The sequence below is a fragment of the Zeus faber genome, assembly GCF_960531495.2.
Source record: "Zeus faber genome assembly, chromosome: 2".
Taxonomy (NCBI): Eukaryota; Metazoa; Chordata; class Actinopteri; order Zeiformes; family Zeidae; genus Zeus; species Zeus faber.
In genome coordinates, this window is record NC_137189.1 from 33,867,356 (window position 1) to 33,938,125 (window position 70,770).

General features: G+C 44.1%; 7 protein-coding genes across 9 annotated transcripts in view; 5 read left to right on the forward strand and 2 right to left on the reverse strand.

The window, feature by feature from the left end:
• Positions 1-1,391: 1,391 nt before the first annotated feature.
• On the reverse strand, positions 1,392-12,167 carry harbi1 (harbinger transposase derived 1). The gene is made up of 8 exons (XM_080024284.1): positions 12,135-12,167; positions 11,718-11,813; positions 5,893-6,061; positions 5,240-5,442; positions 4,794-4,881; positions 3,778-3,988; positions 3,120-3,295; positions 1,392-1,784 (listed from the first exon to the last, which is right to left on the reverse strand). Exons 3-8 carry the CDS (start codon positions 6,055-6,057, stop codon positions 1,584-1,586), a joined length of 1,044 nt encoding a protein of 347 aa, XP_079880410.1. The 5' UTR covers positions 6,058-6,061; positions 11,718-11,813; positions 12,135-12,167; the 3' UTR covers positions 1,392-1,583.
• Positions 12,168-12,293: 126 nt separating this feature from the next.
• atg13 (ATG13 autophagy related 13 homolog) lies at positions 12,294-27,342 on the forward strand. Of its 2 annotated transcripts, none has more exons than XM_080024280.1 (17): positions 12,294-12,658; positions 15,101-15,181; positions 15,751-15,831; positions 17,029-17,148; positions 17,876-17,922; positions 18,495-18,635; positions 19,325-19,365; positions 19,786-19,882; positions 20,608-20,715; positions 21,943-22,036; positions 22,150-22,233; positions 22,609-22,718; positions 24,037-24,175; positions 24,312-24,389; positions 24,720-24,830; positions 25,039-25,167; positions 26,826-27,342. In XM_080024280.1, the coding sequence occupies exons 2-17, from the start codon at positions 15,110-15,112 to the stop codon at positions 26,901-26,903; spliced, it is 1,530 nt and encodes a 509-aa protein (XP_079880406.1). In that variant the 5' UTR covers positions 12,294-12,658; positions 15,101-15,109; the 3' UTR covers positions 26,904-27,342. The 2 variants fall into 2 exon arrangements, with proteins under 2 accessions (XP_079880406.1, XP_079880407.1); XM_080024281.1 differs by having other exon boundaries at positions 12,294-12,538.
• A 5,946-nt stretch (positions 27,343-33,288) lies between these two features.
• Positions 33,289-34,709, forward strand: LOC307248077 (claudin-10-like; the record flags this gene model as incomplete). The annotated part of the gene is made up of 3 exons (XM_080024288.1): positions 33,289-33,508; positions 34,026-34,187; positions 34,624-34,709. 3 exons carry the CDS (start codon positions 33,289-33,291, stop codon positions 34,707-34,709), a joined length of 468 nt encoding a protein of 155 aa, XP_079880414.1.
• A 5,230-nt stretch (positions 34,710-39,939) lies between these two features.
• Positions 39,940-41,772, forward strand: cldn10e (claudin 10e; the record flags this gene model as incomplete). Its single annotated transcript, XM_080023893.1, has 5 exons — positions 39,940-40,171; positions 40,297-40,458; positions 40,801-40,882; positions 41,012-41,125; positions 41,325-41,772. The coding sequence occupies 5 exons, from the start codon at positions 39,940-39,942 to the stop codon at positions 41,770-41,772; spliced, it is 1,038 nt and encodes a 345-aa protein (XP_079880019.1).
• A 1,324-nt stretch (positions 41,773-43,096) lies between these two features.
• On the forward strand, positions 43,097-45,316 carry LOC307247772 (claudin-10-like; the record flags this gene model as incomplete). Its single annotated transcript, XM_080023894.1, has 6 exons — positions 43,097-43,188; positions 43,645-43,784; positions 43,902-44,063; positions 44,184-44,271; positions 44,559-44,666; positions 45,313-45,316. The coding sequence occupies 6 exons, from the start codon at positions 43,097-43,099 to the stop codon at positions 45,314-45,316; spliced, it is 594 nt and encodes a 197-aa protein (XP_079880020.1).
• Positions 45,317-46,778: 1,462 nt separating this feature from the next.
• Positions 46,779-49,419, forward strand: cldn10d (claudin 10d; the record flags this gene model as incomplete). Its single annotated transcript, XM_080023895.1, has 5 exons — positions 46,779-47,010; positions 47,714-47,875; positions 48,396-48,477; positions 48,614-48,721; positions 49,173-49,419. 5 exons carry the CDS (start codon positions 46,779-46,781, stop codon positions 49,417-49,419), a joined length of 831 nt encoding a protein of 276 aa, XP_079880021.1.
• A 473-nt stretch (positions 49,420-49,892) lies between these two features.
• dzip1 (DAZ interacting zinc finger protein 1) overlaps positions 49,893-70,770 on the reverse strand; it is a 27,751-nt gene continuing 6,873 nt past the window's right edge. For both annotated transcript variants that reach the window (XM_080024275.1, XM_080024276.1), the window contains exons 4-18: positions 70,263-70,347; positions 70,047-70,165; positions 67,305-67,466; positions 66,203-66,364; positions 65,195-65,257; positions 64,561-64,677; positions 61,668-61,716; positions 61,471-61,554; positions 60,308-60,474; positions 59,588-59,792; positions 57,708-57,891; positions 54,774-55,108; positions 52,810-52,931; positions 52,044-52,209; positions 49,893-51,051 (exon numbers count right to left, since the gene is read on the reverse strand). In XM_080024275.1, the coding sequence (XP_079880401.1) occupies positions 50,978-51,051; positions 52,044-52,209; positions 52,810-52,931; positions 54,774-55,108; positions 57,708-57,891; positions 59,588-59,792; positions 60,308-60,474; positions 61,471-61,554; positions 61,668-61,716; positions 64,561-64,677; positions 65,195-65,257; positions 66,203-66,364; positions 67,305-67,466; positions 70,047-70,165; positions 70,263-70,347 (2,094 nt within the window). In that variant the 3' untranslated portion in view covers positions 49,893-50,977. The remainder of the gene's footprint in view (positions 51,052-52,043; positions 52,210-52,809; positions 52,932-54,773; positions 55,109-57,707; positions 57,892-59,587; positions 59,793-60,307; positions 60,475-61,470; positions 61,555-61,667; positions 61,717-64,560; positions 64,678-65,194; positions 65,258-66,202; positions 66,365-67,304; positions 67,467-70,046; positions 70,166-70,262; positions 70,348-70,770) is intronic.

Genomic DNA, 70,770 nt, shown 5'->3' on the forward strand with positions numbered 1-70,770 from the left:
TGAAGGTGTTGCAACTGGTCCAACAGGGCGATTTTTGTGCAAGCAGCAGCCTTAAGTTGACAGTACACCTGTGACGTTGACGGTATGCCTACGAGTACACCAGAGTACCGTTCGGCTACAAGCTCGCTCTGCGGGTGTTTTCCCGCTGCGTCGAGACTGCCCTGTTGCCGCTGCATCGTCAAAGTGTCAGGATCCTGACATATCCCGACAACCTCTCCAAGTCTCTCCATGGAGCTAGCGGCCGCTCACACCAGGCTCCTGATCGCTCATGTCACAGACCTGGGGTTTGAAGACCACTCCCATACCCAACCAGCAGTTGGGTCTTGGACTACAGTTGGGCCCGACTGTCCGAACCACTGAGGGCGGGGTGGCGGCATTATGTCCACCCATGGGCGTGTTTAGGGGGGGCTCAGTGGCGGCACTGGCCATCATAAAGCTGCTCAGGCTGCTGAAGGCAGCCCACACGGTGGTGCCGTTAGGCCCCCTACACATGTGTTATAACCATTGATGGTTTGGACATCCCACACCTGCCTCCTGGAACTGGAGACTGTTACTGATGCTGAAGCACTTCGAACCCCTGATACAGGGCCAAGATGTGCAGATCAGGTTACGGTAGCTTACATCAACAAGGGTGGTGTGAGATCGCCAGCGTTCCATTACGCAACCGAGAGGCTGCGGAGATTGCTGCTGCTTACGGCTTCGCTGTCTGTCAGCGAGCCACATCCCAGACCATCTGAACGTGGGGGCGGACCTCATGTCACTGGACCCCAGTGGGGTAATAGTGGTTTCAGAGAACGAAGGGGGGCACTTCCGGTGTTTATATACAGAAGGCATCCTGATTGGCTAAAGCAAGTGCATGTGATGAATTTCAGTAGTTCCGCTACATGGGGTTGGATGTATACCAATAGGAGCCCCTAAGGAACTACGCCTTCCTCATACAACTGAAGTTACAGTAACTTGTTTTATTTGATGTACGTGGTCCCAGAGCGCACTTCCAGATTGTTTGCCTTCGGCTGGTAAGTGGCAGTAAGCCACGCCCCTTTCTGAAGACGTCACAGAACCGTGTAGTTTTGTTAGGTTTGTTTACGTGTCGGACATCGTTATTACCAGTCATTACCTGTAGTATCAGTATTCAGATAATAAATATTGATAAAACACTTTTTTTAAGGAGCATCAATCTTAAACCATTTTTGATTTAAGGTAATTATATTTCTATAGTTGATTATTTATTTTACAAAGCCTGTGTGCACAATGGATGTACAATTGTACCTAATATATATATATATATATTTATAGAATATATTTTTTTATATTTCAGTGCCGGAGCATCCAATGCAAAAAAAAAAATCCCAAAAAAACAAAAACAAAGCAGCAACACTATTACAGACTGGTCACTTGCAGCTATAATTTATTCCATTTTCAGTTTCATAAAATAAACCAGATATTTGAAGTAAGGTGAATCAGGGCCACATTTCTTTTCGCTTGTACTGTATAAAAAAAGGAAAAAGTCGCAAAAAGTCATTACCAGCCGTTCTGTGCAAAAGGTCCGCAGTAATATGAGAACTATCACATAAATAAGCCGGTCAACTGAAATGTTTGAGTATGAGTTCCTTGCGTAGATTCTCTGCCTCGGTGTCTTCCTCTCCAGGCCGCTGCTCGGGCGTCTCTGGCTGTTCGGGATCGTCTGTCCTCTCCAGGGTCCAGGCGTCCAGGCCGGACTGCAGTGAGGCGTTGTGCAAGACGCAGCACGCCAGCAAGATGGATGAGCTCTTTTCTGGAGAGTACTAAGCCATAAAAGAGGGGAGAGGAGGTAACTATCACAGTGCCAAGTGTCTGAAACAAAGAAATCCCATGGTGCTACACCGCTATGCTGTTAACCACTAGAAACGCCTCACACACAGGACCGTGCTTATATTATTATTATTACCGACTTATAGTTGGCAATGCAAGATGCAAACGATTCTTTTGAATGAGTCAGCAGTCCAACACTCCAACTGAGAATCTTCAATTCACCAACTGAAAATAATCACTGAGGACTAAATTCAAGACTAAGGCAAAAAAAGTTCTCGGCCTTTGCGATTATTCGTATTGAATGTGACAGATTTACACTTCACATTCCACCAAAATAAATAATTTGGACAGAATGAAATGATTCTTGAGAGAATACCAACCATTCACACCTCTGAGCCATGAACTGAATCTTCTGACCAAAATGACCAAAAATTGGCCTGGGCCAGGCGTCCGCCTGGAGATGTAGGACACACCGGGTTTAATGGAGAGACTGTCTGGCTCGTGCAGGTTAAAGCCGAGATCTAAAAGCATTAAAATATTATTTTGGAGCACCTTGTGCGTTTTGGGCGTTCTCAGTAATTTCCACTTGCAGCCCATGCCGGGGGCGTGCACGTTGTGGAGTGCAGTCTGGATCTGAGACCTACATCTCAGTGCTCCAGGTGCGCAACCTGGAGGAATGCTTGCTCGGTTCTGGTGTGGAAAGCAGAAACGCTGTCTGGAAAAGCGACACCAAAAAGCAAAAAGGCAGATTGGATGACTGACAAAGTCCTGTTAAAAAGTCACTCTGATCGCGCTGCGGAGCTCTGAGCCACAGCGTCTGACACGTGAAACAGAGCACAGCGAGGGACGGGGAGGGTGTAGTATGAGATGCGATTGGCCAGCCCAGTATCAGTAGAGAAAATGAACCAATGAGCTGCTCTCCCTGCTTTATGGTTTGGCCGTTGAACAATCTTTTATTTTTTTTAATTAAAAAGAATATCGGCCCCAATGTGCGCCAGCCCACAAGGAAAATGCCTGGTGTGCCAGATTACCAGTCCACCCCTGCTTCTGACTCTTGTTCATCGTTCAGGACTTTCAAACCAAACCAACAAAGAGTTGGCAATTCGAAAGACTCTTTTTACTGAGCGAGTTGTCAAGAACCCAATCTTAAAAAAATAAAATAAAATCAAACCTTTCATCACTACTTATAGTTCTGACTTTCAGTGTGAATCTTGAGCTCGTTCCGAATTAACACAAAGCTGCTTTTCTGCTGGAACCGATGAATTGGTGCAACCTTGCAATTTAGATTTTGCAACACAAGAGCTAGTTTCCATTCCCTTCTAGAATACCTGCAGGTATCCCCTCGAGCTGTCCAAACAGCGGAATCTGGTCTGGATGGCTCGGAACGTCCGGTCCACGATCTCGTGCGTGGCGGCATGAGCGAGGTTGTACTGGAACTCTGCAGGGGATTCTGGGTAATACACAGGGGTCAGCAGCCACTTCTTGATGGGGTAGCGCCGGTCGCCTATAAAAAAAAGAGTTTGACATCTGAGTATAATCCAGCATATTTTCTTTTCCTGTAACGTTAGATTCTCAGAAATGCCTCCAATTTACCAGAAAATATTAAATTCAACCCTTGGTAAGGAAGAGTTTTTACAGTCAAGTTTTACATTGCATTTGATCGATGTTCAAATACGTAGATCGCTCGGACCTTTTCATTTTAAGATACTTTATTCATCCCCAGAGGGAAATTGCAGTGTCACAGTGGCTCACATTAAAATAAGCAACAATAATAAAGTCATAAGAATAAATAAAGAAAATGGCAATATGCAATAAACCTAAAAACATTTTATTACAATATGAGAAAGACAGATGAGAAGAAATATGAGAAGAAAATTACTCCTAAAAATATACAATCAACAACAATAAACCATTAATAAAAAAAAAATTAATAATAAATTAATAAAAATCAACAACAGAAAACAAAGCTTAAAAGCTATTACTCACCCAGGAGCCAGCTGTCGTGCTGTGCGTCCTGCAGCAGCTTGTAGACGGCGGATCTTTCCAGAACCTCCGTGTCCTGCAGCGCTCCGGGCCACTGGGTCTCGGCGCTCAGCAGCAGACCCCGGGCGTCGCAGACCAGCTGGCAGCCGACAGAGTGGAAACCTTTCTTGTTGACGTAGGATGCGTCCTCGCTGTTTGGGGCTTTGATGGAAACCTAGAAGATGTAGCGGACAGATTGGGGGACATTTTGGAAATCCCTCGGGAGGATTTACCGATATCACGAGTACAGCTACACTGTTGAAAGATAGTTTATTTGTCAGATCACATCAAAATGGCCGATAAAGTACTTAGAATTGAAACTTGAATAAAATGGCAATATGCAATAAATCTAAACATTAACTACAAGATAGAAGACTGGGAATATGCAATAAACCTCAAATTGAACAATAAAAAGGTACAAATTGGAAATGTACAATCACACACACACACACACACACACACACACACACACACACACACACACACACACACACACACACACACACACACACACACACACACACACACACACAATAAACCTAACAATTGACAATAAACCTGAACATGAAACAAAAACAAACAAATTGCAAATATCGGAAAACCTAAAATTGAACAATAAGAAAATATATACAATAACTTAAAAATAAACCTAAGACAATAAAAAATACACATTTTTTCTTGTTTATTGTCTTGGGTTTTTACTGTTTTGTAGAGGCAATAAACAACAAACAACTAATAAACCTAAAGATTTACTGGAAATACAATACACTTAATGATAAACGTGGAAAAAAAAGTGGCAATGTACAATAATCTAAAACGATAAAAGAAAAAACACAAACCTAAAAAATTGCCTAGAAGATTAAAAAAAGATTCAATATACAATAAACCAACAATTAAAAATGTGAAATATACAATAAACCTAATGAATAAACTATAAAAAATAAAACAAGGCTCAAAGTGAACAATAAAAATGGGGGTACCTGAACGCAGTCCAGCACCCCGAGGACTCGTGGGATTCCTGCCACGCGCTCAAACTCCTGCACGGACTGCTCCCTGCTGGCCGGGTCGCTGGGAGGGGAAAAGGTTCAATATTCTCATTTATAAACCACAAGGAACATTTATTTAAATAATCTCCAATGACCTTCCACTCACTGCCGCAGTTTGACAGATGCTGGAATCAGAATCCGTTTATTCCGGCAGGTAAATTTACATATACGAAGAATTTATCATGGTGAGAATTGGCACATTAGCATGAAAAAAAGCACAACAGTCCAAAAAAAATATGAATAATGATCAAATAGAATGAACAGTGAAGTAATAACTTGAAATGTCATATACAAATAGTCAAAAAATAAAAACTAATAAAAAACAGAAGTCAGATAAAAAAAATATAAAAATAAGTGCAGTGAGTATAGCCATTTCCGACCTGTTGAATGAGATGAATTCGGGGGCCTTTTCCACCAGCGCTCGGGTCACGTTGGTAACACATCGCGACATGGACGCCTGACTGATGCCGATGGCGTCGCCCATCGAGGTCTGGAATGAGCCGGTCGTATAGAAACCCAGAGCAGCCAAAATCTGCACCTCGGGACTGATGGCTCTGGAGCGCTGGGTGCGTCTGCACAGAACCTAGAGCATCGAAAATAACCGCAATGTAGACACGAGGCTTTTGCCAATACGACTGGGAGATTTTCGGGATCCTTAAACAATATCTTCATCTACTGGAAGCTCGTAAGAACACAACTTACAACCGCCCCGTTGAAATACTGACCCAATTCCCACCCAACATTTCTACTGGGTGTGTTTATTTGCTTCTCCTGCCAGTCCTAGAATTTAATGCCACACTATGTATGGATGATGATGATGGTGGTGGTGGTGATGATGATTATTATTATTATTATTATTATTATTATTAATAATAATAAAAATATGTTCGGTTTTATACAGTATAATTTTGAATATTTACCTATTTTTTACTAATCGGGGATCAGATTTGATATTCACAATGAAATAGAAGCCATTCTAAAAAGGGATTAAGACCCGGATTCCAATCTCTCTGTTCCGGCGCCCTCAACTCACATCTCTGAGCAGCTCCACAAGGGACAGGATGAACTCCCTCGGGAAGCCGAACGTCGTGAGGAGGTAGTTGTCTGAGACTGAGTCCAGGTCGAAGCGGTCCATGGTCTTGTGGCCTCGCCCGTGGAGCAGTAGGTCACAGTCCAGGATCGCTATGGGGACAGCCATGGCTCTGGAGGGGGAAGGACAGGGTCAGGGGGGACTGGTGCCTGTCCAGCTGTGGACGCGTGAGAGAGAAACTGGATCAGGCGGCCGGCTTAGCACACACAAACTATATGCAACAACACAGCAACTGCAGAAAAGTCTCTCGATTTACCACAATGAGCATCGATAACCTCTAGTCTGACATACAGTATACGGGCCGTTTCGCAGACAGGGTTTAATCTTAATCAGGACTAAGGTAATCCTACTTAAATGAATGCAGAATTTTAAAATGGCCTTTGAGACGTTGCTTTATTTATGAATTAGATCTAGACTTTTTAGAATTTTTTTTTTTTTAATTTTATTAAAAAAAACTTAACTCTTATTTTATTTAAAAAGTTTTACTTCCTCCTTATATTTGCCTTGTTATTTTATATTTTTATGCCCACTACACAGTTGTTGCCTGGGTGGAAGAAATTCTTCCGCAATGATCAGTGAGGTTAATCTGCTCGCTACAAGAAAACAAAACTGAGAATATTCAAGGTGATTTATCCTGCAGAATAAAGAGAAAGGTTCAGCACTGCTCCAAAGCAGTGTTCAGACCAGTCTAATCTTATTTCTGATCAAGAGGGCTTTATACAACAGAGGGTGTGGCTTGGGTCAGGAGTCATTTACAAGTCTGTGTCCCTCAACTGTCTCCCTGGATGTTACATCAAACAGTGAATTCACAGGAACTTGTAAATGACCTGGCAGACGTGGATTACAATCCCTTACAATGCACCTCCAGGCTCCCCTGTGATTATTCTTCATCTCCTTACAAGGTAAACAGGGCCAAATGTGATCTGGTTATTCCGTGTTAGAATTGACATTGTAGAGAGAAAGAACATTTCTCTTTACATAAAGTTGGGGGGGGGGGTGGGGGGGTTCCTGGGAAAACAGAGACAACGTTTTGTCCTCATTCAAAATAAATGATCGAAAGCATTTTTCTCTCACACCCGTCGTGCCCCAAGAATTTCATTGTACCGAATGACCTTGTGTTGTTCTGTTCACTAGACAAAGAAAACACTTGGAACTTTGAAGACTAGGACGTCACAGACTAAGATCATGAAGGACTAGTCACCTCCTACTGTCTGGTCTTGGTGCTGGTCTTAGTCCAGATAATCCTCAAATTGACCTGGAGACGGCAACTTTTTTTAATTTTTATTTATTTATTTTTTACTATGACTAGGGCAATTTTAAACCATGACATGAAAGGCCGTTTCAGATAGCACAGATTAAAAGTCTGATTTGTTCACATTCAAACCTACTCTATAATTTGCTAGATTTGGTCCGATTGATGAGCAAGTTGCAACCAAAATTTGTAAACAAATGACATGTGGTCGTACAAGATTCAAGATTCAAGATTCAAGATTTTTATTCGTCACTTACATATACATACTTTCATACATATATGCAGTGAAATGTAATGCAACTCACCCGGTGATAACACACAATATGTCCAAGGAAAATTTTCTAATAGCCCAACTAACTGACTCCTAAACATAATACAGTAAGTCGAATACTTATAGAATAAAATAAAAATATATAGAATAAAATAAAATACAATAAAAATAAAATGAAATAAAATGAAATAGATGGAGGGAATATGCTTATGTATATGGAATAGGCAATTATGTATATACAGATATGTGCATTAAAGTGGCATGTGAATAAAGTGAGGTAGTGTTTGGGATAATACAGCACAGTATACAACAGTACGGTGCAGCAATACGGCATCACGAACAACCCTGAACAGTGACACAGTATGTGGTACAGTATGCTACATACAGTACAGTGCGGTAGTGGAGCCTATGTGTGTGGCTCAGTGAGGACCCCTGGTGAGGTCAGCATTGACAGTTCTTATGGTTTGCGGGAAAAAACTCCGTCTCAGTCTCTCTGTTCTCGCTGTGTGGCTGCGGAGGCGCTTGCCTGACCGCAGCAGCTGGAACAGTCCGTTGTTGGGGTGGTGAGGATCCTTCATGATCCTGCGGGCTCTTCTGCTACACCTCCTGGTGTATAAGTCCTGCAAGGGGTGGGGGGGGTAGTTCCAGTGGTACGTTCAGCTGAACGCACCACCCTCTATTCACCTCTGTCCAACATCTATTGGACAGAGGTTTCCCGAGGTTAAATTGATCCGAACAGCGGTGACGTCACCGCTTGCGCTTTGCCGCATGCACTCTGTCATCTTCCATTGTAATAGTGTGAAGCACAAACACTAAAAAGCAGTAACACAAGCAGTACTCCAAAACTGGAAATGAAAATGGACAGCTGTTCAACTCAGTACGGTAACACTGATCAGGCACACTGACAGTCCTTTTCACAGTGTTTAGCATTGATATCGCTGTGCGTTCACACATCCATTGTCCAATGTCTGGGCTCTTTACTCGTGACCGCCGGTCAGTCCGATGTGTGTCTGTAGATGCGCTTGGCTTTTCATTCATAAAAAAAACTCTGCAGTCTCCAGTAGCCTTCGTTTTAACAATAAGCCTTGTAACTGGGGTGGTGAGGAGGGATCATTTCAACGCGTTATCCAGAAAAAGAAAATAAAAAACATGAATCAGAACCAGACCCTGGTTCACTTGGAACCCGACCGAGTCCCGTCTTCTCAGGAGCACCATGGTTCCATTGTGTGGTCCACACCAGAATTGGAATGTGTGTTCTCACCTCTCCAAAATAACTGCATCAAGAGGGTAAACGCACCATTGTTTGATTTAAACTGACCAAACAGAGAAGGTGTGAAATCACCCTAAGATTGGGCCTAATGGGACACTGCAATTTCCCCTCTTGAATGACTAAGGTGTCTAACTAACTAACTAACTAATCTCTGTCCACAAAAACCACCCCATAATTAGCAAGCACGTATTCATCAAATTAAGATGTCTTCAAATTGTCCATCCTACAAATGAGCAGATTTTATCTCAAAATTGGGAAAAAAGCTGATGATTTATTGTATACAGAAAATAAAAACAATGAACAAAAAGCTTGGTAATTAATCCATAACAGATAAATTTACAGTAGTTAAAGAGTTAATAGGTAAGTATTAATTAAAGGGTTACATCAAAAATATTCATGACTAATCAAATTACTTTTTACATCCGCAATTGCTTTTAGTTTGTGACCCAGATCTGCCAATATTGTATTGGTAGTGGCCAGGGCCATGTATTTAGGGGGCTAAGCTTCAACTACAGGGTCTGTGGGCATAATCAAGAAAATCGTGATACTCATTTTATTCCAAATTGTGAGAGGGAGTTGCACTCAATTCAGTGCTCTGTCCACTGACCATGGTCGCTAAAACGGGCCACTGGTTACTACCACTAGAGGTGCTGAAGCTAGTGGTCCCGACCGGTTAGTGAGTGGTCCGTGGAGTGGGTTTTGTGGTCCGTCCTTGTGGCCTGGACCAATTGCTCAGTGGTCCTAGGTACCAGATGTGTTTAGTTGCCAGATTGGCTCAGGGTCATTAAAGAAGACGTAAAATATTTTGATTTTTGGTGTTTATTTGTCTCCGTCAACAAAAACAATGCATTAATAGCTAACAAAAGTGGACCATGCGGCCAAATTAGAGAGGGGGCGGGGGTAAGACAGAGGAGGCGTGCGGTGGATTAGGACCAAGCGATGGACCACTAAGCAACTGGTCCAGACCACAAGGACCACAGGCATACCACGTGACACACCACTGAGCAACTGGTCTGGACCACAAGGACAAGAGGCTGCTCACTGCAGAGCCTAGGTCCAGCACCCCAACTCAGAATTAAATAAAGAATAAAAAGATATATAAAAAATTGTGTACAGATGGGTCACTTTGTACATCAAATATATTAAACATATTCAAAATCGACATTACAAATATCAGGTATTGTTAAACTATCTATCTCCAGAAAGATGTATTTTTTAGATGTAAATATTGGCATTTATATTTGTGCTAATAAATATTGGTCCCAGATTGCAGGAAGACATTTTTGCACAGCACAGAATTAAATACAGACTATATATTTATATATTTTTTACATTAATATACACCAATCAGCCACAACATTAAAACCACCTGCCTAATATTGTGTATCTCCCCCTCGTGCAGCCAAACAGCTCGAACCCGTCAAAGCATGGACTCCACAAGACCTCTGAAGGTGTCCTGTGGTATCTGGCACCAGGACATTAGCAGCGGATCCTTTAAGTCGTGTAAGTTGTGAGGTGCGGCTGCCATGGATCGAGCTTGTTGTGCCACAACATCCCACAGACGCTCCATCGGTTTGAGAGCTGGGGGGTTTGGAGGCAAAGTCAACACTTAGAACTCTTTGTCATGTTCCTCAAACCATTCCTGAACATTTTTTGCAGTGTGGCATAATCCTGCTGAAAGAGGCCACTGCCATCAGGGAATACCATGGCCATAAAGGGGTGTACTTGGTCTGCAACAATGTTGAGGTAGGTGGTACATGCAAAGTATGCCAGGACCCAAGATTTCCTCACAGAACATTGCCCAATGCATCACACTGCTCCCGCCGGCTTGCCTTCTTCCCATAGTGCATCCTGGTGCCGTCTCTTCCCCAGGTAAACGACGCACACGCACCCAGCCACCCACATGATGGAAGAGAAAATGTGATTCATCAGACCAAGCCACCTTCTTCCATTGCTCCACGGTCCAGTTCTGATGCTCACATGCCCATTGTAGGTGCTTTCAGCGGTGGACAGGGGTCAGCATGGACACTCTGACTGGTCTGCAGCTACACAGCCCCATACGCAGCAAGCTGTGATGCACTGTGTGTTCTGACACCTTTCTATCATAGCAGCATCAACTTTTTCAGCAGTTTGTGCTGCAGTAGCTCTTCTGTAGGATCAGACCAGACGGGCTAGCCTTGGCGCCCCACGTGCATCAATGAGCCCATGGACGCCCATGACCCTGTCGCCCGTTCACCAGTTGTCCTTCCTCGGACCACTTTTTGTAGGCACTACCCACTGCATACTGGGAACACTCCACAAGACCTGCTGTTATGGAGATGCTCTGACCCAGTCGTCTAGCCATCAGAATTTGGCCCTTGTCAAAGTGGCTCAGATCCTGACGCTTGCCCATTTTTCCTTCCAACACATCAACTTCAAGAACTGACTGTTCACTTGCTGCCTAATACATCCCACCCCTCGACAGGTGCCATTGGAACGAGATGATCAATGTTATTCACTTCACCCCTAGTGGTAGTAACCATTGGTCCGCGGACAGTCCACTGAAAGAGTACAACTCCCTCCGACCATTTGGAATAAAGTGAGCGTCACGATTTTCTTGATTCGAAATGCGATCACGACTCTTTCTTGATTCTTAGGACCCCAGGCGCTGTGGAACGCTAAATATAAGTTCATTCGCATTGCATGGACGAATCAATGGCCGCGGAAAAGATATTTCGATTCTATTTCTGTGGGCTGTGTCAAAGCTGTGCCAAGTGAGTTGGGGGCTGGCAGGTAGTAGCTGCAATCAATCGAGCCCGGACGTTATCGTCAACGAAGCTCAGCTGACTGAACTGGCGACGCGGGCGGCGCAGACTGGAGTGTCCCTTTAATACGCAGACAAACCAAACACAACGGCGTAACCATGTTGTGTCCAAATGTACTATTTTGCAACGAAACCAAGGATATTAAGTTTGGAATGTATCATCAGTTCTTACCTTCAAGGACGCAAGACAGTCCGTGGTGCACAGCCAAACGAATTCACAACTTCCGGTCTGTGGGGCAGGGTCTTTTTTTTTTTTTTTTCTTTACAGCTGGTCACAAATGATCAGATCGACTGTATTTAATAGACTTATAATAACAGCTGGCACAGTCGGGAGGAAAAAAAAAAAGTAAAAGATAAAATGAAGATACAACGGCAATCACTAAAATGATCTTAAAAACCGTAATAGCAGTGGTCGTGAAGTGACGTGCTGTGAGCCTCGGGAAGCAGCGCCCAATAAGCGTTAGCAAAACTCTAGTTACACCACAGCAATAAAGCGTCGACTACCGTGAGCGATGATATAACTTTTATCCTGTGTTTTTATCAACGCATTGCAAAATGCCTCATGTTTTAAGGAAACGCGAGCGCCGACCTTAGGTTGTCTTCTGCCAGACGATAGCGTTTGTTTACGTTTATTTCCAGCGGACGACATCCGGTACGAGGCGGTCACGGCGCAAGAAAGAGACGCGTCACCACCCAGCGTGAGGTCGATATCAGCAGTTTCCCCTCGAATATTCCGTTCTATTGCAACCCCGCCCCGCTAGAAACTATGCGTTAACCTAGGGGGGGAAAAAAAACGGCCTTGTCTTTCGATGCGACATTTTAATCGATGAAGGGGCGATATTTGGCGTCTCTGATTTGTCCGTTTGGCCACATGGAGCGGCGAAAGCGGCGACGGCAACGTGCTGTTATACAAACACGTCGTCGCGAAGAAAAACAAAGATGGCCGGCTAGCAGCGCCGTCTCGACCTAGTTGTTTGGACGCCCGCCTGGCTGGTGAGTGTAGGAAACGGGCCGCGTCACCCATTCCCACGTTCACTTCGGAACACAAGGAGGAAGAATTCACCCCGGGGGGCAGAAATGTTCTCGTAAAAAGTCGACGTTTCGTGACAGTAGGTAAGTGCGTGCGGGCTCACCGACGGTGGCGGCGTTTGCCCAATTAAAATATTTTATCAGCTAACGACGGGAGATTGTAAATGCACCCAGTGCCGATGCATTTAATCCGCAGGCGGGACATATTTTATTTGACTCATCGCGCCTACGACACCCATTCAAGATGTTGCTCGCTGAAACGTTTGTAAACACGCTGCTTTGGGTCTTTCCGAGACGGCGAGCTGCGTGCGCGCCACTCCGATCGGAGTTACGATTAATCGTTGTTTTGTTTTACGCTCCCGCGGCATTCATCTCATTTAGTCAATCGTATGGCGATCAACGAATGAATGAAATCTTGCGGTCGTGACAGCCGAGGGCGGTCTGGACGGAGACGTGTCGTTAACGGTCCTTGGGGTGCTTGAAGTGCTTGAATTTCGTCCTCAGGAGTTTTAGTTCTGGGATACCTTGAAAATAGACCCTTTTGTGCTGAGGTGCTGGAGTAGTCCTTGGGGAAATGCGGTCATGGAAACCCTGTGTCCCCCCCCCCCCCTGGTTTTGTCGCTTTAACGACACAGGTGATGCCAGGGAGATGTACATTAAATAGAGAGAGAATAGCCAGTGAGAGTAAGATTGTGTTTTAATTGAAGGTCACATTGAAAGTGTATCATTTGTTTTGCGTGAAGTAGTGCTTAAAAAAGTACTTGTAAGAGTTAACAGATCATTTGGATGAAGATGGAATCGTTGTTGTGACTGATCGTGTGTGACAAGAGGAAACCATCATGGTCGTTTGTAGAAGATCGCATGTGCCCTCGTATAGTAATAATGCTAATGAATAAAGTGTTGTATGTATTATTATTATTATTATTATTATTATTGTTATTCTCCTAGCTATTGTCCGGCTGAAAGGGCCCGGCGCTCAGAAACCACGAAAACCCACGGACACAAAACGAATTATACTAATATAATATAATCATAATATAATTATACAAATGATATATTGTATTCGGGGTAGTCCAGACATGCTGTGGTCAAAGTTTGATTCGCAACGGACTATATCTGTAGGAGGAGTTTGAGCGGCAGAGTGCTTTGTGACATCATCGTCTATGTATGCGCAGGGTATGACTCTGAAGAGGCTTTCACATTGGACGCAACGCGCTCTGAACTCCACTGGTGTGTATTGGTTGCTCGGCCCAGAGCGCCGAGCAAAGTGGTGCGGCGCAACCAATACACCCCATGGCTGTGGGTGGCTATGGGCAGGAGATGGACCCAGCCCGAGCAAACGTGCGTCTTGCCCACCTAATCACCATGCGTACGTGCATCTTGCCCACCCAATCAAAAGTCGAGAAAGCGTTCCAAATTTGTATCAGGTCAAGAAGAGAGACAGCAGGAAGTGATGATGTGTTCCACAGGAACTCGATAAATTGTAATTTGTGTCGGTAGGAATTGATTCTTCGTTCTACGGAACTCGCATAATTCATGTAACCCCCCCCCCCTACCCCAGTGAAGCTGTGAAATGTATGTTTGCAAGGGTTTGAGTAAGTCAACATATTATTTGTGGTTTGCAGGGGGTTTCCAGTTTACGTTGTGTAGTAGTACGTTAGTGATTGTTTTGTTCCGTTACTTTTTGTTTTTCAAATTGGTGCAATTGCTGCGACTAACCTGGACCCCGTGCATTGCTGTCTGCAGTTGTTATTATTATTATTATCTGCTAAATGTAATGTAAAATATTATTATTATTAATGTTACTATTATTATTTTATAGAGCGCTAGCAGCACCGCACACATACGGTACTATTATTACTGTCAGCATAAACCCAGTTGTCATGGAACCGCATGTAAACATTCTGGGGAATTCCCCACACAGCCCCCCCCCCCCCCCCCGTACCTGCGGGCTTTGTGATGACGCACACACACACACACGGTGAGGCAGGACACAGGATGAGCCAGCCACTGAGCCGTCAGTTACACACACATGCGCACACATACACTCAAGCACGTCCAAAACCACGTCTAATGTGCAGAAGCAGTGGGGAAAAGTTGAACAGCAGGGGGAGGTGGTAATACAATGGTACAGCATGCAAGCGTCACTGAGGATATTTGGGCAGATAGGACTGATTTCCTACACCCCAAGGGCCCTGATAAGATTCACCATGATTTAATTTGGCCTGGCTAAAAACAACTGTGTTTGATGTCGATGATATCCACTCGCCGCAGTTTCAAAATGAAAGCCTAGCACGACGAAGAACCGTACACTTCAAAATACATATTCATAGAACCTCTGTCCACTCAAAATGGACCGCAACCGACATTTTAGCATTGGGAGCCACCTGTTGACCCTGCTATAGAGCCCATATCAAGGTCATGTTGTTATATTAGTCTCACAAGAGAACCTGCTCACTTCCCTTCCTAAAACTAAAACACTAAAACACTTGTCTTCCTTAAATGGGGTTCCTGTTGTGATTCCAGAGTTTTGCCATGATGGACAGTGACCTGAGCCCCCAAGATAAAAAAGACTTGGACAAGTTCATTAAGTTCTTTGCCCTAAAGGTAAAATGTTTTTGTGTTCCTATGGGTGTGAAAAAGCAGATTTTTGTTTATGGTCAAATATTAAGATCGTTCAAACTCATTACTGCTACATTTTTTTGGAATATTATTATTAATTCCCCAATATTATTATGCAATATTCAAAAATATTTATTAATATTTCGTATATTTATAAATTGCTAGTTGTTGTGCAGCTACTAATGATTATGTGCAATATATTAAATTCATTCATTGTATCAAATTTATTTATAGATTAATCTGTAATTACTCTTTACCCCAAAATAGTTTGTTTTGCCTGTGATGTTACAATGCTAGCAGCAGTCCTAATAATAGCAACAGTAACAGGAATAAAAAGTACAGATGATGATACATTTTTATTTTTTTAATAAAATTAAAAAAAATTGCTTCTCATTAAATAATATATAATATATTTCACATTGTAAATAATATATATATATTTACAAAAATGCAACAAGGTTATTTATTTCTTAACTATGCTTCCTGTTTTCTGTTGCAATCTATTATGAGTGCTAAGGTTTCTTCTCCCTCTCCGCTTATTTTTAAAACTTCAGACGGTCCAAGTGATCATCCAGGCTCGTCTTGGAGAGAAGATCTGCATTCGCTCTTCGTCTTCGCCCACCGGCTCCGACTGGGTAGGACGATCTTCTAGCCTTCCTTCACTTCCTGCTGTAGGATCCTGTTTCCTGTCCACTTTGCCTTTTCCTCTGAAATTACTTAATTTGAAATTTATGATGTACTAGTGTATCGAACACCATTTGAGTCTATATTGAATAAATAAATACACAAATAAATATGCCTATGTAATAAATTCTGAAACAAATAAATGAGGCAATAAATATATAAATTTGTAAATATAGTTCAATAAATCAATTGTTTTTTTTATTTTAAAAAGGATGTTTTTCAGAAGACAATTTTCATTAATTTCGGGGGACCTTTATGTCATAATTCACCAATTATTTATTTAAGAGGACTTTTATTTCATGCCACATTTATTTATTTATTTCAGAGCACTTTTATTTCACAACACCACATTTCAATTCCTTATATGCAAATGAATGGGCGTGGCTATCTCACAGATAATGATGGATATTATACTAATATAAATAATACTGAGACTAAGATTGTATTATATTTTAATCAATAAAGATCACATTGAAAATGTATTATATATATTTTGTGTGAGTCCTTGAAAGTGAAAACATGGCGCTTAAAGTGCTTGGCAGTGTGTGAATTTAATTTTGCAATGTCAGAATGAACCCTGTTTTTTTTTTTTTTACATATACAAGCTAGCTCATTATAGACCATCTTGTTACAAAGTGTAGTTCCCGAATTCTCAAAAGGTTTGAGTTAAAAACATAAAACAAAGACCCTGATCGAACAGTTTCTACGTCTGTGTCATCACAATAGAATAGTTTGCGTTGGCAAACAGCAACTTATTTTTGGTTGACCCATAAATTATTTATTTTTCATTATCACATATTTATCACAACACCCACGAGTCGTGAACCATTTGGACACAATAACAGTATTGATAAGAAAAAGGATTTTTCCAAGATCTATTTCAATTCTGTGACGGTGTTCATATCAAAGTTCTGTATCGTGCTTTTCTTACGAATGATCATAATTAAAAATACTTTTTTCACTCTAGCGTCAACTTACCAGTTCTGATGACACATTCTCGCACCAATAGGCAGATTAATTAGATTAGGGTCCGTACTATTGTACCTTTACGAAAAACAATAAAACAATAAAATTGTTCTTGTGTGCCTGTAGCTACTTCTTCTGTTGCTTCTGCTCTGTCTCCCTGACCACTTGGCCTTTCCTCTCAGTTTAATTTGGCCATAAAGGACATCGTAGATGTCACTCATGAAACGAAGAAGGCTCTGGCCGGACAGCTGCCGGGCATCGGACGCTCCATGTGCGTGGAAATCTCCCTCAAGACGTCCGAGGTTACATTTCTGTTTCTCTATCGGTTCATTTAAACTGACTCATTCTTATCGTGTGTGTGTGTGTGTGTGTGTGTGTGTGTGTGTGTGTGTGTGTGTGTGTGTGTGTGTGTGTGTGTGTGTGTGTGTGTGTGTGTGTGTGTGTGTGTGTGTGTGTGTGTGTGTGTGTGTGTGTGTCACAAATGATTCTATTATGTGGGAGTAAGTGGCAGTACTGCCACTTACTCCCACATAATAGAATCATTTTTTTGTATATTTATTTTATTATTATTATTGGCCATTTTCTTGATATATTTGCCTATTTTATATTCTTTTTTCCAAATGGTTAAGCTTTTTTTTTTTTTTAATGTTTTATGCCAATTGTCCGTACAGCATCGCACCAATCTCTACCACCACGAATTCCTATGAGTATTTGTAAATGTGCTTGGCCAAATATTCGATTTTGAAATGTAATTTGTTTGTTTTGTTTTTATTTTGCATATTAAGGGTTTTATATTACACCTTTTTAAGATTTTCTTCTGGAAATATGTAGAAATCTGGACATTTATATTATGCAATAGTGAAAACAAACTGTATTTACATTAGATTATAGTTTTGTTTTGTTTTTACCTTTCTGGGCTGGAACAACTGGGCTGGATTAGACAACTTGACTACATTATTTTATTTGAAATCATAAATCTGCCTTGTTACTCAAAGGGTTAAAAAAAAATGTCGATGCTGTTTCTCTCAGGGAGACTCGATGGAGTTGGAGACGTGGTGCCTTGAGATGAATGAGAAGTGAGTATCGTCAGCTCTCTGTTCGGGTCTTCTGCTTCCTAGTCTCGTGTTTGACGCGCGGACCACGTAGGGAACGAAATCATAATAATTCAAATGCCAACATAACGGGATTTGCGGTTCATCAGAGCCTCTATGATACTTAGAGGTCTAGATTTACTGTCGGGGCTGTTACTCTCGGTTATGTACTGTATGTGCAGGGTGTGGCTCTGCGGGGGACGAGGTGCACGGTGCGGTCCAGACGCCATTGGCGTATTGGTTGCTTCGCGTAGGATCTGTGCCAGATCGAGACGAGAGACAGTAGGAACTGGTGCTGCGTTCCAAGCAAACTCTGAAAATTAGTTTCAACTGATGCTGCGTTCCATGGGAACTCGGGAAAAGTGTAATTCGGCCCGATAGGAAGGGAATGCCGTATTTCGTGGTAACTCGGAAAACTGTAATTCGTGACTAACGCAACTAAACTGGACCCCGTGCATTGCTGCCCGCTTCTATGTTGTTATTATTATTATTTATTTATTTATGTATTATAATTACAGGTTCTTATGGGGTTAATGTTTTGTGTTCTACTCTTCTAGGTGTGATAAGGACATCAAAGTGTCCTACACCGTGTACAACCGTCTCTCCCTCCTGCTCAAGTCGCTCCTGGCGATCACCAGAGTAACGCCGGCCTACAAGCTGTCCAGGAAGCAGGGCCATGACTATGTCATCTTATACAGGTAGGCGGTGCTTGATTGCAGTCTTTCTGTTCCGATGCTATGAACAGAAGAGTAACGGGTGCATTGTGCAAGTTGGAAGATTGCATTTGAAAAGTTTAGGTTCCCATCACCACATATCCCCTCTCTCTGAGCTAACCACCATTATTCCTGCATATTTATTTCAAAATACAATCAGAATGGTTGGATGATAATGAATTGTTACTTATTTTCATGTTTTATTTCAAAGATAATCCCAGGATAGAAAATTGATTTGATTCCACGTCATACTGTAGTTCAAGTTCCGTACAGCTGGCAGGTGTTTTCGGACAAACACTTAATCCGTCCACAAAGACACTTTTCCAGATGGGGGGAAAAACATGGCCAGTGCCAGACAATTTCATTTCAGTACCTTAAGAACATCCCTTAAGATGCTTCAGGATTAACAACCACTAGGGTTCTCTCTGGCTTTCACTACTTTATCGGTTTTTGGCACCATTTCAATTAAATTCTCATAATAATTCAAATTCAACAATAGTCAAAATCAAAATTACTATTTTGGCTCGTGGTTAAATTTTTGATTGCCTTTATTACGCTGTTTTATTATTATTATTATTATTATTATTATTATTATTATTATTATTGTTATTATTAGGGTTGAAATGTAAATTCCATCTTTTCCTGTCTAATGCTGCTCTTGCTCTCCTGTGTAGGATCTACTTTGGGGAGGTCCAGCTGAGCGGGTTGGGAGAAGGTGATGCCTTCTAAATCGAACTTTCTGAAAATACTTTTTGTTTTTATTTGACTTTATCTGTGGCGCTTCCCTCACAATGTCATTTTAATTCAATTAGCATATGGCCTCTGCTATACAAAATCCATTTGTCAATAGATGGATTATAGGAGTCCATGTAGCCAATGACTACAGTTCATGTAGACTTTTAAATCCTCTTTTTTTTTTTTTTTTTTCAGCAAATCTTGCCACATTGAGGTTATGAAATTTAAAACATTTGAGAATGGAAAGATGATGTTCCATGTCTACACTTGGGTGCTTCTTTTTGTGGTATACATATCTTTACCGATAAAACACCAAAAAGCAATATCGGGAACCAGAATCAAAAAGCGTTCTCCTGGATGTCCCGCTTTCTCTCAATGAGTGTAAATACGCTGTGTGTAGGTTTTCAGACGGTGCGTGTTGGTGTTGTCGGCACTCCGGTGGGAACCATCACTCTGTCCTGCGCCTACCGCACCAACCTGGCTTTCATGTCTAAAAGGTGAGGAACGACTTCAACATGTGCATGTTCACTAGTATTTATTTATTGGTGGATGGTGGACACCACATAGATAAAACCAGCTACATGAACCCTTTTTCTTTTTTTTTTTTTCCCCTCTCCAATAAATTAAGATACGATATTATTTAATAATCAAATTACACTATCAAATAGATTAAATTATTCTTAGTGTAGAAATATTTTATTTACCAAAGAAATGTTTGCTTTTTGTTTTTTTTAATGTTTTGTTCCTACAGCTGTACAACGTTGCAATTTAGTTAGAGTGGGGCGCCCTCCAGTGGTGATGTTGTGATATTTCACAGAAGCAAGGACACTTACCGGGCTTTCGTCATGTAAATAAAAATGTCCAAATAACACAAATATTGGGAGTGTTTACAGAGTTGAGGATAAATATAAACAGCATGTATCTTTCCTTTTATATATAAAAAAAACTAAAACTTTGCAATCTACATTGATCTAAAGGTTAAACCAATTAGTGCGCAGCGCAATTAAACGTTCCAAAAGCTGTGAGTGAAGCCTGCGACAGTGTCTGTAGCCACCCCAACTGGAAGCCTCGAGGCCCTTTTACCTTTTTTTGCTGAAACGACAATAACATAATTAGGGAGTAAAGCAGAGTTACTTTCTAAAAGGGTTAGAACCACGGTCTTCCTCCTCTTTCCCTTCTACACTCTTCCTTTGCTTCCTGCTACGCCCCTTCCCTCCTCCAGACAGTTTGAGCGCTCGGCTCCCATCATGGGGATCATCGTGGATCACTTTGTGGACCAGCCGTACGGGAACCAGCTGCCTGGCGCCATGGGCCAGCCCTGCAACTACAGGTCGCTACGCTGCTCAAACTAAACCCATGACAATCCACCCCAGATGACATGGCTATATTAAAATTTGAATTTTATTTTGAAATATTTAATGAAAAAAAGCCTATTGTTATTGTAAATATTTCAGAATGGCCATGTTTACAACGCTTCTGCTGCATTTTACTTTATATATATATATATATATATTTTTTTCCCCCAAACGATTTCCAAACTGATTACACCAAATAGCTGCATTTGATGCTTTGACTTGTTCTCTACTATTGATCACTTAGGTCTAAATATTTATTCCCAGAGATCCTCAATCAAGATACATTAAAGTGTTGATCATTTTGGGGAGCTTGTAAGATGCCACTCAGATTTGGTCTCTAAAGTTAAAATGATTAACGGGGGTCATTGTATTTCTTCTAGAAAGTGCTTTGATAACATCCATTTAAAGTCCAAGGGTGAGCCGCACCAACAAGGTTTAACTTTTAGCCTGGTTTAAATCAAAGTTCATCTATTGATCCTGTTGCACCAAGCGCTCAAGCTAGTTTCGACTTTAACTCTAATCTTGATTTGAATGTTTTTACTTTAAACCAAGATGAACATTAAACTTGGATTTAAACTCTGATTAGCGATGGACCTTAAACCGCCACTTGAGGTGGTTCAACTGAAAGAAATGCAGAATTTCTGTGGTGGATGAACCGAAAATACTGAAGGGGGGGAGAAATAAAGAATTGATAATTGAATTGATAATGCAGCGATGAAGGTAAACAGAAACATTTGATCCGTTGGTCCCTGTTGATGGATGTGGGCGGGGCTAAGTTGGGGGCGGGGCTTCAGCTGTTTATTTGCGACACGGACGCTATCTTATTAACCATTCAAGGATTTCCAGCAGCTAGGTGGTAGGACTCTCTCCAGGTTGAATAATCAGTACAGACAACCAGAAATCCAGATTTATACCGTCTTATACCTTTTTGACTTTTTTAAATTTCATTTTCATTTTTATTTATTTTTCCACATCGTTGCCTCCTCTAAAATTATCAGCTTTAGATAGTATAAAGTGTCTAGTTTATATTAGCTTCACATTAGCCTCCTTGTTTTCTAAACACAAAAATTGTTTAATTTATTCATCTAAAGTTACATTTAATTTAGTGCATCCCACACTAAACGTATTTCCCCAAATTCCTTTTGTAATCTGGTGGAGAATCACTCGTACCATTTAAAGCATTTTCTTTTGCGTGTGCACAGAGCCCCGGGTGTGGAGGACGGAGGGGCACCGGCAGGAGTCGAGGACTCCCAAGAGATCTGCACCACCTCGTTCTCCACCTCCCCTCCTTCCCAGGTTAGTGGATGCAAAATAGGCGACGGTAATAACAATGACAATAAAGTCATGAGAATAAACCTCAGAATTAGATGAAAAACCAACCTGCATCTTGACATGTCTTTGTCCCTCAGCTCTCCACCTCCAGAATGTCCTACCAGCCTCCATGTCTGGCAGGAGCTGCTGAGCTTTGTCCACCTGCAGCCAACCCCCACCAGGTAACACCTCCTTTTTAATTCCTATTGGATTGATTCCGTTGTTCTCATGTTTAAATTGTAAAATGGTCTAAAGCTCTTCTCAAGGTTAGTTGGCACTGTTGTTTTGCCATATGTAACTGCTGCACCCTTTGACCTCTCACGCTGAAGGAGAACACAGCAGTCTGCCTCATGACATCGAAAACCAAAACACAGAACATCGATTGTGATTCAACGAAGGCATATAGTGCCCTCTGCTTTGTAACCTACTCCACTAATGAAACTACTGAGAAAAGAAAATTCTGTTTGGATCTGATCGATGATGTGATGCCTAGAAAGCTCTGCTTGGCGCTGGACAGCCACTTATCAGAACTAACCACGATGTGTGCGTTGTTCCAGGTTCTGCTCACTGCGAAGGAGGGTGGCGTAGCGCTGGCTCCTGTCCAGCACTCGCACGCTGTGGAAAACCCAGCGACGGCAGAACAAACTCTCACTACACCGTGCAACAGGTGAAACTGTTCATCAGCGGCACTTGTAAAAAAAAAACAACAAAAAAAACCACTGTTGTCTATATGTTTAAAAAAAAAAAAAATTATATATATATATTTCTTACCTTTCTACCTCTGATTCTAATACTAAATTGTCCGCTGGCATGTCAGTCCAGTTTTTTTTAATAGTGTGGCATTTTGTGGAAGTTTTTAAATATCAAATGTCTCTGGCGAGCAGTGTTTTTTTTTTTTTTTTTTTTTTTTTTGTTTTTTTTTTGTTTTTTTTTTTTGTTCGTTCCTTCTGGGCATTTAAAGTATTTCAGGTAAGCCGTATCCCAATTCTTACCTTCAACCAGACCAGATCTGAAAGTGCTAGAATGAGTTCTCCCAAGGCATTAGGAGTTGACAGCTTTCATTTTGATTGATGATTTTAAATCATAATCTTAAGATTTTTAAGAATAAAATTGGTAAAATTCAACAATATTGCCGAATGAGGTTCCTTCTGAATAGCACCAAGACGTCAGCAGCAGATCCTTTAAGTCCTGTAAGTTGTGAGGTGGGGCCCCCATGGATCAGGCTTGTTGTTCCAGCACATCCCACAGATGCTCCATCAGATCGGACCCTAACCCCGGTCGTCCACATGATGCAGAAGAAAACGTGATTCATCAGGCCAGGCCACCTTCTTCCATTGCTCCATGGTCCAGTTCTGATGCTCACGTGCCCGTTGTAGGAGCTTTCGGTGGTGGCCAGGGGTCAGCATGGGCACTCTGACCAATCTGGAGCTACACAGCCCCATACGCAGCAAGCTGTGATGCACTGTGTGTTCTGACACCTTTCTATCATAGCAGCATCAACTTTTTCAGCAGTTTGTGCTACAGTAGCTCGTCTGTATGATTGGACCAGAGGGGCTAGACTTGGCTCCCCACATGCATCAATGTGCCCATGTGCGCCCATGACCCTGTCGCCGGTTCACCGGTTGTCCTTCCTTGGACATCTTTTGGTAGGTACTAACCACTGCATACCAGGAACAACCCACAAGACCTGGCGTTTTGGAGATGCTCTGACCCAGTCGTCTAGCCATCACTATTTGTCAAAGTGTCTCAGATCCTTACGCTTGTCCATCCTCCCTGCTTCCAACACATCAACTTCAAGAACTGACTGTTCACTTGCTGCCTAATACATCCCACCCCTTGACAGGTGCCATTGGAACGAGATGATCAATGTTATTCACTTCACCTGTCAGTTGCTTAAATGTTGTGGCTGATCGGTGTGTGTTCAATAGTAATTTAAAAACTTAAATGACAGTAAAATGTAACACTTGTGTGTGCTCTCCCTCCAGTGATGGCGACGGTCTCTCTGTGAGCTCGGCACGGAGGAGTCACGACGACAGGAGCGTGTCTCCTCCGTCCGACCCGCTCAAATCCCTCACTTCCTTCACAAGGAAAGTAGGAGCCTTCGTCAATAAGCCCAATTCCCAGGTAGGCGCTCCTCTAGCCCTTTTGCTTTTTAATTAAAAACAATTACATTGTTATAGATGCTTCGTCTTTGTTCTGCAGGTGTTGATGTGCCGGCGTCGTTTAACACACGTGTGGTGATGTCATGTGTGTACTGTAGGTCACAACAATGGCTCTGGACTTACCGTTTGCTGCGTTCGCGCCACGAAGCCTGGACCCGGAGGACAACGACCCCATGGTGAATTACTAAATATAATATGAATGAATGCGGTACCACAGAGTCAAATCTAACAACAGATCTGAGGCGGGGAGCAGTTGAATTACTAAATTCAACTTTTAACAGCTTGGTCACTTAATCGGTTTTACAGTTAATTAAAAACAGCGTGATGGACTTGGATGTGTAGTATAGATATATTGGGCTGTTGTCGCTGCAGCGCCCCCGCCAGGACAAACGGCCCCCACATTACAGTCGCTATTGAGGGTGTCAATGTGCCGCAGCCCGCCAGTGGCAGTGGGGACATGTTTCGGTTTTGGACGAAGGAGTAAAGCTGGTGTCTCTCTGCTCCAGATCCAGCCTCCGGACTCCCCGCCCTGCGCCTCCCCCCAGCAGGGCAGTCTGCACTCCCAGAGCTCTGAGGACATGGGACGCCACCAAGACGACTTTGTCATGGTCGACTTCGTAAGTAGGAGTGTGATGCGTAACGAGCACTACAGGCTTTAGACAAATCGTACTAAATTAGGACGCAAGTGTTGACTGGTAATGTAAGACAAGTACAGGATATGTCGTCGGTAACAGACCAGTACTGTCAGGTCAGTTTAAGACTCACTGATGTCGTGTGTGTGCGTGTGTGCGCGCGCCGTCTTTTCACCGCGCGTCACACCTGCAGAAACCGGCGTTCTCCAAAGACGACTTGTTGCCGATGGACCTGGGAACGTTCTACAGAGAGTTCCAGAATCCTCCTCAGCTCACCAGTCTGTCCCTGCACATCAGCTCCCAGTCCATGGCCGACGACCTGGTACGTGTGCGACTTCACCCTGGAAAAGGGACCGATCTCGCGGCATCCCATCAAGCGCCATTTCCAGCGCGTTGTGGTGAGATGTGTCTTAAGAGGTTCCTGAGGGAGCGCTCGAGCAGGAAACAGGAAACTGTCAGCGCCTCTTCAATCTTATATCCCTCATAAAAAAAATTAATAAATATATAAAGGGTTAATTCTTTCTCCTCTGACGACGACACAGTTTTTAACAGTCAAACAGACATGTTTGATATTCTGGACGTCAGTCTACAAATCAACGCTTGTCCTGTACTGCCCCCTGGTGGGAGTCCAGTGTAGACACCGTCACAGGAATGTACGCTGGCCATGTTTTTTGGTCCTATGTGGTTGTGGACTTTGAGACGATGTGTGGAATTCTACTTCCCTCATAAGCAGTTCACAACTTCACTTAATTGTCAGGTGACATTCTAGCTTAACTGTTTGAGCATAGGAACGTTAAAGGCAGTTTTCATAACGTTTTACACAACCCATGTTAAAATAAACGGGGTTGAGATTTTGGCTGAATAAGCGCCAAAAGATAAACAACTCAAACAGACAAACCTTCAGGTCTATGTCTGGAAAATTCCAACGTTGCTTGATGCAGTCACCTCTAACTTTAGTAAGTATTTATAACAGTTGCGCCGAGCTCCGTGACCAACAAAGTGCGTGGTGACGTACGTCGCATCGGGTTACTGTGTTGCTGTGGTCACTCGGTGTCTGTGGGCGGCGCTTGATCAGTGAATTTGCACTTCCAAAATACGTTACACCTTCCCTCCGCTCAAGTTTTTGGGACGGTTCACGTACCAGAAAGCCATGAGTTCTGGCAAAACCTAGTATTATATTAATATTTACAGCGCCTGATTTGTTGATTAGCAATACCGGAATGTATTATATTTCCTTGTTTTGAGCATACACAGTGGTGTTTTCCCGACCCGGAACATTCCCTTTTTCTGGCATTCGTTTTTTTCCGTCAAAACTTGAGCGGAAGGAAGGCGGGACGTATTTTGGAAACGCAAATTCACTGAAGAAGTACCGCCCACAGACTTTGAGTGACCCTGTCCACAGACGACACAGCGACCAAAAGCAGCCAGCCTAGCCAAGCCACCAACACGACCTACGTTGTTGGTCACCCACGGAGCTCGGCCTTCGTCATTTATTACATATTGCCTTAGTTATTAACAAACACTTTTCGTCGCTTTATTGTAATGGGGGAAGATGATTCATTGACTGAATCGCTCGTGTTCATCCACTTTGCTAAAGAATTGTCCAGTTCCATTGCCATATTTAACGGCCATTTCATCCCTAAATTATTTTTTGGGGGGGATTATTATTATTATTTTTTTTATGAGGGCTGTAAGAGACTTGGGAGGTTGTGACAGTTTCCTGTCATTGCCTGCTGTAGCCCCCCCCCCCCCCCCACTACAACATGTGGTACTGCATATGGAGCTTGTACGGCATGAAGAATTTAACACATTTCTGGGGTGTGTACTCATGTAGGGTTAGTTTCGGTCAAGGATGTTCCTACTGTGCGCTAGTCTCTTCCCCCCTTTTTCTCCCGGGGTCCCGATCAAACCATAATTAAAACAAAAACAACAGAAACTGATCAAAATAATGTATATATTTTTTCTTTTCTGTGTGCGCAGGACTCTCTGCCGGAGAAACTGGCGGTGTACGAGAAAAACATAGATGAATTTGACGCTTTCGTCGACATGCTCCAGTAGAAGGAAGGACTTGAAACAAAGCAAGGAGACACTCTGAACTGGAAACACAGACAACTTGGCAGGACAATGGATGAGAAGGACTTAAAAAAAAAAAAAAAAAAGGACTAGAGGCTCCCATGCTTGGGCACATATACACTTTCGGTTGCAAGGGTGAATAAAAAGTAGACGTCGTGTGGTTTCACTGCATCTATATAACCGCGATGCACACGCAAGGTAGTTAAATGTCTCTTAAACAGTCATGTCTTGATTCCAATCCATTTGTACACAGCCTGTAATCTGTATCCCTAGTAAATAAAGTATCACACTAATTTACCACGGGTCCGGTTGGCCTGGTTCTGTGACGGTCACAGCACCGATGTCCGGCCTCCAGCGGCAGTTGGTGGGTCTGGGTGTCCTCGGCTCTTCCGGGGCGCTCTGGACCTCGTCAGTCCAGCGTCCGACACAAACTGCTGAGCAATGTTCGAATTGCAGAAAACATGTCGAGAACGTCCACCTTCTTTGTGGTCTAGAAAGTGCTGTCTGGGTCGAATGTGGAAAGTCGGCCATTCCACGCGTGACACGGAAATAATTTTCTCTGTTTATAAATAGATACACTGCAAAACTATCAAATGAGACCCCTTGTCCGTCGAAGCCAAAATATTGCTGCTGTGATTAATCGACATACTATTTATTCCCTGCAATAGCACTATGCAAACATCAGGTATGGATTTTATTTTTATTTTTTTTATACAATGGAAGAAGTGGAATTTAAAGGAAGGGAACTCCATACAGACACATTTAACATAAAATGATACTTGACCTCGTACCACCAAATGAATGTTTGAGAACATTCTGATGTAGAATTTCAGAAGTAAATGCGACAAAAATATATGGAACTGTATATGATATAGAAATTAAGCCCAACTGGAGGAACGAAAAAGGGAAAAAATTTTTTTTTTACTATTTTCCACACCTGATGGGTAACACCACCCACACGGTTTCAGAACATTCTGATGTGAAACATCAAATTATGACGGAATGCAAATGAAGACAAGGGGAAACCACAGGACACCATTCCTAAAGTTTCTCAACATCCCGCCAAGCCTTAAATACCCGTCACAGAATGAACTCAGCCACAAAAGTGTCTGGAAATTAGGCCAACTTCAGACTAAAATGTCAACCAAACACCACCCCACACAACACATCACTACTGAAGTAGTGATGTGTTGTTGTGCTGTTCATTGTGCTGTTCATTCATCATTCTGATGAATGAACAGAACAATAGTGTATCGAACACAATTTCAGATTTGAATTAAAAGGAAGCGCCATGTTTCCACAGAATAATTCCACCTCAGCTGGATAGTAATCGAAAGGAAATTCCCATGTTTCCGTAGAAGATAGACCTCAGATGGTTATGACACCACCCGTAGTGGGTGTCGATATAATAATATTATATCGATACCCACTACAGGTGGTGTATAACCATATTATGGCCCAGTACTACCAGCCTTCCCAGAAGTGACAATTACGATTTCAACCTTCATTTTATTTTGCTGTCCATTAACAAAAACAAAATCTGCGCCCCTAATAATCTTGTAAGAATCGGCGAGTGCACAAGTCCACTCCACGCAGATTAAAATGGAGTAGTTCACGTTCACGTGCCCCATTTTATTTCAATGTGCTGCTCCGAGCTCTTCTTTCTCAGGTGAACCTCCTCCTTCCCGTCAGCCCCCAGCCCATAACCACTGCCACTGCCCACTCCCCAAACTCAATGACTCACCGTACACAACCACAGGCACAGGTTACTTTTTAAAAGCCGAGAAGCAAAACTGTGTGAGTACATGTTTTACCACATAGACAACGTGTCATATCACGCAGTGAAAACAGGTGCAGTAGGATGCTTCCACTCGATGAGTGGTTTCAAATTCATTGCTGATCTGCCTGACGTTCTGACTTGGGTTTTTTTTCAAGACCCGGAGAGCACAATTCGCATAAAGATGTGAGGTTTTTTCTTGTTTTCTCCGTTGAAATCTACTGATTTGTTCATAAAACTCCTTCAACTATTCATATGAGCTGGCTCCAGCAGGACCGGGAGCTGCCTTGTCAGAATCGCCGGTTGCACCTGCCATGCCAGGGGCTACTGCCCATTATTCCAAAACCCCGATAGTCTGAAAAATGCCGGGTTAGAGATGGTTAAGTTTAGGGTTAGGGTGTCGTCCATGTCTAATACATTTTTGGGGACTGCTGGGGTTTCGGAACAACCGGCACCATGCTGGGTGCCGTTAAAAAAAAAATAAGACTATGGGAGCGTCGTCAACTCTGGCCAACGGACACATTCACTTCACCGTTCAACAAAGACATAAGCGCTTTCAAAAACAAAACACTGGCCGCGGACTTAATCCGTGCCAAACTCACTTTTCCAGGCCTTGTGCTCATGCGTTTAGGGCCTCTGATGGGCCTGCCGACACAGCAACTGTGAAATGAGACAAGCCAGGGGGTTTAATGTGAGCCGCGGTCAGAAAAGACATGACTCAACAAGCCGTTCACGTTTGTCTCTCCCACCTCCGTCAAACGGAGGCTCATTAGAATGAGACCGCCCGGCGTCTGAGTAACTCCACCGACGGCTTAAGAAATGCCTTTGTGGCGGTGCGCCAGGCCAGCATTATGTGGAAGCTAAGAGCTAAGGGCGGGAAGTGCTCTGTTGTTGGCTGCACAGACCAGCACAAATCTTACGTGAAAGCGGAATTGATGCCAACTGTCCCTGACCAAACTCCAGACGATGGAAATGTAAGTATTACAAAAATACTAACCTTCCTGTTCTTTCCTGGGATTCTCCCGTTTTTTAACCCTTCTCTCCCAACCGCCCTCCCGTTCAAAGATCTTCCCGTATTTTTAACCTTTCTTCGAATAAAAAAAAGAAAAACGCTCTGCCGTGCGTTTCTCCAAACAAAACCAATGCAAAAAGTTGTTTTTTTTTTAACTTTTCTTTTTTTTATCGCAGATGTTTTTTTTCCTCTGTTTCCTAATTGAATAAAAACAAAAAATAGCCCGTGTGTAACGGGGTGATATAAACAGCCCGTCGAGAACAGGAGGGTATATTGGCATGAATGACTAGAATGCATAATCTGAGTGGTATTTTCAGCAAAAAAAAAAAAAACTTCGGACAAGTTTTGGGGACCTCAGATATAATATAAAAATATATAGAATAATATGGGACCTTTGTGCAGGTAGAACCCCTTCGCTAAGTCCCTCCCCCCTCGCCACGCCATTGGCTAAAAAGTATCATCGCAGCACACCATTGGCTACCTGCGGTTCTGTTACTTTATAGCAGTTACCTGAGTGTGTTACTCAAGAGTTAAAGTCCAAAAACTCTGACTCAAAATGACTCTGGCAAAAGTTTAAGTACCTCAACAACAGTAAACGTATGTAAGTACTTGAACCTTAACTCGTCGTATCCAGTGCCATGATATCACAGAGCCAATAATCCGTGATGTGGTGGAAGTTGTACCAGGGGCCGTTACTCAGGAAATTGCAGGGATTACACAACGGGATCACTCCACGAAGGGATTACCCCACTCCTTCATTTTGAGAAAGTCAAAGAGGAAAAAAAGTCATTCAATCCCGCCCCTGTGTGGCCAATGGTCACCAGTTGATGTCACCTGTCATCACCTTTTTGTTACTAAAGGAAACGTGCCTCCAGTGACGTGTCAGTCCTAAATGTATCCTGTGAATGATACTGATCTATTCTATCAATACATCGATTTTTCAGTCTGCATATCCATCTATATATCATATATGTAAACAATCCTGCACAATTTCCTAGTTTTGACAGCGCAAATTGCGAATTCTTCAAATTTGTAGTTCTTTTTCACATTTATTTGCATCTTAGCAATTGTTATCATCATTCTTCTTACTTTATTGCCTATTGTTTTGATGTGTGCTGCTGTAAACAGAGCAATTCCCCGCTAGGGAAGAATAAAGTATCAATCTATTCCTCTATTGATCCGTCCATATTTTCTCGTTGCTCCAATGATGACGGAAGTGGATTTATCCATCTTAAATACGCGTGAGACCACACACACACACACACACACACACACACACGGGGAGAGGGTTTGCCCCAAAGAGGTAGCAGCGTGGATGACAGACACACTCCAAGTGACTGTCACACTCCCGGTGGCTCCTGGTTCCTATAAAAGCCCTGCTGAAAGAAGAAACACACACACACACACACACACACACACACACTTCCTCTTTAGTCTCCCATTCCAGCGGTCAAGGCACTCAGAGACATCCAGTCACGTGCACCAAAACTTTTTTGTCCCCGACTCAGTGGCAGAACTACTGTCCTACCTGCGCTAAAATAAATATTACAGCGTATTCAAAGGGCGACTGAGTGATTGAGTGCGGTGTTTACAGACCACTCTGTGCTAATGCAGAGGAGAGGATGTGACCCCTGTATCTGTACCTGTCATTTCCCAGAAATGACAGGTACAAAGGCAAAGGTTAAATTCTTATTGAACCGTAGTGATAAGTGACAATACTGTCACCCTCAAGCGGCGTTTGCTGCGTATTTTTATGCGGATGCCTGACCTGTAAATTGGTGGGCACGTTCAATTTTATAATGCAAAGGATTGTTTTGTGATTCGAAAACTGATATCACTGATTTCAAGACATCTATTGTTAATCGGGGATTCGAAGCTGACATCACATTGTCGGAGCAAGTGCCATATTTGGGAGATCACTCCCATTGACTGGGAATGTCGGTCGGCATTTTTTAATTCAACGATGCTTGGAAGTCTTGCCTTGCAAACATCTTGCGTGAAACCTCGCCGCTTCTTTTCCTCCCTTCCCGTTTCCGTTTTTGTACATTTTGTATATTTTTCGCTATTTCCCCATGCAATTCAATGGAAGCGATCCTTCAAAAATGGGGACCGGAGTCCAAAGCAACCGTCTGGATTATCATCATTAATCATTCCCAGACCTGTCACAATCTGAACAGCTGGTTATCTGGTTGTCGGTCTACCACGTTAGGCTTCTCCTTTTGGGATGCACATCTCAAATGTCATCGTTGATCTGGGAACACCCTCATTAACCGTGATGGCTGCATGTACCTCGACGGTGCCTTGCAGAGAGTTTGCGTGCACAGGTGTCTGGAAAATCCTGCAGTAAAAGCAGCCGACCCCCGAATAAAAGGTCATTTCTAGGTCCTGGTCAAACGCCTTAATGAATCGGTGAACCCGAGTTCGAGTGAAGTGTGAATGTCGTTAATTATTCTTGACAAAGAAAGATGTGCCGACTTCATTGAACACGATAGACTTTGTTTATTTTTATTTTCTCTTGAAATTGGGTCTACTAAACACCAATCCCTGTAATTTTGAACTCAATACGCTGAGTAGAGATCCATTCAGTAACGTAACGTAACCATGTAGTTTCAAATGTTACTTACTTATATTTCATAATGTTTGGGATTTGTTTTTCTATTTTTCTATTTGTTTGTACGTCCGCGCTGTTTGTTAAAATGTATTTTCCATTTATTTTCCGTTTCTTTATACGCCACTTGTCTGTGAAGAGCTTGATGATAGGGTTTTTAAAATGCGCGATGTAAATAAAGCTTTACTCACCAAAGCTTTATTTGGGAGTGCCACCCTAAGAATTTCGCTGACCCCATCTGGCCACCACCCGCCGCAACTTCGTTGCCGCCTTCTTCAAACCAACATCTATCTTTGGTAAAATATTCATTTAAATATTAACATTCAGTTGTTTTCTACGTGTGAGCAATTAGTACAGATCAATCAATCAATCTGAATCAATTGCCGTCAGGTTGAGGTGTCTTGAGATATTACAGTGCAATCATGGCCTCACCAGAAGTTAATCCATCCATCATTTTGACTAGCAACACCCCTGATCTGAAGTTGACATCCGAGCTTCTCCTTTTTTTGGGACAAAAGGACAAAAAAAATACCTTCTGCCGCTCGGTGGGGATAAGCCTTTAGAACATCTATAACAGAGGTTTCTGTTTTCAAATGTAATTCATTCCTCCATCCATTTGTCCCTGCAACTGCACCCTTTAAATTACGCCTGCAGATCCAAAATATGCACACACACAAGTTCCCAATATACAGTGCATGTAAGCAATGTGTGGTTTTCGTGTCTGTTTGCCTCTCTCTGTGTGTCCTAAGAAACATGCGTATCAAAGGGAGTGACTGTGAAGGACTACCCCCACTCACCTGTTCTCATGGACCACCCCCTGGGTGGGGGGGGCAAAGTCAATCCTGACTTTGGCCCATCCCTTGAGTGGCAAACCCACCAGACCATCAACAAAACCATCCCATTAGAAGATAGAGAGCTGGAGAGGAGAGAGAGAGAGGGAGAGAGAGGGAGAGAGGGAGCGAGGGAGCGAGAAATGGGCAACATGGCGACAGAGATTGTCGCCTTCCTCCTGACCATCTCGGGCTGGATCCTGGTGTCCTCCACCCTCCCCACGGACTACTGGAAGGTGTCTTCTGTGGACGGCACGGTCATCACCACAGCGACCTTCTGGTCCAACCTGTGGAAGACCTGCGTGACGGACTCCACCGGCGTGTCCAACTGCAAGGACTTCCCGTCCATGCTGGCCCTGGACGGTGAGTTCCAACACGTGGATTTGCTGATATTATTGTCCCGGGTGCTGTTGCACGCTGTGGGGCTGTGAGAGAGACACATTGTGTGCGGTAATCTGTCTTGTGACCAGCTTTCTTTGGATGGCTTCTACTATAAACGAATGCCTTTGGAACTTGATACACCTTATTGCAAACCAACACATTTGGTAACACCAGAGGCCTGTTGAAGGAATACTTCCTTGGACAAGCGGAGCTCGTAGACGGAAGCAATTTAAGAAAGCCGTGCTCGCTTGCTGAGGTAACATCGGGGAACGTCGACTCACCGTGAAAAGGAAATGTACAGGTTTGCTCAAAGGTTGTTTCGCCAAGTCCAATGATTCTCCGGTTTTTGTAGCGGAGCCAATATGAGGAGGTTGTGCCTTTGCTTGTGGGCTATTAAGTGACATTAAATGCACAGCGGGGCATGTGTCCAAGCACAATATGAATGTTTCTAATTTCCATCAGTGATATTCTGCCGTTTTTGACCGCCACCCTCTCACAGCTTACATCCAGCTCTGTCGGGGGCTGATGATCGGGGCGGTGTGTCTGGGGTTCCTCGGGGCCACCCTCGCCCTAGTCGGCATGAAATGCACCAAAATCGGAGGCTCAAAGACCATCAAAGCTCGCCTGACCGTCCTCTCAGGTCTCCACTTCGTTCTCTGCGGTACATACAGAGTCCACCAGTGCCTCGATCTCAAAGGAGTTCCTATTTGTCATTTAGACATTCAATTCTATAGCACTGTTGAATTACATCAATTCACACACAGCATGTACAGATTGTATTTGATATATTCATGCAAACCTGCACAATTTCGTTCTTTTAGAAGAATGTGTATTGTGCATGTTCTATTGTTCATTTTTAGAGTTTTTGCATATATTTTGTCACATTTTTGGTTAATTGCATATTGTCCATTTTTTTTTTAAATATTTTCCAATCTTTAGGTTTATTGTGCATTGCTGAGCTGCATATTTTCTGTACATTGCCAATTTTATCAGCACTGCATTTAAAGAATCTAAAACAGCCTTTTCCACTCATGAGTGAACATACTTGCAGTACATTGTAAGGGTGATATTTGAACCACTTTCCCTCTCGTCTGTAGGGCTGTGCAGCATGACGGCGTGCTCCATCTACGCTCACAGGGTCACTACTGACTTCTTTGACCCTCTCTTTGTTGCACAGAAGTAAATGATTTGTTTATTCTACCCGGATATTGTGTTCAGATAGCCACAAAAAAGTGCTGACTTTCACTCACGGCTCCTGCTCCTCTCCAGGTTTGAGCTGGGAGCCGCTCTCTTCATCGGCTGGGCCGGATCTGTGCTGTGCGTCCTGGGAGGACTTATTTTCTGTGTGTCCTTATCAGAGGGCTTCAGTATGAGGCAAGTCCCTGTGCTTTTACGTGTTTTATTAATGTGTTGAGTGTTGCTAATGTCTTCTGCTACAGCATCGGTCGCCGGGAGTTGGGGTCGGGGTCATTTTTTTGTGTAAAATACCTGCCACTCCCTCTCAACATCTTGCCTTATAACCCGCCAGACTGAGGAGCAAATTGTGCGAGCAAAGCGATTTTGATTAGTTACATGAATGATGACGGTTGAATGTTTTCTTTGTCACAGTCGAATCACGGCAACGTTATTTGGGCGAAAGTCACCTTGGCCGAGGGGGGAACTCGGAACAGTTAAGTCGGGCAAGACTAAATTAGGAAGCAATCCTCCGGCCTGATACAAGGTTTTGTTGATAAGACAAAAGGACATACAATATACAAGAGGTTATTTGAAATCAGGAATACACCTGGCTTGATTAAACTTCTAAACAGATTTATTGCTGTTAGTAGCAACAGTAGATTAGATCAAATGTTTATTAGAATTGACCTCATTGAGGTTATTTTTGTGAGTGGTCTGTGCATTTTGGCCAAATACCACAAATATGTAATTGCAGATAAACCGGTTCGTCCAACAGGCTGGTCTAGTTCCCCAATCCAGTATCAGGAACGAAATGCATTTCATGTTTTGTTGTTTTGGTATTTTTTTTATAAAACATCTCTTTGTCCTGTTCCCCTCGCAGAGCAGAGTACACCTGCAGTCGACAGGCGTCGTTTGTGACCAACAAAAGGCCGGAGAGGACGGTGAACAGCATCAACAAGGAGCCCCAAGTGCGGACGGCCTCCACCAAACAATTTGGAAGGAACGCCTACGTGTGATTCTTTTTTTTTTGCATGGCTGTTGAGACCACGGTTACAATGCATCAAAACTTTCATATGTAAACACCTCAACGAGACCGGTCCTAACAACGGTTGGATATTCGAGACGGTCTGGAGTTGAGTGCACATGGCCAGTGCCATCGGTCATTTAGATTTGATACAGGAGACTTTATGGATGAAAAATAAAATGAAGAAATAAAGATGATAGTACAAATAAATTTATAAAGGACGTAAAATAAAGAAAGAACAACAGTGTTCAAAAGGAGAAATGTAGCCGTAATTTAATTACGACGTTATTTAATGACACAAAAACAACAAACTCACAAAGTAAAAAAAAAAAAAAGCAACAGCTAGAGACAGAATAAATCCCCTCATAACAAATTTAGTCAATGACTCAGTTCTGTCAATGAGCTGTAAACACCAAGACATCAGATAACGCCCTGACCCTCCGAGCAGGAAATTTAACTTGGCACAAAACCCCCACAAGCCCTCCGGTCACCTTCAACAAACCGGCTTTTATTACCGGCCCTCTGTGGAGCTTTTAGAGACGCTGTAAAGTATCAAACAGTTTGGTTTCTCTGGTTTCTCCGATGCCATGTTTTAAGTTGTTCACATGCATTCTCTACATAAACTCCTGTCTTGCACAGTTTTGTTTTTTCTTCTTTTCGTCAGTTACATACGGTATATGATGGTTTATGTCTGCTGGATTGCTTAAAATGGTAGTCGAATTACAGATGACCTCATTGAGTTGACTATTTGACTATTATTTTCACAAGTTGTCTGCACGGCCAATGTTTTTTTTTATTTGCTAGAGTCATCATTCCGAACTGTTTGTGAAATAACTCAAGAGTAATGTGATAAGTAATAACACTTTTTTTGTAGTTATGTACACCATATTGCTTTTAATTATTATTGTTTACTTGTGGTTATTTTTAACAGTAACTTCTGCTGCATTGTAAATATGTGAAAAACTATTTCAGAATAAACTCTTAGTTTTGGGAAGGTATGATGCGTTGTTTTTTCGTGGACAGAACAAGGTCTTGTGTTTTATCGTCTTCACCTAGGTTTGACCTCAAGAAGCAAGGGTCACCGAGGCACCCTGACCCGAGATCGGATGCGGAAATTCGGGGAAGGGCAGCGTTCCTTCCTATCACCTATCCGTCTCCACCTCCTGATCAATAGCAGCCCTGGCCCATGTTATGCAAAACCACCTGGCCCACTGTTTTGACATTTGATTCAGCTGGCAGCGAGACGTTACTCCTTTTGCTTTCCGGTTCCCTCCATCCCTAAATAAGAGTCAGGTGTCCAGGGATATCAGGAACATTCTCCCATATAATGGTTGTATTGTCTTGTCCTGTGTGGTGGTATATGTATTTATACAGATGCACACAATAAAACATATCTTCTTTTTTTTTTTAAAGCATTGATTGATCTAAGCTTACACTAATTAACATTGCCAATCTCTAAATACATTTTTGTTGAAAGAGGTTCACAGCTGCAACTAAACAGTTCCAAACGTTGTGTTTCTGCTTGACTGCCAGCGGGGAAAAAAAAAAAAAAAAGATTCCTATTATTCCCATGTTTGCATTCGCGTATTTCTAAAATACCCCACAGCTAAAAATACCTCTTTTGTGATGTTATGCACGTTTTAAAACAACACAGGAAAATTTAGAGATCCAAATATCTTCTTTCAACAAACGAAAATAAGGCGATCTTCAACAATCACATAGTTGGGTTTTGACGGATGGAAAAAGAAAAAAAAGAGTGTGAATATCTTTTGGAGTGTCAACATTCTGGTTCAAAGTAGACATCTCTCGACTTTTGACAGATTCATATGTTTGCAGAGAGCACCAACTCAAATTCAAAATGCAATGTGCAATTCTTTTCCCGGGAATACTAACCTGCTGGTGACAGGTGAGAAAAATCTTGGGGCGGACGATCGCACGACATTGGGTCAGGGCAGCGAAGCCGGCTCTTAACACAGAGCTGCATGAAAGAAATGGAAACACAACATGAAAAAGGGTTCAGAAATTTTTCAAGCTACTAAATCTGAACCAAAACCTAATTACAAATGCAGCGGCAATGACGAGGCATATTAGTTTGACTGCCAATTTGCAGCGTGTGCCAACTGCGGAAGAGCACTGAGGGGGTGGAACGTCCTATGCCAAAGACGGACAATCCCTCCCAGCAAAGAGGCAAAGTGGTAAAAAGTCAAAGCACACCGGCAAGAGTAGACACGACATAATACTGGATTAAAGTGCAGATTCAAAAATGACCCGTCAGGTATCAGCACCTCTGCGAACCGGTGTACACGTTGTCCGCGCACAAGGCTGGACTTTAAATGTGTATTCGTAATACCATTTGTATCGAAGGCCACGAAGACACGTAACCTGATGAAAGGCCCCGTGTCCCCCTCTGCAATGGACAAAAGTAATGGTAGTAGTCTGATAAGTCACCGCCCACCCCATTCCCCACATCCAGATGGGTTTATGTTTGGAGAAAGCCAAAGGATGGTTTGCACCCACAAACTGTTAAACATGGTGGGGGGAGGGATCTGTGATGGTAGGGGCAGCCATGTGGGTCCAATAAAGGCACTGTACGGTCATATAACAGCAAAGTACTATGAGGCCATTTTACAAGACCAGGTGCATGACCGGGTAAAAACACTCTTCTCTTGTGATGTTCCCATATTCCAAGGTGATTACGCCCCCCCATACACAAAACCAATTCAAGTGTTTTTATGAACTCCGAGATGCAGCCATGCCACTAGAGAGCAGTGTGCTACCTTTTTAAAATTCACAGGTACTGGAACAGCTACAAAAACTTTTTTTTTTTTTTTTTTCCCAATCTCTTCCTACACAACCACCACAACACACTCTCTCATGCACCCTACCAGGCATTGAACACAGAAGTGCTATGTCAGACGAATCAAATGCATTTGACCTTTTCATTCAGTTAATAACATTTTTTATTTATTTTTTAAAACGTTAATCTTTGTGGCGGCTATCTCAAGACTTGAATCCTTAAATCGAGGGGGCCTCGGTCAGATCAACACTCATAAACCTTTCTTTGTTCTTTAACATTATTCTGCTAATAAAAGTCCCAACACGGCAGCCACACTCATTTGACACAACGGCCACACGGCATTCCACCATTCCCAATATGTCCTTTACCAATAACTATGTAAAAAGCCAGACGAGGACTTTAAAACAAAGAGGACCTCTTTTGTCCTCACTCACCACAAGAGCACTCATCAATCCCCATGGCCCTAATAACCTCAGGGTCACGGATTTAAGTCTAATTACTACGGCACAAAGAGTTATGAGAGTTATGTTGCAATTACGAGACCCACAGCACGGCAAATTCTTAAACGGATCCTTAATAACCATTGTACAGCCTGGGGCGCGGTCAGGCGATGATGCCTCAAAGGGAAAATTTTATTACATAGTCCTAAGGAATATAATGTTAAGGTCACCGATTCAAATATCAACGTCGCGAGGTCTTCGACATTAAGAGCCAGAGATGTCCGAATAAAATGACTGTAGTGGTTTTCCATAAGTGAAAACATTGAAAGCTTATTTTAACCTTCTAGACTTTGCAGTTGAGAAGCGGTATGGAGTAGTGTTTTGATAATGATGAATTAAACATTCACGATAAATGTCACACACCCTCACATTGTGGCAGACCCTGTTTTTGGGACAGTGCCCAAATTGGCCAATTGGTATGGGATATGAGCATTAAGTCAGTTGTTGTGGTAATCTGAGTCAAGTGCTTAGGTAAACAGTTTCAGCCAGGATCCTAACTTCGCATCTCGTCGTCAGGGTCATGGGAATCCGACCGACTGTTGTCTCTCACCCACATGCTGGGCCGAGAAATCTCAAAGCATCTTGCTGCGTTTGTTTGTCCTTGTCTCGCTACAGTCTCTCCTGCCCAGTCCTGTTGAGGAGTGGCAGGCCGTCTCACGGCGCACCCAGACGTCCATTTTGCTGTCCGGGTGACCAATACCCACAGGACTTCCACTCACAGGAGGCACCCAGTTCTCAGAACCGTTACAGACTTCAATGGGACGAAGCAAGCTTCAAATAGAAGCTTGAAATAGGACTCACATTTAACAGAGTCTGTGGTGGCGCATTAAAGATAAGGATTGTCGGACAAATCCAACCACAAAAACCGGTTCAACCAAACGGAGGACGCGGATCGGGGCTCCCTACTGTCCCGGGGATGAAGATCCGCGTGGTCCAGATTTGGGCCTTCTTGATGACGGTGCTGGGCTGGATCTTTGTGGCCTGCACCATGGCCATGGAGGGCTGGAAGATCACCTCCATCGGGGGCATGGGAGGCTCCTCCATCATCAAGGTGGCGTGGTACTGGTCCAGCCTGTGGAGGGCCTGCTTCACAGATTCAACAGCCGTCTCAAACTGCTACGACTTCCCCATGCTGTGGTCCGTAGAGAGTGGGTAATATGTTTAGTAGGTAAAGCTTAAATGTTGGTAGGAGCAGTGTTTTGATCGAAGTGTAATCATCTTCTGTCTGTCTCTTGCTCATCTTCTGTCCTTCTTTGTAACCCCCACCGCCCAGACCACATCCAGATAGTTCGAGGCCTGCTGATGGGGGCTCTCTCGTTGGGGATGCTGGGGTTTGTGCTCAGTCTAATGGGTATGGAGTGTACCTACATCGGGGGTAAAGACAGACCCAAGTACAGGAAGATCTACAGCGGAGGACTGTGTCACATAATCAGCGGTAAATAAATGCCACAAAAAAAACAAATGTATTAATGTTTGACTTCTACCTCAATAAGGTTAGGGTGGGGTTAGAAGTATTGGTTTACTGACTTACTACGATTTGATATGTAAACAAATCCAATCAATTGAGGTCTACTGTGTAAGGACATTCGACAGCTCACCACTATCACACTACTATGTTGTGTTGTTTTTTCATTGTCCTGTTTGCTTATGTAATTGTATTGTTGCATTGCTGTAAACTGTATATTCCATTACTTGTCTGTTGGAATGTCCCTACCTTACCGGTGGGGATCACCGAAGTTGGAAATTTCTCTCAGTATCCTTTTGTTATTGACTTCAGGTATACTTTCCACATGCGGATACGCCGTCTATGCACAGTATGTCTCTGGAGAGTACTTCAACCCCCACTTTGATGGATTGAAGTGAGTAAAAATGACCATATCAGCATCACTCCTTATGCCACTTTGTGTTTTCCATTCGCTCTTTGTGTTTTCCATTCATCTCTCTTTAACACAACTAAAACTTGTTCTTTGTCGTTTCTGCACCGACAGGTTCGACCTGGGAACCCCTCTGTTCCTGGGCTGGGTGGGTTCGGCCTTTCACATAACTGGGGGCGCCTTCTACCTGTGGTCGGTGTGTAAGCCGCTCTGTGGAGGAGAAGTGACGTGAGTAAATGTACTTTATGCTGTTATACCATGTAGCGGGGAGAAAAAGGGAAATTTCCACCTCTTCCCTTCTTTCGGCTTCAAAAGCCTTTTAAGTTGCTGTTTGCTTTCGTTATCGCAATGTCAATTACACTCGAAACAATGAATTGAATTGAATGAATTGTTGACGTAAGTTTAAGTGTTATGTGTCTTTCCCCAGGACAATTGTAATTCCTGCGCCCATTGAGGGCGAAAAGGCCAAGTCCACCACAGCCCTGTCCACAGTATCAGAGATCACCTCCAAAACCAAAGTGTCCTCCCTGTCCAACCTGTCATCTGGGTCTGCGCCTTCGGAACTGTCCGGCATCTCCTCAAGACGGGAGCGCCCGTCCAAATCTCGCCGTCCAGCCGCCTCGGTGCGCTCGTCGAGGTCATCGAGGTCGGGAAGGTCCTCCGGGTCTGGTGGGTCCGTCGGGTCGGGTTCGAGGTCCGGGACGGAATCCGGGCGCTCGTCCGCGCCCAGCCGGTCGTCCCGTTCCGAGTCGAGGAGCAGCGGCGGCAGCGGCAGCGGCAGCGGCAGCAGTAGCGGCGGCGCTCGGACCGTGTCTTCTCTGTCCAGCAGGTCGAGGAGCCGGAGTGGACCGTTCATCCAAAACTCTTACATCTAAACCCATCGGGCAGCCACCCGTTTAATACCGTCTCTTCCGTTTTTGGGAACTACGTGGATCAAAGAAAAGGTTGCACAATCAGACTGAACAATATTCCTGACCATTTAACACAATGATACAGTGTAGCTACCCTCCAATGTGTGTGTTCTTTATGTGGATAATCCAATGTTGTCCAATTTTCGATCAGTTGATATCAGGTTTTATAACTCGTGAATGCAAAGGTTAGGTAATTAAGGTTAGGTTATAATGTCAGATATGGTTATGGTAGGGTATAAGGTTAGAGACAGGTGAATCCGCATGCGTTTGGTGTGGTTACTTCACTTAAATGTCAATTGTACGACTCAACTGATTAAGTTAAAACTGAGTTGAGTATTAACGTCAGACTATTGAATAAAACTGTTGCTGTTTTTTTATGGCTGCAATTGTGTCATTATTTAAACAATGAAATGTCAGTCTCAAAGGTGAGGGTTTGTTGATAGTAAACAGTGTCTGCTTCCCTATTTTGAGAAACTCTACTTCTTCCAACGGCGCCGCATTTTCTTTGAGTCCAAAATCGCCCCTTGTCACGTTTGGAAGAGTTTCTTTGCAAGGTAGGGTTGTTTTTCTGACCTCCATGTTCAACATTGTTTCCTTTTTCACTTGGAAAAAATGTTTTATCCACTGTCATGGAAACTGGGATGAAGTTTATAATTAAAACATGTAATCTACTGTTTTATTTTTTGCCTATTGTTTACTTAAATTAATAGTTATATAGATTGTACAGAAGTTTTATAGATATAAATAGTTAATAATCAAATCTGTCTCTATGTTGCTGAATAGGAAATCAATACATCTATTACTGATATTTTAAAACTATATAAACACGTTAATTCACCAGGTAAAAAAAATTCTAGTGATGGTAGAGGAAAAAAAGCCAAATTATTCTTTATTTCTAATATTACTATTACTCACACCGCATTTTGTCTAAGTATAAAAGACATTATACAAGAGAGCTACTATGATAGTAGGGGTTTTCCACGTCGGGTCGGTGGCCGGGAGCAAGATCATTCTTTTTCTTTTTACATTTGTCCTTTTTGTCTTTCATTTTTTAACATACACATTATCTTGCAAAATGTACCGTATATATCCTCAACCTCTAATAATCGTGAGTTTTTTTTGTGGAGGGGAGGTTCTCAGCAAGAGCTTAGTCTGCTGATCAACACTTCATTTCACAAAATAAAACAGTTTCTGATTCACAAAATCGATCGTGAACTCAGAAGTCCTCACATGGTAAGTAGTGAAAATCATGTGCAGTTGTTGGAGCCGACAGCGGAGGTTGGCAGAGATGTGGAGGAGGCCGCCGGAGGTCCTGGGTCTGCTGGCGTCGATGCTAGGCTGGGGTCTCGTGGCCTGCACGCTGGCCATGGACCACTGGAGGTAACGAAAGAAGGAAATTAAAAAGTTACAAAAAAGTGCATTGATATCAAGACAGAGTACATGTTGTGGACCTATTGCGGTGGACAAAACAGTACCAGAAAAAAAAATGACACTGTATAATTGGCATAATGATTATTGACAATGACTACAGTATGTTATGCCCCTGCACCCTAGGAAATAAAAGGAGGCTATTGCTGTTTTGTGTCCATACATATTTCAAAATACAAAAGTCAGTGCATAACGTAACAGTGGGACAAATAGAACCTTCGAAAAGCAAATATAGTGAATATAATGAGCATTTTCCAGAGGTGAAATCAACATAAAGCAGATCAGATTGTGAGGTTACCTTTATGCATAACAATGGGGCGGGGGGGGGGGGGGGGGGGACACACACACCCTGCTATCAATAGCATCCTAACCATATATTGTACGCTGTATATGTTCCTTCAATTTGAGAGAGGCCCGGTTGGAGGGCCAGGGCGGCTCCTCTGTGGTGACAGTGGCCTGGTACTGGTCCAACCTGTGGAAGGACTGCTATGAAGACTCCACCGCTGTGGTCAACTGTGTGGACCTGGGAGTGCTGTGGACGGTGAAGCGTGGGTTACACCGAACGTGACGGCCAACTAGTTACGTGCGACTTGAGAGGGCATGTTCTTGAATTCAATTAAATGTGTCTTTTCTTGTCCACGCGCGCTTGTGCGCTCGCCAAGCAGCGTACATCCAGGGAGTGAGGGGACTTCTGTTGGTGGGCTCGGCCGTCGGACTGGTGGGAACGGTGCTCGCCTTTTTCGGAATGGAGTGCACACACATCGGTGGAAGTCAGAGGTCAAAGGATAACATGTTGTTGACATCGTCGACTTTTCATTTTGTCGGCTGTGAGTGAGACTTTGGTATTGGGCCATTTTTGACTATGAACAAATCCTCAAGTGTTGGTGAATGCCGTTTCAGGGCGCCAGATTGACTGGATCGTCTTGCTCTGATGTCGTCCAATGCAGGTGTTTCTGACACGGCGGGTTATTGTTTATACATAGACAGAGTCACTGCAGTCTTTTTACACGCCAAGGCAGACCCATCGAAACTCAGGTATTTGCAGTTCTAATTGTTATCAGTAGAAGTAGTGCAGTACTATCCTTATTACTGCGGCTGTAATCATTATACCGTTAGTACTATTATTGTTACAGCTATACATAACCAGCATATTATACCACCTAAAACATACTGTATTTCAACATAACACTCACTACTAGCACTGTGCGATCTCTTTTTTGTTTTTCACTGTTCAGTGCAACTTCTGCCATGACCAAATTTCTCCCCAATGATCAATGAAGTTTTTTTTCTTGTCCTAAATAAGTGAATTTGAATTTTAATAGCTATGAGATTGGAGTGCCTCCTTACCTCGGACTGGCTGGAAGTTGCCTCATTCTGCTCGGCTGTACACTTCACTGTGCCACCGCATTGTTGGGAAACAATCGGGACAGGTTTGGATTATTGTTATCTATAATTACTTCCGATGAGTATTCGAATGCTTTAAATGCCCTGAGATCTGAAAATGAAAGCAGATAACTTCAGAGGAATTTGGTCAAGTTTTGCTGTGTACGTTGTTGGCAGGATGCAGCATTCTCACAAAACCAGGAATCCATCAGTCGCTCCTTTCATCACATTTTATGGACTTCCTTCAACACCAGTAAGGTCAAACTGCCCAAAGGCCTACTCTTTGAGGATTACCTCCAGTACTTTTGCGATTGTGTAAGGCCACTGTGTAATACACTTTTTTGCTATTTTTCATTCCCATATATAAATTCAAAATAAAAACAAATTCAAAACAATCCTGACATGTCTTTCTTTTGCCTTTGCTAATGTGACTTTTAAGTCAAATGTTTTCCCATTGCACCCAGAAGATGGATAAATATTAATCTAAAATAGTTCTGAATATAGCTGCATTTAAAAAAAAATTGTCTTCATTTTTTGGTTTTTACTCATCCTACAGATATACAAAATGTATCGCATCAATACCACAGCTTTGAGATGCTGGAAGGTGGATTTCCCCAATTTCACACAGTTGATTCCTTCTGCAGCCATGCATTCAGCTAACACAGTTAACACACTCAGCGCGTCACCATCTAGGTAATGGGATGAAATTGGTATTGGTTTTCTTTAATGAATCTGTGGAAGATGAACAAAAACTGGAGAATCCCTTTAAAAAGGCATTCATTTAGCCTACAATTCTGTTTTTAAATGTACTTGATTTTAGACTATTTTAAACTTCATGTTATGCCATTTATTTCATTGTCTTTCCAATGTAAAGCATTGTATAAGCTGCTTAGGGGCTATAAAGTTAATTATCACTACTTATACTGGACTTTCTCCATTCCAGCACTTCAGGTACTACAGCATCCCCTCAGAATACATTAAATAGATTTGGATCTGATTTAAGAAGCATCGGGAATGACGAGATGTGGAAGACAATCTCTGATTTTACACCATTTATTATATGGTCAAAGACAGTTTTTGGTGTTCTGAGACATCGGGCAACATACACATTAGGCAAAACACCTAAAATGATAAAAACGTTTTATGATCCAATGAACCATTTTGCCACGACAGAACAATGCATGTTTATTTGTAATCAACATACCTGTATTAGTTCATAGCAGTATATGTCCCACTATCATATACTGTATGTGATTATTATTATTAATCTGTTCCCAAACAGGAAAAAGGTTCCCCACTCTGTCCTAGACCCACAGTACAATAACTGTAACCAGGAAAGAATTGACCCATGGGGGTGATATTTTGAAAAGCAGAGAAGGTAGGAAGATTCGTGATGATTCCTACACCACTCTATCAGCGAGGGTCCACACAGGGACCCCTTAATACAAACGATTTAATAATACATAATATAAACTATTACTTAGTGATTACCAGTTAACCTGCCATTTGTGGCCTGCCAAAACACTGTCAGCCAGTTTTAACTCACAGAGGAACTACCAACTGTGAATAAAAACCCTAAATGAACTCTGACCTCATTCGTAAATAGTAGAGCCATGTCAATTAAATATCTGATAAATTGGGTATTAATTGTAGATATATATGCAACCATGATTTTAACTTGTCATACTATTCGGATTTTCCTCTTCTCTTTGGATTTGTATGAAGAAAAAGTTCTTAGTATTGGGTTAAAAATACATCAAATAACAATGCAGGTTTAAGTATGTGTAAACATTGATCACAACAATAAGAAATGATTCGCGAGAACCAGCAAGACTGTCCAAGCGCTTCCCTCCCGTGTCGTGGGAAAAAAACAAAACCAAAAAAACCTGCCGCTTACTCGGCAAAACGGTCAGATCTAAAAGATAAGGCCTGCTGCTCTGACCTCCGACGAACACCAACCAAGCGCTGGTTTGTCAACTGCGCATGAAGCATGGAGGCGGGAAAGAACTTGGCCCAAGCCTCCAACGATCACACATTTTCACAGCGGGAACCCACCCTTTCTCTGTCTTTCTGAGAGGTGTTTTTTTTTTTTAACTAAGTTAGCTGGCGTGTTTCCACATTCTGGATTCTCGCTTGAGCTGTGGAGGACAGAGGACACCATGAAGTACAGGACTGTGGTGATGTATTTGGAGATTGGCTGCTTTGTGTCCTGTCTGGCCGGCTGGACGCTGGTGTGCTCCACGCTGCCCACAGAGTATTGGACCTTCTCCGAGGTGGGCAGCATCGTGCTCACCACCTCCAACTACTACTCCAACCTGTGGATGGACTGCATCTCCGACACAACCGGGGTCTCCGACTGCAAGTACTACCCCTCCATGCTGGCCCTGCCCGGTAAGGAGATCCTAGAAGCAAAGATCCCCGCTGTACAACAATTCATAAGGCCATTTACATATAGTAGTCAAAATATACCACTACATTGTATATCATAATAATAAAACCTTTCCAAAAACCTAAGACTAAATTAACATTAGGGTGGTGATCTGTGAAATTTAGTCGTAAAAAAAAATTCCCATATTTTAGCGATTCAACGTATTTGTGTTATGTACTCCTCTATACGCTATTTACCCATTGTTGGCAACGGGGTCTGCCACTCCAATAAAGAACGCAAAGATTGGCTAAGTTATAATCAATAAACTACCGAAAAAATATATATAAATAAATAAATATCCTTACCATATCAAGTGATCAAGAAAAAAACAAACACCAGAACAAATTGATCAGAAGGCGGCAAACCTCCAAGGAGAATTACGTGGCAGCCTTGCAGCAAAGACCAGGGTAAAACACAGAAAAAACAATGTTTCCATTTAAACGGAATTCTGGGACCTGTAGCGTAATCCCACTGACAAACAACTTAACGGATAGCCACTTTAATTCCAGATTAAAAGGTCAAGGTGGAACGCCCAAGGCCTCGGGACAAGGATGCACATCGCATCGGAGTCAAATGCCCCGAATGATGTTTCATCTGATGACGTTGTCTTGTTTTCACATGTGCCTGTTGCTTAACACCCCGGGCGGGTAACCTTGTGTCTTTCAGCGTTCCTCCACGCATGCAGAGCCCTGGCAGTGTGCGCTGTCATCACTGGCTTCTTTGGAGGCGTCCTCACATTAGTGGGGATGAAATGCACCAAAATAGGAGGATCGGAACTTGCCAACGCAAGGGTGACCTTTGCCGGAGGGGTTACCTACCTGGTTTCAGGCAATACGTCTTCCCATATTTTATTTAACCGAATAATATTTGTCAGTATTATTACACGGCTCTGTAGAATACTCGACTATAACTGGTCAATCAGCAGGCCGTTATTTATATGGCAAACATAATATGTTTGCCATATGTAGGACACATTTTGTTTTACTCGGGTGACTAGTTCACTACATTGTTCTGGACTTTTTTTTTCTTTGCAGAAGCTAACTAGTACGCTGCCATGCTAGGCAAACTAGTTACTACTAGCCACATACTAGTAGTCTAATTTGCTAGCCACATACTAGTATAAAGGAATAGTTTCAATGTATTATTTGATTTAGTAAATAGCCGTGTAATAAGGGGGATAATGTGCAGCAAGAGGGCCACTATACCAAATCACCACTATACCTGATCGCCCTGTCGGGGCTTATTTTGCGAGAGCGTGTAGCTGGCTCTATACATTATCCCTTACTTACCTCTCCAGTGTATATCCAAAAAACATGACATGTTAACAGTGCAGCGTATTTTCTTCTAGGGTTCTGTGGTTTGATCACATATTCATGGTGGGGCAATAGAGTGGTGACAGAGTTTCTGGACCCAAATTTCCGGGCACAGAAGTGAGTGTGCTTCTTTTCTCCGTAAATTGGCGACTTGTAAATATAACAAACAACAACTTGCACTGAAACTCCTTGTTAATGAGCAGGGGTACAAAGACACAAAGATACAAAAATGAAACGTCTATTTTCTGCAAAGATTTGAACTGGGAGCTGCAGTTTTCGTGGGCTGGGGAGGCTCCACCCTTCTCATCCTTGGGAGCGGAGTCCTGACTTACCTGTCGGGTAGAGAGGGCCTCCGCTCAAGGTGAGCATATGTCCGACTCTCCGCAGGACCTTTTATTGTGCTGTTGACTATCAGTACTGGGGAATGGGTGGAATCTAAAAATTGTTTGAGGCATGTTTCCATACATGCATGGTAACCACATTCTCTTACTCTCTCACAACAACAACATTCTCTTTTATATCCAATTGAATGATTTATTAAGGCAAGACAACACTTTTTTAAACCCCTGGGGGTAAATTCAGGTGTTAAGCAACATTTAAACAAGGAGGAATATTACGTGACCCATTGACTCTCACTGTAGGTTGAACTTTGCTCACTGATGCTGAAGGCGTAACTTAACTTTGGTAGTAAAATTCGTATCCCACAGTATCAACGATAAAAAGTATTTTGATACCCAGCCCCTATCATCACGATTACCCTAATGTGTGAACTGGGAATCAATTATAAATGATGTCCTGTTATTCGATATTAGCAGCAAAAAGGGGCCGCGCTTGCCGGCGTCGTACGCCACCGTTCGGAGCAGACGGACCTACATGCTGCCGGCCGGGTCGTCCCGGGTGACCCTGGTGCCGCCGCTGTTCTACGAGGGCAGAGACAGCAGGAAAAGCCGGGCCACCAGAGCCACCCGGACAACTAGGAGCGCCGGAACCAGCAGGACCATCGGAACCAACCGGACCACCAGAACCACCTTGCTTCCCGGCAGGGAGGAGTTTGTCTGAGCATGCGCCACAGCAAGTGACTCAAATACAAAATGGAAATTCGAGTAAAGCTAATCCTAGAACAATGGACTTATATGATATGAGGGATCTTTCCTTTGTCCTCGTCATTGTAAATGGGTAAATGAAAAATAAGGTTTTTAAAAGGGGAGTGGATGTTTTGACGCATGTCTATTAAGTTGAACGTTTGTTTGATTGTTGACCTAATTTGTTTATTAAGTCTTCTCGCTGTCCAAAACACTGTGGCACCGCCTGACATTTTTAGACTGATAAGCCACTAAACTCTTCAAATGGATAAACTCAATAAATGGTTCAAGTTGTTTCAAAATGAGCAAAAATCATGTAATTTTTTAAAATATATTTTACACGTGTCTTCATATCTAGTTATTTATAATGATACTAATCTGTGCACACATTGAAAAAAATAATAATTGCTCCAACAAAAAAACACAGATCTGAATGCCTAATTTATGGAGGATAAATAAAAACATTTTATTGCCTGTATAAATATATTTTCCACAAAGAGAAGAAACGACAAACAAATTTTGACAGCCCACAGACAGTTCTTCACTCGGAGTGAAACGTAATATTTCATTGAAAGTAAAAAAATACGTTTTCTAAAGAAATTCTGCTTATTGAACATTTTGACAGGGTCACAAGGCCTAAAAAACTACTTGCATTAAAGAAATGTTAGTCAGCGGTGTAATCAGTTTGTACACAGATTCAACATTTGATTTTGCACATCTTACACATCATAGTGGGGTTCAAGGTAGGAATATAATTTAGGTGTGTAAAATGTTAGTCTTAGAAAAGTGAGGAAAACGGCTTAAAAAAAAAAAAATCCATTTTTGCTCTTCGAAGGTGGGCAAAATAAAATTCCAAAACCCACCGAAGCCAAACGAAAGTATTTGACTATCACAGAAAGCAGCTTGATAATTGGACCGGAGGCAAGGAGAGGTGTACAATTGATTATAACGTAAAATACAACAATATAAAAAGCAGAGAGTTCGGTTTAAATGCAGTGTCCACCGACACGAGAAGCGGTGAAGCCAAATCTGGAAACGCAGCTCGCAGAGTTAGCCAGAACCTGCTGTGAAACCATGACTCGAAAAAAATAAAGAAAAATGATAATCATAATAATAATAATAATAATAATAATAACTTACAGCTCGTCGTTTTGTCCTTCTGAGTAAGCTGGAAAGATGTGTCCTCAGTCCTCGGTCGGTTTACCTCCATTCTACTTCCAACACCAAGAGCACCTGCCTGCCTCCCACTCAAGCCAGCCCGCCGTTGAATTCGCAAAACAGCACGCGAGCACAGTCACTTCCTGTTTGGCTCGCGGCGCCACACCGCCGACCGGCGGTGGGGTCCGAAAACTGCCGCCGCGGCGGCCGGTCGGAGCGGTGCACACCAGGTCACCTGACAGGTAAAGCCACGCCCCACCTCCGGCGCGGCAGGCCAACCAGGTCAAGAAAAAAAAGTACAGAAAATTCTTTTGGGGGGGGGGGGGGTGGAACCCCCAAAAAAACAAAGATTTTACGTGTGCGAAGCGTGCGTGTCGCTAGCCGTCCTCCGAGTCGCTGAAGTCTCGCAGGGACACCAGGTTGCTCCTCAGCGTGCTTCCCGCCTCACTCCCTGCCAAGAAGCACCACAGGGCAGCTCAGGATGGAAACGCGATTTCCGACATGATTTGAGCACCACTGACCGTTTTCGCGGTCCCTCCGGCCCCGGAAAGTGTCGCCGTCGCCGCAATGAACGCAAATTCAACCGCCTCTGCCATATTTGCAGCCTCTGCCCACGTGAAACGTCCCAACGGACGGAGATAAGACAGAGCGTACGCCCACTGCTTATTAGGTGCTCAACTGCACGTTGAATGTAAAAGTTATAGACGTATTAGGAAAAGCACAGTACTTTCTTTTTTTTGCGACTTCGAGCTCATGGGTCTTGATGTTAAGAATAATAAAGAAAGAGTGCTCAGGTATTTCCAGTCGATTCTGTGGTCTGCAGAAGGTGTGTATATCATAGGAAGTGATGACACATGACCCTTTCTTCATTGGTAATACTAAGAATATTAATAATACCAAAATAAAAATAAATTAAAAAAAATATATATATATGTATATACATTTTTTTAATATATAAATATATTAAATAGTTCCCCACAAAAATAAATAAATAAATAAATAATAATAACTCCGCAAAACCTCGTAAGGACTGATTTCATCGTAACACCCGTTAGATCTGATGTTGGAATGGGCCCAATCCTGCTTCAGACTTGTGTTGAAAAAAATGTCAGAACTCATGTGACAAGTTTGGGTCCGACACTACGACCGGAAGTAAAGTCAGTCGTGTTTTGTTCTGTTTTGATTGGAACTGGGTTTAAAACCATGTAAAACTCTAAAAAAGCCTCTCAGATGCAGTTCATCTGAGGGCGGATCCCACTGTCGGATGCGATCACGCGGTCGGTATTTAGGGCACCTATGAACCTGGGCCCAAGTTGGGCTTTAGAAGTTGTTGTTTTTTTAACATCTTTTTGCCCGTTAAAATTTGCACAGGCGGCGACGCCTCCGAAAATAACATGTGTCGAGTAAATATCGATATGGATCAGCCCAGGACCCCGGACTCACCCGACTGGGGCCCCTTCCCCGTCGAGGTCCCCCAGACGCTGGTGCTGGGGGAGTCCAGGCTCTTCCTCAGCGGTGCGGAGCCGCGGCCGGGTTTGGACGCAGGCTGCTCGGCCCCGTCCTCCAGGGACGACACCAGGCAGTCGCTGTTTTCCTCCAGGTCCGTGTACTGATACCCATACAGCAGAATAAATATAAATCAAAAACATTTGAAAAGTTAAAAAAAAAACCTTCCAAGAGCTGGAATTCATCACCCTGCTCCAGGCCTGTTGAACAGTTGATTCTATGTATTTTTCCCTTCGGATGTCGGCTTAAAATAAGATAATATAATATATAAAGATAAAATAACACTATAATATATAAGATAAAATAACACTTTATTAATTCAGGTGTTGCGGAAGCCAAAACAGTAACGGTCCTACTATAGCAGCAGTCCCGTACAAATAAATAACAGCAGTCCAAATGCTTATAATCCAAAGTGTTATTATAGATGATCTAGATTTATAGTTTAAAGTGGTATTTTAATGTCTCTGTGCAAAGTATGATCCTGGTTTATGATCCAAAATGTTTAAATAGGTGCCCAATGTGAAATTATATGAATAGAATTCAAACTCATAATCCAAAGTGATGTTTTAAGACCCTTATAAAGAAAGTTACAACAATAACAGTAGATGGGTGACCTTCAAACTTTTTGGAGCTTAGAGCATTTGTTGAATTTCTTTCTACAACATAGACATATAACATAAAAGCACCGCCACTCGGGACTCACCATGAGGTCCTGCACCATGTCCCACCTCTCCGGCAGGATGCTGACGGCCCCCGGTGGCCTCTTCGCCACGCGCGCCGCCAAGCTCTTCTCCACCCTCCTCTTCAGCTCCACCACGGTGTCCTCTAACGGAGGAAGAAGATGAAGACCTGGTGATTTGATTACGCTCACAGTTGTTTGCGAGGTCTATCGTCACGTGAATGCGTGAGCCTGTGACACAAAAAGTGCTGGAAACGTATCTTAACTGTATTTAAATATATACGGAAAAATAATACTTGAATATGAGCGGTTTTGGCGTTTTGGGACTTTTTACTCAAGTACATCTCAATGCAAAGATATACACGTTTTGACTCAGTCACGCTACTTCATCAACATTTTTATATTTCTTTCGTATCATCAATGATTCATGAAGTCCATATCCTTTTACATTACTATGACAGCACCCATACTACCTTTTTTTGTAAATTGTAATCAGGATCTGCATGAGCATCAATACATTTAATATTTTAAATACACTCAGAGCAAGTACTTATATACTTCTACTGAACCAGAACATTAATGTGGTACTTTCACTTTCACTACAGCGACTTTTTCACTTTGCTTGTAACTTCTACTTCAGTAAAACCCATTTCCAGCAACAAAGTGACGCCAAAAGATTTGAATGACGTGAAATGGCCGGTGACACCAGACTCTACCAACGATTTGTTTGTAGCGAACAAATACTTGAAATGACAGGAGTCGATCGCGCATTCAATCTCTCATTCGTCCAATCATTTGTTCGTTGATTCCATCAGTCGTTTGTTAAATTTTGCGTTTGGTTGTTCGTTTCTCTCGTGACTCTGTAACCGCAGCCAGACGCACAGGCGTTCACCGAGACTATTGACTGATACACTGAGACGACATTTGATCATTTGATTGTTCGTTCGTTCGTTCGTTCGCTCGCTCGCTCGTTCATGCGTTGCTGTGAAACCCACGCTTGGTGGATCTCCTCGTTTGTTCGTTCGTTCGCTCGTTCGTTCGTTCGCTCGCTCGTTCATGCGTTGCTGTGAAACCCACGCTTGGTGGATCTCCTCGTTTGTTCGTTCGCTCGCTCGCTCGTTCGTTCGTTCGCTCGTTCATGCGTTGCTGTGAAACCCACGCTTGGTGGATCTCCTCGTTTGTTCGTTCGTTCGTTCGTTCGCTCGTTCATGCGTTGCTGTGAAACCCACGCTTGGCGGCCCTCCTCGTTCATTCCTGGGTTTGTTTGCTCGCTCCCTCATTTGTTCGTTCGATCGTTCATGCGTTGCTGTGAAATCCACGCTTGGCGGCCCTCCTCGTTCGTTCGCTCGTTCGTTCGTTCGCTCGTTCATGCGTTGCTGTGAAACCCACGCTTGGCGGCTCTCCTCGTTTGTTCGTTCGTTCATAGATTGCTGTGAAACCCGCGCTATATGGCTCTCCTCGTTCGTTCGCTCACTCACTCGTTCGTTCGTTCCATCGTTTGTTCGTCCGTTCGCTCGTTCGTTCATTCGTTCATGCGTTCATGCGTTGCTGTGAAACCCACGCTTGGCGGCTCCCCTCGTTCTTTCGTTCTTTCGCTCGCTCGTTCGTTTGTTCGCCCGTTCATGCGTTGCCGTGAAACCCACACTTGGCGGCTCTCCTCGTTCGTTTGTTCGTTCGCTTCGCTTGTTCCTCCGTTCGTTCGTTCGTTCGCTCATTCGTTCGTTCGTTCGCTCGCCCGTTCATGCGTTGCCGTGAAACCCACACTTGGCGGCTCTCCTCGTTCGTTTGTTCGTTCGCTTCGCTTGTTCCTCCGTTCGTTCGTTCGTTCGCTCATTCGTTCGCCCGTTCATGCGTTGCCGTGAAACCCACGCTTGGCGGCTCTCCTCGTTCGTTTGTTCGTTCGTTTCGCTTGTTCCTCCGTTCGTTCGTTCGTACGCTCATTCGTTCGTTCGTTCGCTCGCCCGTTCATGCATTGCTGTGAAACCCACGCTTGGCGGCCCTCCTCTGGTCCGCGTGATGGTTGTGCTCCCTTAAGTCCTGCAGTTGCTTGGGGTCGATCTCCTGCAGCTCTCTCATGTCCGACCAGTCATCGTCGTCGTCGTCGTCGTCGTCGTCTTCGTCGTCGTCGCTCTCCGCCGGGGTTGGGCGGACCGGGGAGTGTTTAACGGCCGGTCTGGCCTTACTGGGGTTGCTCTGTGGTGCCGGTGGGGGGATCTGGGGGGACCTGCCCCAGTGGGACTGGGAGGAGAGGGCGGCTCTGTGAGGAGGCGGAGGCTCCTCGTCCTCGTCAGTCTCCTCTTCCTCCGAACTGAAAGGAGGAGTTCTAGGGGAAGCACATGGGACACTGAATATACGCGTTTATTAAATATTGATATATATCAATATAAATATATTATATCAATATATATATAGTAATAAAAACAGTTAAACATATGTAAACATATATTTTATATATATATATAAATACATCTACAAAATATATTTAAATATAAACATATATGTACATACAGTATATCATATATATATGTGTATATATATATATATATATATACACACAGACATATTTATACATATACACATATATATATAGACATATATATACATATTTATATATACACACACACACACACACACACACACACACACACACACACACACACACACACACACACACACACACACACACACACACACACACACACATACTACTCACAAAAAGTTAGGGATATTCGGCTTTCGGGTGAAATTTCAGGATGAACCTAAAATGCACTATAATCTTTACAGGTGAACTTAATTTGACCTTCTCTAAACTTTTGAATGCACATGTCAAACTGTTCAATGTTTCAGTACTTTTTGCACAACTTGCTGTTCTCTCACAAGGAGCTGAACGGCAAAATTCACAACAGGTGTTTGATCCATGAATCGACCAATACATTTCCTGGTTCAATTAGAATTGGTATTTAAACAGTCCTCTTCATCATGCTGTTCACATTTTTACATCATGGGACCAAGACGACACCTAACAATTGATCAACAGGACCTCACCCATTGCGAGGTTTCAAACAGGATGTTCTCAGAGGGAAGTGGCCACTGCGCTTAGAGTGTCAGATTGTCATCAGCAGGTTGCAACAGAGATACAGAGACTGGAAGAGTCACAGAAAGGCATAGAAGTGGACGTCTTTTGGACACATGCTACACTGATGAGCGCTTCATTGTGAACAGTGCTCTGCGGAACCGGATGATGAATGACACTCAACTCCAGGCACATTTAAGGGAGGTGAGAGGCATCCAAGTGTCACGTCAGACCATTCAAAATCGTTTCCATCAGTGTGGTCTGCGTGCCAGACGACCTGCAAGGATACCTGACCACACCACCAGGCACAGGCATCATCGTCTTGCACAGGCCAGGGAGCATTGACGCTGGACGAGGGACCAGTGGCCTCAGTGCTGTTCTCTGATGAAAGTCGATTCACGTTGAGCAGAAATGGCCGCCAACGATGTTGGAGACGTCAAGGAGAGCGCTATGCATCAGCCACTGGTGTCACCAGACGAGCCTTTGGTGGTGGTGGTGTTGCAGTGTGGGCAGGTGTGTCTAGTCAATACAGAACTGCCCTACACTTTGTGAATGGTACAGTGACAAGCCCATACTACCTGAATGACATCATTAATCCAGTCATTGTGCCCCTGCATGAACAACACAGGCCTCATTTCATCTTCATGGACGACAATGCTCCAGCTCATGGAGGTGGCATCATTAGAGAACGGCTGCTGGAGACTGGGGCACCTCAAATGGAGTGGCCTGCACTTTCTCCAGACCTGAATCCCAGAGAAAACCTATGGGATCAGCTGAGTCGCCGTGTAGAGGCTTGTAACTCTGTACCCCAGAACCTCAATGACCCGAGGGCCGCCCTTCAAGAAGAGTGGGGGGCCAGGCCTCAGCAGACAATAAGTCGACTTGTGAACAGCATGAGACGTCCTTGTCAAGCTGTAATTGATGCTCAAGGGCACATGACAAGTTATTGAGACATTGACATTTTTTGTTGAGATGTACCCACCACTGTTGTTGGCTTTTGGTTTCAATAAATGGTTTGAGATGAGGAAATCACCATTGCATGCTTGTTTTTAAATGCCCTACTTTTATGATATAATATCACTGTAGCGTGAACTTTTTACATTTTCCATCAATTTCACCCGAAAGCCAAATAACCCTAACTTTTTGTGAGTAGTGTATGTATGTGTGTATATATATATATATATATATATATATATTTATTTTGAATTCTTGACATGATCAATGAGTGCAGGTGATATAGCAATGAGCTTGGGTGTCAGAACTCTAAATAGTCTGAATAGAAAAACGATTAAAAACAAAAACGAAATAGCTTTGACACGTTAAGCCGCAATAATCAGCTAGGGCCACGAGGGGGAGCCCTTGTCATTAGCATCCACTAATGACCCTACGCTACAAGTAGGTGTTGTGGTTTCAAATCGGATGTACTGAAGAAGCTGCATTGCATTTTGATACAAATCTGCATAGGCAATTCCAATAATCAATGTTTGAATAAATAACAACAATAATCACAAAGCATTTTTTAGAAGAGATGTTTTGTGGCATAAATGTGTTTATATGAAATCATTGGTATGATGATTGCTTTGTCCTAATTCCATTTTAATCTGAAGTTATGTTATTTTGTTTTGATCATTTTCATTTTTATCTATCATTATCCGTTTTCATCTTTTTATTTATATGAAAAAAAACCACACTTTTATATTATGAATTTTATGCCTTGTTTAAGATCACTTTTAATAATGCCCTTGTGTATGAAATGTGCGTTACAAATTGACTTCCTTGCTGATTATTAATGATGGTTGCATTATGGCATTTTTGTATCCACACCACGTATTTTATATATCTTCCGTACTTAAGGTGAGGTGGGGAGGCCTTGGTGGGGGTTCGGGTGTTGGGGGTGGAGGTCTTGGGCAGGTTGCTGACCCTGGCCCTTGGTGCTGCCTGGGGGGTCCTGGCCTGTTTGGGTGGAGGTCCAGACATCACCTGGGTCACCCTGGAGGCTGGAAGGCTGCTGGACCGAGGCCGGATCTGAGTCACTACACACACACACACACACACACACACACACACACACACACACACACACACACACACACACACACACACACACACACACACACACACACACACACACACACACACACACACACACACACGCGGTTTGGGTGATCAACAGTCTTTACAGAGTAAAGACTTGGACAGTCCCTTAACTTAACTTAGTCCCTTGTTGTTTAAAGATTTGGTTTCACACATGTCGGAAACAAACCAAAATAAATACAGGGACGGGGAGTCTGCGTGCTTCGCTGTCTGCTCTTATTCTGAGTTAGGTTTACGTTATTCATTTTCCATACAAGGAAGAAACTCAGGAAACAAAAAAAATTGTAATCTTTCTCTATGAGATCATATCATATATTGCTATATTATAATCACAAGATTTTCATATTGAGCGGCAGGTACGTGCAAGGGGGGGCTGTCCGAGCAAGCACCTGCCCCGTGGACCCCCCGGTGCCCTTCTTATTGGGCGGCTTTTTTAAATGTAATTATTTTTATTAATGGGTGTCGAGGTAGCGGTTGTCGGGGCTAGACACTGTATATTCACGAGGAACTCCTCATGAACCTCAAACCTCGGCGCACCTGTGATGTGTGCACAGGGACTTTTGCTGCGCGGCTCTGTTTGCTCAGAGCGGCAAAATGCCTAAAATCTGAGCGCGGGGCGTCCGTGTGCCTTTTCTTTTTGTTTTTTGAGCACCTGCCCCTAAAAGTCTCTGTACGGGACTGTAGAGGGGAAGTGAGACCCCGTCACACGTGGTTACTGGACAGCTCTCAGGGGAGAAGGGGAGACCCTCCGCCCCCCTCTCTCCAGTTTCAGAACAACAACACGGTATACTGCACTTACACGTTTTCAATTCTCAGAGATTTCCTGGCAGATAAAAAAAATATATAATAATAATAAATAAAAAATAAATAAATTAAAAACCTTCTGTCATCAACATCAATCGCGATCCATGGAGTCGATCGCCGATGACGACAGACAGACGATTTCACCGACAACCGGCCCAAGCCTCACACATACTGTATGCTGTACCATTAGCGGATCAATTACCCTGCGAGCGCAATAGAGGAGCTTTGGAAGCCTTATCGGGCTTACATGGTGGTAAACAAGACCCGTAGCATTAAGCAGCTCAGGGCTTAGGGCGACCAAGTGGATGCACTTAACACAAAGTTATTCCTGAGCTCTGTCGAATGTAAGATCCTGATGGGTCAATAGCGGCAATCAGCAGTCAGTTATATCTGAATAACGACGGCTGATGCGTCAATACACTGTGACACTGCAGAGGAACTACAACGGAAGACCTGCGATGAATGCGGCTATGTCCAATTTCACATTAATAACAGTGAATAGGTTATTGCAGGGTGTTGCAGTGTAAGTTATGTTGTTGTGGAACTAGTTTTCTCTCTTAAACATGACATACTAAAAATCATTTAAAATAAATATTCCATCGGAATGCATTCTTTTACTTAGTGAGTAGCTATTGAATAATCAGGATATGAACCCCTTCCAGAGTGATACAAGCAGCTGATCACCCTGTCAGCGGTTATTTTGTGATAATGACTGGTGGCTGTACTGTGCAATACATTATTCCTTACTTATGACACCCTAGTAAGGAGTCTCAGACACTCATCTTGGTGATGCTGGATGTTGGATGTTGGTTGGTAGACGGCGGAAGTTACCTTGGGCGGCCCGCAGGGCCTTGGACCGCGGCTCGGGTGTCGGCTCGCTGCTCCTCCGGCGCTCCCGGAGCCGGCGCTCCAGGCTGGAGGCCAGCTGCTCCCGGTGCTGCCAGTACTCTGGGATCTGTCTTGCCAGGCTCTCCCGCCTCGAGTGCACCCTGGACAGGATGGCGTTGAACTCCCTGCTCTTCAGGCCGTCCTGCCCCTGATCCAAAAAAAGGTATATATAGATGTTTTTTTTTTTCCTTGAAGGTTTTAATCTAAAGGTAAGTACTATATTTGGAAAAGAGTGGTAAGTATTAGGTAGAAACAGGGAAGGTTATGAACTAAACATTTCTATGAACCGGTATTAAAACCTTTAGGTTTCCTTTAGGTCGTATGGAAGGGTAAGTGATTAGGAACTGGAATACATACATCTAACTAAACAAGATTTTATTGAATTCCTCTCGACAGATAAGTATGAAGTTAAGTATCAGGTTCTGTGGTAGGCTTTGGGATGTACACCATCATAAATGTTGATTCTGATGCGGGAGAACTTCACAAAAATAACAAAATATCGGACAAAATGTTTATGCTGAGATTAAGTCATGTCAGGCATTATTTACTGACTTGCAAGACATGGTAAGGACGTTTGACTTTTCAAGGACCCCGGTCTGTCTCGGTGGTCAAAACCCTGCTACAGGATGCTCGTTTTTCGGGCCATGTCTGTTGGAAACCTACGGGCACGACCCCCAGGTCCTCCAGTTTCCCGCTGAGCGTCTGCTCCAGGGCCTGGCGCAGTTCCCGCTTGATCCCCAACAGGGCGGCGGAGGACACGCGCTCCCTCCGCCCAAGCGCCGACTCGGGCCTCCTCTCCACCGGCTTCTTCTCCGAGGCGCTGCTTGAGTCTGGAGGAAAAAATAAATAAATCAAAAAACGCCCCAACCACCATGTCAGCGTTTAGTGCAATCAAACTAGAGGTCTTCACGGGTTCCCAAAATCGGACCCCAGATCCAATTGGGACTCACAAATTATATATAAAAATATATATGAAATGTGGCCCTGAACCCAGATCGGGACCCAGGTTCACCCTGAAGACCTGTAGCTTCTTACTATCACTGCTGATGTACTGAGTCCAAATGAAGGCATCTGAATGAAGGCAACCCAATTGGCCATAATAAAATGTGGACCCGAACCGGCCGGGGCCGGGCCCCAGGTGCACGCAACCCCTGAAGACAGCCTCCAGCCTCTTACTGTCATCACTGATGTACTCGGCCTAGTTGGAAAAGTTGGACCCGGCCCAAACGGTCGATAACAGAATGTGGACCCCAACCCCGCACCGGTCCCGGGTCGGGCCTCGGGTTTGGCAAAGACCCCTTAAGACCTCAAGTTCAAACAGGCGAGCGGGGTCACAAATGAGATGACTATGAGACGATGCCAACATCCACATGCAGGTACGATGCCAGTTTTTTTTTTTTTTAGAGCAAGCGCCATGCTAACGTTCAGCCAGCGGTCGAGACGAGATGGTGGAGAACGGACACCGCCGCGGCGGAGCGTCACAGAGCAGGGCCTGGCAAGTAAAGAAAAAAAACCTGCCCAGAAACAGACCGATGCATCCATTCATGCAGAGAGCATGCCGTCCATTCGGCCCTTACTATACCTTTCTCCTCCTCTGACAGCTCTGGGATAGGGTCCAGCTTAGGAGCAGAGGAGGGGGGGTCCTCTAATTGTGACAGCACAGGGGGAGGTCAGGGAGTCAGAAATATTAGAGGTTTTTGGGGGGAAAGTGTGTGTGTGGGGGGCGGGGGGCGGGGCTAAAGAAGTAATACCGCTTGGAAGCTCATGCTAAACCAATCGGGGCGCGAGGAGACGTAGGCGGTAGTGTCTTCTCTTTACCGACTTACCCAGGACAACTCTCTTTGGTTTGGGCTCCGGTGGTGGTGGTGGTGATGGAGCTGCTGGTGCCGGCGCCGGCGCGGCGACGATCACTGCGATACAAAGCGAGAGGAGGCTATGTCAATGCTATGGATGCCGAGACACCAGGACGCCAGGTGAATAAAAAAAATACATTTAAAAAAGTAAATGGGGAAGAAATCCATACCCGGTAGTTCCACTACTTTCGTGGGTGGGTTTGAGGAAATGTTCTTGATCTGGGGGATGAAAGGAGACACAGCTAGATCAGACACGGGATTTATTTTTTAAAGAAAATAATCTTCCAGATTACCAATTGCCAAGAGGCAGCAAAGTGTATGAAATACACAGTGTACGTTCCATTATGATTTCCTCAAAAGACAGATTGATTTGAATATGGGATTCTTTTTTTTTTTTGTTGTTTTTATCAGCCAGTGGCTGATAGCGGCGCGTGCAGACGCAGCTCCTCGGCTTTCTCTTTTTCCTCTTTCTTTTTCCCCCGTAAGCCCCTTTCCCCACATGGAATCCATAACATTGCTGGATAAAAAAAATAAAATAAATAACCGGCACAGGCAGCAGGTTGTCATGCACACATTGGCCTCCTTTACGGAGAAGTGGAGTCTGTTCCCACACTAGATGACTGTTACGGATACAGTACGTAATGGGTTCGGGTCAGTACGTCATGTCCAGTGTGGATGCGATCCTTTGGACGATCTGTCGGCAACAGATGTACAATCTGAATCAGATTTGGTTTTTTTCCCCTCGCTCCCAGAGACCAGCGCTGAGGTTTCCGCTCCCCCACCCTCCCCAGACGGACTCGGTTCCCTCCGGTGATGGAGCGGGGACAGAGCCCCCCGTCCAGGACACAATAACCCTAACCCAATGTTATTCAAATCAGTTTCAACCTGTCCTACACTCTCTGCCTCCAGAGAATTCATGTTCTCTACTTGTTCCTCCTCTCCCGGTCCGCTCCCTCCCTCCGGCTCCGTGCCGCGGTGCAGCCGGCGGGTAAGCGAAGCAAGAAGGTCCTGGGTTCGAATCCCGCCTGGGGCGCTGTTGGCACTGTACGTCTCGGGTTATCTCCCAATAAGGGGCCTTTCTGTGTGGAGTTTACATGTTCTCCCCTTGGTCACATGGGGTTTCCTCCACCTACCATCAGTATGGACCCCCACCCAAAACATGCACAACATCATCGTCTGACCAGCGATGGACATATGGAACCAGGTCCCCGGGCGCGTCGTTGAACGCTGCCCACTGCTCCTGGCTGCCCCCCCGGAGGAAGGCCAAGCCAGGATGGGTCAAATGCAGAGGACCCATTTCACCGGCCACCATCCAAAATCATGTGTGTGTGTGTGTGTGTGTGTGTGTGTATGCATGTGTTGTAGTGGCGTGTCGTGTGACAAATAAAAATTCTTCATCTCAACTGTAAATGACACGGCTTGTGAACAGAGACCAGCACTTTGCTTCCCGTCTCCCCGTCCTTCCCGTACTGACCTTCCCACCACTGACGGAGCCGGGACAGAGCCCCGTCCCTGGACGCACCAACCCTCACGTTATTAAATCAGTGTGATCCTTCTCCACCTGTCCTACACTCTCTGCCTCCTGAGAAGGAACATTTTCCACCCGCTCTACCTCTCCCTGTCTGCTCTCTCCCTCTCCGGCTCCGGTTCAGCCGGTGCAGGCAGGGGGGGCATGGTTCCGACACCCCATTATTCAGAAACCCCAATAGTCTGAAAAATGTCCCTGTGGCGGTTTCAGCCAAAGGAGAGAGTCCAACTCCCTCTCTCCGCATACACGGAGAAGCAGTGGAAAGCGCGGAAAACCTAAAGCCAAGCTTAAAAAGGCCCAACAAAGACTCTCAAACCGGCCCGGCTCCCACAGAAACTGCCGCTAAATTTATCCAGGAGCACCGTCGAGAGCATCCTGACCCACTGTGCCGGCTGCGCAGCCGCTGAGCAGAGAGGACCTGCACCGCGTGGTGAAGGCGGCCCCGGCGCATTGTGGGGATGGAGCTCCCGAACCCAGACGCTATCCCTGCGGGTTGACTGAGGGAGAAGGATTAGCAACATTATCAGGGACGCCATATACCCACGGCCACTCCCCGTTTGAAACCGCCGCTGTCCGGCACACGCTTCTGGACAATAAGATCCCGGCACCAATAGACCGAGGAGCCTCTTTGCCGGAGCTGTGGCCTCCATCACGCCCCCACTGTAGAGGAGGTGGCCAATGGGAGGATGAAGACAAAACTCCCGGCCATCATGGACAATCCCTCCCATCCCCTAGATGACACTGCGGCAGAGCAGAAAAGCTCCTTTAACAAGACTTAAAGACTTAACCTGGACAAGCTTAGCTCGTCTTTTATTATCACACACACACAACCACAACACATGCACGACGTGCAGCTACAGCGGCCGACACACACCCACCCACACACCCACCCACACACCCACACACACACACACACACACACACACACACACGCACGCACGCAGATGGAGGACGTGAAAGGTATTTTACGCGTCCACCCATGAAACATACACACACACTCACACACACAGACACACACACCAACCTCCACCCTCAGAGACCGCTACCACAGACAGAATTTATAAACACAAAAGATTTTGCTTCTATTTATTACTATTTAAAGCATTAAACCTCTGTACGTTTTGTTGAAGTTGTACAAACTTGTAACTTGCACAATCATGTTGCAATTGATCCTGTTTTCTGGTACTGCTTTTATTCATTTGTTGTATTTTAACTAAGCCGGGATTAGCCATGCAAAATCTCACTGTACCCGAGTATAATGACAATAAAGACCATTCAAAAAGTCTTGACTTTGCGAACCAAACAGTGTAATTTACCGAATTTACAGATGTTCTTCCTCAGCTACTCGCTGGGCGGACATGACTAATTTACAGTATCGCTGTGCCACAATGCGGCTTGATCTAGGCCAGTGGCTGCAAATACAGGATATCCTCAACAAGGCCTGACACTCTGCCAGGCTTCCTGCATGCGCGCGTGTGTGTGTGTGTGTGTGTGTGTGTGTGTGTGTGTGTGTGTGTGTGTGAAAATGTGCTGACCTGCTCCCTCTGTGCACTGATGGTGTGGTCCTGCTCCTGCAGCCTTCTCCCGAGCTCCTCCCTCAGCCTCTGCTGGTCCGACATGGACGACTGCATTCCACTCAGCTTGTTCAGCAGCTGGGTGGGTGGGGGGCGATAAATAATAATCAATATTAAACAAATAATATAATAATAAAACGTTCATATTTAATAAATAAAATAACATAATTAAAGAATGAAAGAAAGAATCAAGACTGAAAATTATTAACATGGCTTAACACTGCACAATAGAATTACAGAACAACAATAAAACTACTAAACACCAACTACACAAATGTTGAAAAGTTTATAGTCTAATATTTTTATTCTTGGATGTGCAAAATGATTATCCTGTTCCTGTAGAGATGCTGTTGAGCCAGATACTGTTGGTAATTCAACATTATTTTGGTGGGAAAAACCTTATTTACAAATGAATGACATTACTATTCAACATATTATATTTTTAACAGTTTAAACTTTGCTTGATTATCCAATAATAATCAGCGTTCTTTGCTATACCACAAAACGGCCTGTGTGGCGATCAAACAAACCTACCACATTTAAACGCAAAATGGAATTTAAACTTGTAATAATGAAGACCCGCACCAACAAATACCTGATTCTTTTCCGACTCGTGATGAGCCTTAATTTCATGCATTCTGGATTCCCACTTCCTGTCCTGAAAGAGGGTGAAAAATAAAAACATTCAGCATGTTAGGCTTTGGCTCAAGCTCTCCATCTGTTGAGCGTCCACATTTACCGAGCGTCTCAGGGAAAAACGGTCCAAAGTGCCCAAGGATTCTCAAGAGTGATGCAAAATTGGTCCAACTTTTAGGAGCGGGAGTAAAAAGTTCTCTCAACAGTCTTCACCAGGAAACTACTCCTATCTCCGTAGGTTTTAGAGCAGAGTTTGAGAGCTGGAGTTCCCAGTAGAATAACAATTAAAATAATAATAAAAAAAAAAAAAAAATATATATATATATATATATATATATATATACACACAGTATGTGTGTGTGTGTGTGTGTGTGTGTGTGTGTGTGTGTGTGTGTGTGTGTATATATATATATATATGTATATATATATATATATATATCAGAATCAGAAATACCTTATAACATATTTACATACAACATATAATAATTACTAAGAAACATATTTATATATAAATGTATATATGAACATATCTATATGTTATAAACATATCTATATAGAGTGTAAAATGTACAGTTAGAAATGTGCAAAAAGAAGAAGGTGCAGAAGTCTGTGTTTTGAGGTCAGATTACAGAGAGGGGGTGTCCGAGGGAGGCGTATATACATAAATAAATGGTTAAAACAACAAACAAATAAATAAAATACACCTGGAAAAATTATAAAATGGTACACACAACATAATTATGATTCACAATATAAATTATTAAATTACAAATAAGACTTTAAATGACTACAATATTTCCATTTTGCATTCCATTTTCAGTCTGAAGATTCATGACCTTTAATTCCTATGCAGAGGTAGGATTTTTTATTTTATTTTTTTTACTTCCAAGTCAAAGTCTTTCAGCGCTATTCCCAGGAGTGATTCTGAGAGGCCTGATGATAAAATATGGGTCCAGCTTCCACCGACCTGCTTCTTGAGCTGCTGCTCCAGCTTGTGGATGGACTGCATCTGGAGCTCCTTGTAGCCGTCCAGCTCCCTGTCCGGCTGGACCGGGCTGGAGGCCGCCTCACGCTTGGACACCTGGCTCTGAGTCTGGTTCTGGTTCTGGTTCTGGTTCTGGTCCGCTTCCTTTGCATAAAGGGAAGAGAGAGCATCAGGAAAAGGACGGCGAAATACTAACTTGTGAAAGGATACGCGTCCAGGGGCAACCGAAATCACCCATACTGACAGTTCACCGCAGTGAACATACAAATGAAATGATCCCACGGCACCACACCGCTACGCTGTTAACCGCCAATGTCCGAAACACGTGGAAACTGTGCTTATTAATATTGTGGTGGCCTACTTATAGTTAGTGATGCAAGAGTTTGAACAATTCGGTCGTGGTGACCAAAACCTCGGGGGTCTGGAGTCACTCCGGCAAAAGAGTGAATCTTCCACTCACAGACTTAAAATATTTACTGGGGAATAAATGAAGGTGCAAGGCAAAAAAAGGTCCAAGGTATTTGGTGTAACTCCTATTGAATGTGACTCATTGCATTCCACCAAAATGAATAATTTTGACGGAATTCAATGATTCTTCAATTCCATACACAGCTCCTCCTCCGCTCGCTCATCGTTCAGGAAGTTCTCCCTCGCTCACCGCGCGTCACAGCGACTGAACCGAGGGCCGGTAAAACGACTAATTTTAACTGAGAACCGAATCTCCCAAAAAAAAAATAAGTCAAATCTTCCACTACTAATAGCTTTCACTTTCGGAGTGAAACTTGATCTTGTTGCGATGAAAGCAGAGCTGCAGTTCTGCTGGAACTGACTAATTAGATGAACTGGTGCAACCTTGCAATTTTGATCTTGCAGCACAACAGCTCATTTCCCTTCTTTCCTTCTCTAAGCGGAATTTGACTGAGTCAGCTGCAGCACAGCGGTTGAAAAACAAGGTTAACTGGTCAAACATGGGACTTCTATAATAATAACAGTAATACTACTAATAATAATGGGTTTCCTCTTCAATACATACATCCATCTGGGATTGCAGGGTTTTCGGGGGGCTTGAAAGTGTTTTCCGTACCATCCTGGAGGCCTGGAGGTTCCTGCTGTACAGGAACTCCATCTCCCTGCGGATGCCGTCTCTGCTGTCCTCGATCTTCCGCTCCATGCGCACCATCTCCTCGGCCTTGAAGCGCTCCAGCTCCCGCTGCAGGTCCCGGTGCAGAGACTCCTGCTCCTTCTCCTGGCGTAAAAAAAAGAAGGCAAGGAGGGAAGGAGGATGGAAGGGAGGGAGAAAGAAAGAAAGGGAGGAAAGAAGGAAGGGAGGAAGTGAGGGAGGACGGGGGCGGGAGGGAGGACAGAAGGAAGGAAAGGGGGGGAAAGGAGGATGGAAGGAAGGAAGGGAGGGAGGGAGGAAAGAAGGGAGGGAGAAAGGAACAAAGGAAGGAAAGAAGGCAGGGAGGGAAGGAGGATGGAAGGGAGGGAGAAAGAAAGAAAGGGAGGAAAGAAGGAAGGGAGGAAGTGAGGGAGGACGGGGGCGGGAGGGAGGACAGAAGGAAGGAAAGGGGGGAAAGGAGGATGGAAGGAAGGAAGGGAGGGAGGAAAGAAGGGAGGGAGAAAGGAACAAAGGAAGGAAAGAAGGCAGGGAGGGAAGGAGGATGGAAGGGAGGGAGAGAAAGAAAGGGAGGAAAGAAGGAAGGGAGGAAGTGAGGGAGGAAAGAAGGAAGGGAGGAAGTGAGGGAGGACGGGGGCGGGAGGGAGGACAGAAGGAAGGAAAGGGGGGGAAAGGAGGATGGAAGGAAGGAAGGGAGGGAGGGAGGAAAGAAGGGAGGGAGAAAGGAACAAAGGAAGGAAAGAAGGCAGGGAGGGAAGGAGGATGGAAGGGAGGGAGAAAGAAAGAAAGGGAGGAAAGAAGGAAGGGAGGAAGTGAGGGAGGACGGGGGCGGGAGGGAGGACAGAAGGAAGGAAAGGGGGGGAAAGGAAGATGGAAGGAAGGAAGGGAGGGAGGAAAGAAGGGAGGGAGAAAGGAACAAAGGAAGGAAAGAAGGCAGGGAGGGAAGGAGGATGGAAGGGAGGGAGAAAGAAAGAAAGGGAGGAAAGAAGGAAGGGAGGAAGTGAGGGAGGACGGGGGCGGGAGGGAGGACAGAAGGAAGGAAAGGGGGGGAAAGGAGGATGGAAGGAAGGAAGGGAGGGAGGAAAGAAGGGAGGGAGAAAGGAACAAAGGAAGGAAAGAAGGCAGGGAGGGAAGGAGGATGGAAGGGAGGGAGAGAGAAAGAAAGGGAGGAAAGAAGGAAGGGAGGAAGTGAGGGAGGACGGGGGCGGGAGGGAGGACAGAAGGAAGGAAAGGGGGGGAAAGGAGGATGGAAGGAAGGAAGGGAGGGAGGAAAGAAGGGAGGGAGAAAGGAACAAAGGAAGGAAAGAAGGCAGGGAGGGAAGGAGGATGGAAGGGAGGGAGAAAGAAAGAAAGGGAGGAAAGAAGGAAGGGAGGAAGTGAGGGAGGACGGGGGCGGGAGGGAGGACAGAAGGAAGGAAGGGGGGGAAAGGAGGATGGAAGGAAGGAAGGGAGGGAGGAAAGAAGGGAGGGAGAAAGGAACAAAGGAAGGAAAGAAGGCAGGGAGGGAAGGAGGATGGAAGGGAGGGAGAAAGAAAGAAAGGGAGGAAAGAAGGAAGGGAGGAAATGAGGGAGGACGGGGGCGGGAGGGAGGACAGAAGGAAGGAAAGGGGGGGAAAGGAGGATGGAAGGAAGGAAGGGAGGGAGGAAAGAAGGAAGGGAGAAAGGAACAAAGGAAGGAAAGAAGGCAGGGAGGGAGGGAGGATGGAAGGAAGGAAAGGAAGGCAGGGAGGGAGGGAGGATGGAAGAAAGGGAGGGAGGGAGGACGGAAGGAAGGAAAGAAGGAAGGAAGGGAGGGAGGGAGGGAGGATGGAAGCAGGGAAGGGAGGGAGGGAAGAAGGCAGGGAGGGAGGACGGAAGGAAGGGAGGAAGGAAGGCAGGGAGGGAGGGAGGACGGAAGAAAGGGCGGGAGGGAGATAGGAAGGGAGGGAGGGAGGACGGAAGGGAAGGAAAGGGAGGGAGGACCAGAGGGAGGAAGGAAGAAAGCTCCGTCAGCAAACACTGGCTCGGCGTGTGAAGCACGACAACAGGGCTGCTCTCCACCCGGGGCGAGGCTGGGTTTTCTACATCCTCTGGACGCTCCTGAGGAGCTCCATCACGTGGTGAAAGGACCAGGCGGCCATACTTTTTTATTTTCTTTTTCCCCCCAAAACACGGATTGAAAAGGTAAAAGGCCAGAGCACAGAGAACATTCAACCGAGTTTGGCACGAAAAAAAGCACCGCGCCCCGGTTCACCGTCCTTTTAGAAACGATCTTTCTGAGCAGGGAGTCACCTGGTCTCCGCCTCACCTGTATGAAGGTGTACGCGCTTCATATGAGCTGCGGTTCATAAAACGATCACAATCAATGAAAAGTTTGGTTTCTGCTCGGTGTCCGTTACGCACCGGTCCCTTGATACTTTTTTTTTTTTGTTGTTGTTTTTTTTTGTGCGTCCGAGGAAACAATTCGTTTTTGCGCTGAATTTCGGCTGATTTCAATGCAAGCGCCGCGATCGGTACATTTCGGCTTTGCCGGCGACGCAAAGTGAGCGTAGAGCAATAGTGAAGACAAACATCACGGAGCGAGCGGCCCCCGGCTGGATCGGTGCAGGGCTCTGGAGCAAAACGCACGGCGGGACATTCCGAACCCGGAGCCCGGACTTCCCCGCCTCTGACCAAAAGTCGAGCGGTGGCGATGGCGATGGCGGCGAACAGAAGCCGCCGTTTTCCTACCTGCGCCGCCTTGGTGAGCAGAGCCTGGTGCTGCTGCAGGAGCTGCTCCTTCAGGCCGCCGATCTCCACCTTCAGGCTCTCGATCTGAGACCTCCTCTCCCCGTCTGCCTGCACCGACTCTGCAACACGCCCAAACGTACCGTCTACGATGACGTTCAGACACTTCGCAGGGAGAAATTATGATATATTTTCGGGTTTTTTTCTGGGTTCACGTACGCATGTCGTACTCGTCCGGGTGGCGGCGTTGGATGTGGTTCTGGAGGAAGGAGGACTTGATGAAGGACTTCTCACAATGGGGACACTGAAGGAGAAAAAGAAGAAAAAAAAAAAAAGAAACCGTTTCGTTAATGCCCTCGCCTCATGCATTTGCGGTAAGGAAAACCCCGAAGAAGCCGGGAACGACGATTATTCGCGAAGAACTGAGCGATTTCACCGCTGCGACCGACCGTCCGCGGATATTCAAGAGCGATTCACGCTGGCCTCCACCGAACCACCGCGGGGAGAAGTGTCCGGATATAAAAACCCCGTCCCCCTTAACCGGGTTAAAGCCCCGAATCTTGTTGCGACTCCCGGAAGTGGGCCAGCGTGTGACGAAAATCCAGCCGACAAACATGAACCTCCCACGAGTGACGCGCGGCTCGCAAACGACTTGTTTTTTTTCCCCACTGAGGAGTCTGGATACCACAAAAAAAAAAATAATAATAAATAAAAAATTAAAAATCGG

Coding starts and splice junctions, on each gene's coding strand:
- harbi1 (XM_080024284.1), bottom strand. CDS start 6,057: ATGGCTGTCCCCATAGCGATCCTGGACTGTGACCTACTGCTCCACGGG. Junction 4,882..5,239: donor GAATTCATCTCATTCAACAG/GTCGGAAATGGC, acceptor TTCCCCTCCCAG/CGACCCGGCCAGCAGGGAGC. Junction 3,989..4,793: donor GGGTGCTGGACTGCGTTCAG/GTACCCCCATTT, acceptor TACATCTTCTAG/GTTTCCATCAAAGCCCCAAA.
- atg13 (XM_080024280.1), top strand. CDS start 15,110: ATGATGGACAGTGACCTGAGCCCCCAAGATAAAAAAGACTTGGACAAG. Junction 19,883..20,607: donor CTGGCTTTCATGTCTAAAAG/GTGAGGAACGAC, acceptor TCCCTCCTCCAG/ACAGTTTGAGCGCTCGGCTC. Junction 22,234..22,608: donor CTGCAGCCAACCCCCACCAG/GTAACACCTCCT, acceptor GCGTTGTTCCAG/GTTCTGCTCACTGCGAAGGA.